Source organism: Sciurus carolinensis, chromosome 4, assembly GCF_902686445.1.
Source record: "Sciurus carolinensis chromosome 4, mSciCar1.2, whole genome shotgun sequence".
NCBI lineage: Eukaryota > Metazoa > Chordata > Mammalia > Rodentia > Sciuridae > Sciurus > Sciurus carolinensis.
Genome location: NC_062216.1, coordinates 42,887,042 through 42,959,130, shown reverse-complemented (window position 1 = coordinate 42,959,130; position 72,089 = coordinate 42,887,042). Strand labels below are relative to the sequence as shown.

The window sequence follows — 72,089 nt, the reverse complement described above, 5'->3', positions numbered from 1 at the left end:
GGATCAGGTCATATTATTCCTAGGTTTACTGCAGACATTCATATCTGAATGTTTTCCTATATATTAATTCGATTGATCCCTACTTTCAATTGAGAGCCCTTGCAGAACAGAGAGTGTTTCATCCATCTGTATGGTATCTAGAAAGCCCATATATTTTCCTTTGAATTGTTTAATCATTGGTGAAATTACATGAAGAGAATTGTCAAAGCATCACAAATCTCATACTTATTTTAAAAAATACATGCATACCAATGCTTATAGTAGCACAATCCAAAATAGTCAAGTTATGGAGCAAGCCTAGGTACCCAACAATATATGAATGGATAGAGAAAATGTGATCTATATATACAATGGAGTTCAACTCAATCATGAAGAAGAATAAAGTTATGTCATTTACTGGTAAATGGCTGCAATTGGAAAACATCATGAAAAAGGGATTTAAAAGGGGGAATGTTATGAAAATAGAAAGGAGAACAGCAGAGTAGAAACAAGGGAACAGGATGAGGAAGGCAGGCAAAGTGGAAGAACTGGGTAATAGAGTTGACCAAATTATTTCTTGTGCATGCATGAATGTATCATAAGGCATTTCAATTTCATATATAACTATGATGTCCCTATTAAAAATAAATAAGCTAATCTTAGTTCAATGATTGCTGAGAGGAGTGCATTCAAGAGGACCTCAGGAAGTTTCTAAATTGGGTGAGGCTTCCTTTTTATCTGCTAGCACATGTTTACCCTAGGGTCACATATCCCCTGAGCCATCACCTCTTCCCTTTGTGTATTTATACTTACAAGTAGGGTCTCACTAATTTGCTAATTCCCTCCCACATTAAGGGAGGCTGGCTTTGTACTGGAGAACCTCTTGCCTCAGCCTTCCCCATTCCTGAGATAGCAGGCGAGATCCAGCACTTCCTCTGGCCATTTCCATTTGGCCAGCTACCTGCTAGTTAGTATGTTTGAAAGAGTAGATCCAGAAGGAGGCGGTGCAGTGGTAACAAAATGAATTGATTGTGGTTAGAAAGGCTTGGGCTTCAGGTTGGGATTAACCCAACAGTATTCTTATATAATAACATCAAAACAAATCCCAAATCAGTACAAAGAAATAATAAAAATCAAAGCAGAAATAAAATAAATAAATAAATAAAAAATAAATAAATAAATAAAAAATAAATAAGTAGAGACCAATAGAGTAGAGGAAGGAGATGAGGAGGGAGGAGAGGAGGAAAGGGGGAAACACTTGGAATTGAAATGGAGAAAACTTATTACATGCATTTATGAATATGTCAAAATAAACCCCATTTTTATGTATAATACACTATAAATTTAAAAAAAACTTTGATGATCCAATAATTTACAAAGCTCAATTTTTAAGTGCCAGTCATGTCAGCTTCTTTACAGAATTACATAGATTTCCCTTTATTCTCACAAATTTAGGTTACCATAATTAAGATTTAATATAAGGAGAGTTATTCAGCCCTAATGTATTTCCCCAAAGATGTTATTATTAGCATAACATTCATTTTCATGATTGTACCAAACTATTAACTATGTAAAGTAGAGAATTTGTCATTTATGGATCTCAGAATAAGAAAGTGTCTCTCACCCTCCACTACCTTACCCTGACCACTGGTGAACATAAGATGTATATAGTACACAGAGTAAAAATGGATTAGTCTCCATGTATTCTAGGTAGTAGATATTTACAGTAGTTTGTTTTTCACATAGGTGGTTACCTAAGAGCAGAAACTTGAACTGAGTTATCACAAGAATTGCCCAACATATCAAACTTGTCAACTGGTTTTTGACACCTGCGTCAACACCCGAAAGAAAGCAATGATTGCAGCTTGCTAATCACACCCCTCCACACCCCCCTGATGTCACTAATCATAGTGCTGCCAAATGGGACAGATTATCCAACAATTCAGACTTTATTTTACACTAAATTTTGTTCAAATCTTTGCCCCCTTTGTATAATCTTTTCTTTTAACCTCAAACCTCACCATAGAAATGTCTTTTTAATCCCTTGAAAGTTAAGCAGCAGATTAGAGATAAATAGTAGAAGATGTATCTTTTAAATAATGTACTACATGTCCTTTGCTTTTTGTATTTTTACAGGCTCATAACACATTTCATCTTGTTGACAGATGTTTTTGACAATCCTCATCTAATTGTATTGCTGTCTTTCCACCTACGTTACTACTAGCATCTCTGGAAGTACAAGGTTAAAGACAAGTTGTGCTAAATATTGAAATCCTGTGTTTGTCTGGGGGGAGAATGTTTGAGGCAGGTACTACTCTCCTGCCAACTACCTCAGCCTTGACCCACAGGACTCCTGACACCTCCATGACGACAATAATGACATGGTCAAGGGGCTCCCTTGACTGTGATATATTTCTTATCTCCTGTTGCATTTAGCTTGCTTTGTCTTTGATTTTTGATAATTTGATTATGATGTACGTAGGTAAATTCCTCTTTGGATTGGATTTAATTGGAAACTCCTGTGCTTCCTGCACCTGGATGTTGTCATCTTTCCCCAGATTTGGGAAATTTACCCCAATATTACCTTAAATATGCTTTGTGGGCCTTCTTTTCCTCTTTTTCTTTATAAAATCCTGTTATGCATAGATTAGTTCTCTTAATCATATCTAGTGATTCCCATAAGCTTCTTCATTCTTTTTTTTTTCATTTCACCCCTCTCTCTGGATAATTTCAAATGTTCTATCTTTTTGTTCACTGATTCTTTTTTTCTACTTGATTGACTCCACTGTTGGAAGTTTTCTATTGATTTTTTTTTGTTAGCTTCATTGGTGTATTCTTTATCTCTAGGATTTCTACTTGGATTTTAAAAATTCATTTCTGTTTCTTTATCAGACTTCTCATTCTGTTCATGAATTATTTTCCAAATTGTATTTAGTTTTCTGTCTGTATCTTCTTATAGTTCCCTGAACTTCTTTAAAAGGACTATTCTGAATTATTTGTCAGTCATTTTATAGATCTCCACTACTATCAGCTCCATTACTAGACATTAGTTTGTTTTGCTGGTTTCTTATTTCCCTGATTTTTCAAAATCTTTTTATACCTGAATATTTGAGGAAATGGTCATACTTTCCTGCATTTTCTGGTGTTCTTTGGTGATGGTAGATCTTTACTACCATGGGATTCTGATTGGGCTAGCTTGTGGTGACTTTAGACAGGTAGACCTCACTAGACCAAGATCTAGTTGGGCTGGGCTCTTAACTGTGTTCTGGGGTTGAGTGGAACTGTGACTGAGCTATAGTCTGGCAAGATCACTGACTAGATTCTGTTGTAAGGCACAGTTGTTGGCTGGACTGTACAATTGCCCTTGATTAGACAATGTTGAAGTTTGTCTTCTTTGGCTGTCCAGTGCTATAATTTGAGATCTCTAGTTGAGCAGGGTTGCATGTTGAGGTCTAACCTGAGTGAGGTCTGTGGGATTACTGCTTAACCACTTACGACAGGCAAAGCCAGACACTATGCACCATGGATAGGCATATGCATGGACTTGCCTCCCGCCCTTTGGTAACCTGTAAGTGGAACACTGAGAGTAGGTGAATTAGCCATTGGCCACTGGACCAGATGGGGTGAGCTTCTCCTTCCATAGTTAATTACTGACTTACCCCTGCCTTTCAACCTGGGGAAAGTTTATGTACTATACTGGGTCTTGGCTGGGTTGAAGCTAAGAAGCCAGTACCAGACAGGGCCAAATATTCTCTTTGAAGATAATCATCAGTCTGCATCCATCTCACAAGGAAAGTTTCAAGGAAAACATTAAGGCTACATAAGAAGCCAGCCAAAGATTCAAGTCTGGAAGACCTGTTGACTGTCCTTTTAATAGAGTGTATTGTCCACAGTTCAGTTGCGCTAGAACACTGGGATAGGTTGCTAGGAGAATCAAGAAGACACCTGGATATCGAAGTGAGACATAAGATTTATTGAAAAACACAGGGAAGATCCATTGGTATCTGGGTGGACAGGTGCCTCACCAGAAAGTCCAATGGTGATGGGCTGGACAGGTGTACCTCCATTCACATGGTATGTCCAGTGCTTTAACAGAAAATAGTGCCTCCATTTCTCACAATGCTTTGTCCAGTGATGGCTGCCTGGACAAGCACTTTCCTGTCCATGGTACTTTGTTCTGTACCAGTTACCCCAAGGAGAAGGGTTTTACAAGTTAGGCTACCGAAACACAGTGAACACCACCAGCTTAGCTTGCTTTGTTCTATTGTATGACAAGCAATGCCAGGCATGCAATCAAGAAAGCAGCTTTCTACCGATAGCACTAACTTGCCCTAATTCCCAGAATACATGAGAGAAAGCTAGTGTCCTTTGAGATAATCTTTATCAGGACATTCTGGCCCAAACTTGCTCTCATTGTTCCCTTAACTTGGCGAGGTTCTTGGGAACAGAGAGGTGTACTTCAAGGACATGGTGTTTTCATGTTCTTCTTTTCTCACCAATGAAACATAAGAGTGATGCTATAGGCTAGCCTCTTTGGTGGCACACCTCCAATGGCTAGAAAACAGAACAGAACAACCACCATTAATCCACACACTGGTCCCTGAGCCCCATCCTGCCCTTTATTCATAACTGACCTTGCTGTTCAGTTCTCCTGATATTCTCAAATGTTTCCCACTGAATGAGATAAGAAAGTGCCTCCTGCAAAGGGTCCTTGAATGGTGGGATAACTGGATGTTCACCTCCAACTTTCTCCTCCCTGTAGAAAAACCATAAATCCCAGGGAATCCTCTGTCTGCATCACTGTGCCAAGCTTGGGGCAGGGACGATGAGGTGAAAATGAAACCACTCCTCTTACCTTGGCATGCTGTTGTTTTCAGTTCTGCAGTGCAAGGTGGTGTCTCAGCCTCACAAGTTCTGAGGTATTTACCAGGGCGTTCTTAACTGTGGATATGATAGTTGGATTTGGGGCAATGGGTGAGAATGGAGCTGGAGAATTTTCATTCTGCCCTCTGGCTCCAATATCACTTCTTAATCTCCTGGCTTTAGAATTAGTGCTAATATCATTTGTATGTGTTTTTTTTTTTTTTAATTCATGGAGACTGCCCACAAAATCCTATTTTAGCTGTAGATTTTTTTTTCCCAAAGGAAAGAACAAAAATAGGGTAAGTGCATACTGATTAATAGTACAATGGTATCTGATCACTTTTATTTTATTTTTGGAGAAAGCCATATATGCTTCTGTTTAAGATATTCAGGCATCTTAAACCATTGATAAATGTCCAGTGTATCCTTCTCTGTGACCTAATGAGGGAGCTATCATTAAATTAGTGAGGAAAACTGATATGTAACTAGGAAAAACTTAGTCACTAACTTAAGAACATCACCTACTCTGTTTTGCAAATCAATTAAGAGGAAAACATGATTTTATGTTTTGTGCAGTTCAAAAAGAACTCAGACTTTGAAACCAGAGAAAATAGGAAGAGTTTTAAATTTAGTGCTAATAGGTAGGCTTAAAGCCTACCTGTTTATATATTAATATGTCATAAAGGTTATAGGATCACAAATTAGAAAGCACATAACTGGGGAAAACAAAGGAGGAGGTGGGGTTGGGGAGAAGGAGAGGTTGGGAAGGGGAAGAAGAAAAGAAGAAGGAGATGGAGAAGGAGGAAGTGCTTGGTCAACTTTGTGTAATCTCATTTTGGTACAGTAGTTTTCAACCCTGTAAGTCAACAACTCTGTAAAAGGAATGTAAGAAAGATGGGAGGGGAAGATGCCCAGAAATCCATTGAGAACTACATCTAAGTAGTTCTCTGACAAGCTACCTAGGAACAGAGCAGGGCTAATAAAGCTAAGACAGTAAAAGTATGCCGTGCATGCATTTCTAATCCCTGCAATCTTACTCCTGCTTCTTCCACTGTTGAATAGAAGTAATGTCTTTGTTTAGCAATTGAAAATAGAGCTAAAGCATTCAGAGTTTCACCTTTAAGCATGACATTGACTACATGTTTTGATTTTGAAATGCCACTTATTGGTTCAAAAAACTTCCCTTCTTTTCTTGTTTTCTGAGAGTTTCTGTTCCAAAAGGGTGTTGAATTTTGTTAAATTTTTTCCTTCATCTTTTGAGACTATCATATGACCTTTTTTTCCTCTGTCCATACAGTGAATTGTATTGATTGATTTTCAAATTTAGAACTACCTTTAATTCCTGGGAGGGGAAAAAAACCACACTTGGCCTTGATGTGATTTTTATTTTCTTTATATATTCTTAATTTAATTAGCTAATGTTTTGTTAAAGATTTTGGATCTTTGTTCAGGAAAGATTTTATTTAAGAGGTTATTTGTACATTTGGTTTTATAAAAAAATTTATTTGTTCTAATTAGTTATACATGACAGAATGTACTTATGTACTTTGATATATCATACATAAATGGGGTATAATTTCTCCTTTCTCTATGAAATACTGTAGATGCAAATCAGTCATGCAGTCATATATAGGTAATAATGTCTGTTTCATTCTACTATCCTTCCTATCCCCATATCCCCTTCCTTCTTATCACTCTCCTCTACCTAATTAAAGTAACTCTATTCTTCCCTGGTACTCCCCCAACCTTATTGTGAATTAGTATCCTCATATCAGAGAAAATATTTGGCCTTTGTTTTTTGCTTACCAACTCCACCCATCCATTTACTTGCAAATGCCATAATTTCATTTTTCTTTAAGGCTAATATTCCATTGTGTGTGTATATATATATCCATTCACCTTTTGAAGGGCACCTAGTTTGGTTTCATAGTTTAGCTATTGTGAATTGAGTTGCTATAAATGTTGATGTGGCTGCATCATTGTAGTATACTGATTTTTAGTCCTTTGGGTATAAACCAAGGATTGGGACAGCTGGGTCAAATGGTGGTTCCTCATTTGGTTTTTATGCAAAAGTGAACCCGGTAAAGTTTTATTGAACAGTGTTTCTTATTTTCAATTTCTGGAAGAATATGTATAGAATTAGTATTATTGACATCTTAGATGTTTGATAGAATTTGCAAGTGATGCCATCTAGTCTGGATCTAGAGTTTGCTTTGTGTCAAAATTTGAACCTATGAGTCAATCAGCTTAATTGATACCAGGTGATTCTGGTTATTTATTTCTACTAGAATGAACTTTGATGGTTTGTATTATTAATAATTGCAGTAAGAATGAAGGAAAGAAGGACTGTGTAGAGGGAAAAGAGGGGTGGGAGGGGTGGGGGGGAGGGGAAAAATATAATAAACATCATTACCCTATGTAAACGTAAAAAAAAATAAATAAATAAAAAAAAAAAAAACTGAAAAAAAAAAAAAAAAAAAAATAATTGCCTAACTGGTATAATTAACAAATAGAAATGATATGCATTTAAAGAGTACATTTTGATGTTTTGATATGTGTATGTACACTCATCTTATGCATACATATATATGGTGTGAAATACAACAAGTAAATGAATGTATGCATCCCTTCACATAGCTACCATTATTTTAAAAAGTGCACAAAAGGAAGGAAGATGGAATAGAGGGAACAGAGATGAAGATGGAACTCAGAACAAATTTCAATTACATAGGAAAAGGAGCAGGGGAGGGAAAGGGGAAGTACTAGGGACTGAAAAAAAGCAAATTATAGTCCATGCACGTATGATTGAGTCAAAATGAACCTCACAATTACGTATAACTATAATGCACTAATAAAAATATTAACATTTTTCAATTATATACTCAATATTTTTAACACACTTTGCTGTGCAGTATATCTCCATAATTATTTTGTATAATTGACATTTTATACTTTTAGCTAACATCAACCATTTTCTTGATACCAACCCCCCATGCCCTGGCAACCTCCATTTTACTCTTTGTTTCTCTGAGACTTACTATTTTAGATTTCACATGTAAATGAGATAATGTAGTGTTTTTCTTTGTATGGTTTATTTCACTTAGAATAATGTCCTCCAAGTTCATCTATGTTATACATGTTGGAATCCCCTTTTTAAAAAATGTTGAGTAATATTCCAGGTTGTATTTATATTTGCATGTCTGTATGCAAGCTTGTGTATCACATTTTGTATATTTGTATCTATCTGTTGATGGACATGGAAGTTGTTTTCATGTTTTTTTTTTTTTTATTTTTATTTTTATTTTATTTTTTTTTTTGTTTTCATGTTTTAATTATTGTGACTAATGTTGCAATGAACAAAGGAATAGATACATTTGTGAGATAGTGATTATGTGTGTGTGTATATATATATATATATATACATATATATGTATGTGTATGTACATAGCCACAAGAGGAACTGCAGGATTATGTGGTAGTTCTATTTTTATTTTCTAAGGAAACTCCATCCTGTTTTCCATAATGACTGTATCAATTTATATTTAACAATGTATAACTGTTCCTTTTCTCCACATCATCGGCACTTCTCTCTCTTTTAAATAAATGCCATTCTCTCCTCAAAATATTAAGCATAGAACCACCACAGGACTCAGCTATACCAGTTCTCAGTATTTACCCTGAAGGATTAAATTCTTATTATATTGATACAAACATATCCATGTTTATAGCAGCACAATTCACAAAAGCCAAACTGTGGTACCAGCCTAGGTGCCCATCAATGGATGAATGGAAAAAGAAAATGTGGCATACATACACAATGGAGTTTTATTCAGCCATAAAGAAAAATGAAAGTATGGCATTTGCAGAAAAATAGAACTAGAGACCATCATGTTAAGTGAAATAAGTCATATTCAGAAAGTTAAAGAGGGGGTGGATGTCATATGTGTTCTCTCATATCAGAAGCTAAGAAGGAAAAAGAAAAGCAAAGTTGGGGGTGGATCTCCTAAAAATCAAAGAAAGATCGGCAGAAGAAATGGACCAAGGCAGGGGTGGAGGAAAGTACAGAGGAAGGGGGAAATACTGGGGGGGGGGGGTAATACCGGCCAAATTATATTGTTTTATTGGGTGCATGTATGAATATGTAACAATATATCCCATTAATATGGACAATAATGCTCCAATAAAAATGTAGGAAAATTTTTTTAAAAATTGAAAAATAAATAAATAAATAATAAATAAATGCCATTCTAAAGATGTGAAGTAATATCTTATGGTGGTTTTGATTTTCATTTCCCCAATGATTAGTGAATTTTGTGTGTTGTCTTTGGAGAAATAACTATTCAAGTAACTCATTTTAAAGTTGAGTTACTTGAGTTTGCTTCATTTGCTGTTGTTGTTGCTATTGTGTTATATGAGTTACTTAGATATTAGCTTCTTATCAGATATGCCATTTGCAAATATTTTCTCTCATTCTCAACTGCAATATACTAAATTGTGTGTCTTCCCCATAGTCGTATGTTGAAATTCTAACTCCCAATGTGATATCTGTAGGAGATGTCACATGTGGGAGGTAATTTAAGGTCATATCGTAGAATCCACATGAATGGGATTAGGACTCTCATAAAAGAGACCTCAGAGAGCTCTTTAACTCTCCTTCCATTACTTGAGAATACAATGAGAAGACAGAAGTCATCAACCTGGAAGAGGACTTTCCCCTAAACCCAGCCACGTTGGCATCCTGATCACTGATTAAAGTATCTACAACTATAAAAACTAAATCTGTGTGGTTTACAAGTCACCCAATCAATAGTACTTCATCATATCAGCCTGAAGTGACTAAGAAACCTAGGTTTCATTCTCATTGTTAATGGTTTGCTTTACTGTAGAGAAGCTTTTTAGTTTGATGCCATCTCACTTGAATACTTTTTAATTTTGTGCTCATACTTTTAGTACCATATCAAGAAATCATTTCCAAGACCAAAGTCAAGAAGCCTTTTTCCATTTTCTTCTAGTAGTTCTATAGTTTCAGGCTTTATGTTTAAATTTCTAGTCAACTTTCAGTTGATGTTTGTACGATCTGAGATAAGGGACCATTTGTATTATTAAGCCTGTGGTCATTCAGGTTTTTCAACACCATTTAGAGATTGGTCTTTATTCATCATTGATCTTAGCATCTCTAAGATCAGTGGACCATAAATGCATGGATCTATTTCTAGACTTTCTGTTCTGTTTCATAGGTTAATCTCTCTGTTTTTATGCTACCATGCTGTTTTGGTTACTGTAGTTTTATAACACTTTTAAAATTAGGAAGTGTGATTTCTCAAGTTCTCTACTTCTTGCTCAATAATGCTTTGGCTATTTGGGATATTGTAGTTACATACAAATTTTAGAATTATTTCTTCAATATCTGTAAGGAATGACAGTTTTTGTTAGGATCACATTAAATCTGTAAATCACTTTGGGTGGTAAGGACATTTTAACAATATTAAGCCTTATGATCCATTAACATGAGGTATCTTTCCATTTGTGTCTTCTTTAATGTTTTATATTGAATATACAAATTATTTACCTCTTTGGATAAATTTATTCCTAAGAACTTTATTTTTCATTGCTATTAGAATAAGAGTTGTGCTCTTAATTTAATTTTGAGATAGTTGCTCATTAGTATATAGAACCAAATGAATGATGTATGTTGATTTTATATACCATAAATTTACTGAATTATTAGTACTAGAAGATTTTTTTTGTCTTTATAGTATTGTATGTATATAATCATGTCATCTGCAAAGAGAGATAAACTTACTTCTTCCATTCCAATTTGGATGGTTTTATTTCTATTTTTTGCCCGATTGCACAGGCTAGAATTTTCAGTGCTACGTCGAGTACAAGTGAGGACAATAAATGTCCTTGCCTTTTTCCTTCTGTTACAGGGAAAACTTAATTTTTTTTCTCTTCATTTAGTATGTAAACTGTGGGATTTTCATACATGGTTTTTATTATGTCTAGATAAATTCCTTTTATATACAGTGTGTTAAGAGTTTTTATCATAGAAAATGGTGAATTTGTTAAAATCCTTTTATGCACTTATTGAAATTTTCTGATCATTTATCCTTCATATAATGTTAATTAAATCTGCATATGTTGAACTCTTCTTGTATCACAGGGCTAAATCACACTTGATCAAGTTGTAAGATCTTTTTAACAGGTTATTGAGTTTGAACTGTTAGTATTTTATCAAGGAAGTATTTTAATCTAAGGTTATCAGGGATATTGATCTGTAACATTCTCTTCTGGCATTGACTTTATGTGGCTTCAGTAAAAAGATGAGGCTGGCCTCATTAAAATGAATTTGAAAATGTCTTATCTTTGATTATTTTTAAGTTTGAAAAGCATTAGTATTCATTCTTTAGCAGTTTGGTAGAATTTACTAGTAAAGCCATCTGGTCCTGGACTTTTCTTTGTTGTGAGGTTTTTGATTACTTATTCAATCTCTTTATTTGATACTGGTATGTTCGGATTTTCTAATTCTTTATTATTCAGTCTTGATAGGTAATATGTCTCTTACAGTCTATTCATTTACTCAAGATTATCTAATTTGTTCATAACAGACCCTTAAGATCCTTTTTATTTGTGAAGCATATGTTGTAATATATTCTTTATATCTAACTTTATTGAAGTCTTCTGAATTTTTTATTAGTTTAGCTAAAAGGTTTGTTGATATTTTCTATATTTTAAGATAAGCTAGTCTTAGCTTTATTGTTTCCTTTCCATTCTCTATTTTTCTTCTGTTCTAATAATTGTGATGTCCTTTATTCTGCTAACTTGGATTAGTGTTTTCCTATTTCCTAGTTCCTTGAGGGTTATTGCTATAGGCTGCCCTTATACAATGATGTTGCTGAATCCTGAGTGCTGAATTGTTCTGCTTTCATTTTTTTTTGACTCAAGATATTTAAATTTTTTTTCCTTTGATCACATCTGGCCCATTGGTTGTGCAAGAGTATATTGTGTAATTTCCATACATTTGTGGATTTTTCCAGTTTTCCATTCAATGTTGACTTCTAGTTTCATTCTGTTTTGGTTAGAAAAGAAATGTAACATAATTACGATCTTTTAAAATTGTTGTGACTTGTTCTGGAATGTAACATATGATCAGTTCAGCAAAATGTTCTCTGCATGCCTGAACAGAATGTGTATGCATTGTGGTTGGGTGCATGTTCTGTTCATGTCTATTAGTTTTATTTATTCAATAGTGTTATTAACATGTGCTATTTACTTAGGAACTTTTTATACAATATTAGAGACATTATTGAAGAAGGGTATTGAGTCTCTCACTATTATATCCTATTTCTTCAGATCTGACATTTGTTTCAGATATTTAAGTGCACTGATGTTCTACACAGATATATTTATAAATGTCATATGCCCTTCTGATGAATTGACCTTTTATCATTAAATAATGACCTCCTTTGTCTACTGTAACAGTTTCTGACTTAGCATCCATGTTGTCTGCTATAATTCATTGTCCCTATGAAAGGGGGAAGGTTGGAACAGAGGGAAAACAGCAAATGGAGATTAGAATTATGTGGTTGCAGACCAGGGAACTACCAGAGCAGGAAGAGAAGGCAGAAATAAATCATCCTGTAAGAGTTTTAGAGGCACTACGGGCCTGAGGAAACCATGATGTTGGACTTCTGGCTTCTAAAACTGTTATTCAGTAAATTTCTATTTTTCCTTAAGCAACATTATATACCTTTGCTGTAATAGCCCTCACGAAATACTTTTGCTGTTGTTCTGTTCTTCTTTTTCTAGGGCTTTGAGCTGTAATGTTAGGTCATTTAGTTGTTGACTTTTCATTCTTTTCTGGAATGCGCTCCATGCAATGAATTTTCCTCTTAGTACCGCTTTTCTAGTGTCCCAGAGATTTTGATATGTTGTATCGTCATTCTCATTGACCTCTAAGAATTTTTTTATCTCCTCCCTGATGTTTTCTGTTATCCATGTTTCATTCAATAGCATATTATTTAGTCTCCAAGTGTTGGAGTAATTTCCCTTTTTTATTTTGTCATTGATTTCTACTCTCAGTCCAAGGCAGTATCTCTATTTTTTTGCATTTTCTAAGGGCTGCTTTGTGGCATAACATATGGTCTATTTTCGAGAAGGTTCCATGTGCTGCTGAGAAGAAAGTGAATCTGCTCGTTGACGGATGGAATATTCTATATATGTCTATTAAGTCTAGGATATTGATTGTGTTATTGAGTTCTATGGTTTCTTTGTTCAGTTTTTGTTTGGAAGATCTATCTAGTGGTGATAGCGGTGAGTTAAAGTCACCCAGAATTATTGTGCTGTGGTCTATGTGATTCCTGAAATTAAGAAGGATTTGTTTGATGTACAGGGATGCACCATTTACTATCGTTATGTCTTCCTGATTTATGGTTCCCTTAAGCAGTATGAAATGTCCTTCTTTATCCCGTCTGACTAACTTTGGCTTGAAGTCCACTTTATCTGATATAAGGATGGAAACCCCCGCTTTTTTACTGAGTCCATGTGCGTGGTAGGTTTTTTCCCCATCCTTTCACCTTTAGTCTGTGGATGTCTTTTTCTATGAGATGAGTCTCTTGCAGGCAGCATATTGTTGGGTCTTTCTTTGTAATCCATTCTGTCAGTCTATGTCTTTTGATTGATGAGTTTAGGCCATTAACGTTCAGGGTTATTATTGAGATATGATTTGTATTCCCAGTCATTTGACTTATTTTTGGTTTTTAACTTGGCTCGGTTTCTCCTTTGAGTGGTTTTTCTCTAAGGTAGTTCCTCCTTTTGCTGACCTACATTGTTGTTTTTCATTTCCTCCTCATGGAATATTTTGTTGAGAACATTCTGTAGTGCAGACTTTCTATTTGTAAATTCTTTTAACTTTTGTTTATCATGGAAGGATTTTATTTCATCTTCAAATCTGAAGGTTAGTTTTGGTTGGCAACCATGTTCTTTCAGAGCTTGAAATATGTTGTTCCAGACCCTTCTAGCTTTTAGAGTCTGGGTTGAGAAGTTGGCTGCTATCGGTATTGGTTTCCCCCTATATGTAATCTGATGCTTTTCTCTTGCAGCCTTCAAAATCCTATCTTTATTTGGAATGTTAGGCATTTCATTATAATATGTCTTGGTGTGGATCTGTTGTGATTTTGCGCATTTGGTGTTTTGTAAGCCTCTTGTATTTGATTTTCCATTTCATTCTTCAGGCTTGGGAAATTTTCTGATATTATTTCATTGAATAGGTTGTTCATTCCTTTGGTTTGTATCTCTGTGCCTTCCTCAAACCCAATAATTCTTAAATTTGGTCTTTTCATGATGTCCCATAGTTCTTGGAGATTCTGTTCATGATTTCTTACCATCTTTTCTGTTTGGGCAACTGTATTTTCAAGATTAAATATTTTGTCTTCATTGTCTGAGGTTCTGTCTTCCAAGTGGTGTAGTCTTTTGGTGATGCTTTCCATTGAGTTTTTAATTTGGTTTATTGTTTCCTTCATTTTGAGGATTTCCGTTTGGTTTTCTTTGAGAATCTCTATCTCTTTGTTGAAATGATCTTTTGCTTCCTGCAGGTGCTCTTTCAGCTTATTGGTATTATCATTCATTGCCTGCATTTGCTCTCTTATCTCATCCTTTGCTTCACAAATCATCTTAATCATGTATAATCTGAAGTTCTTTTCTGACATGTCTTCTAACATACTATCATTGGATTCTATTAATATAGAATCTAGATTTGTTTGGATCATTTTCTTCCCTTGTTTTTTCATGTTGTTCATGTATCTTCCCCTCTAGCAGTGCAGATCTGGGGTATTGCAGATTTCCCCCTATAGGCTTATAGTGGTCCTATAGGTTTCCAAAACCCTTTCTTTAAGGGGAGATGAATATTAGCAGTGCCCAAATCAGACACTATGCAACCCTAGACCAAATAGCCCATATGAGGACAATAACAAAATTGTCATAATAAACAGAATTAGTTAAAATATTATCTTCAATAAAACAAACAGATTTACAATAAGGTGTGCAGTTTCTAATGGAGGACAAAGAGGATGCAGAGGGATGTAGAATGTGGCTGTTAATGGGATAAGAAGAGATTATACAGAAGTTCTAGAAAATAGAAAGGGTGAGAGTGTAATCAAAAGAAATTGTATGTTAGCATGCAAAAAAGGGAGAAAGAGACTCTGAGAGAACAGGTAAACAAAAGGAAAAGAGAGCAAGAAAAGTAAAGAAATAAAAACTTAATTTTTTTCTATAAGGAGAAAAAAGAAAATCTACAGTATAACAGTCATATACTAATGAAATCTCCCAGTCTTCAGTAGCCTGATGCATGAGAGGTACCTGACAATGAGCTTCAAGCCTCCAGCAGGCGTCTCAGAATGGGATTTGCCCCACCAAAAGATCGGAGCTACGGCTTCCAGGATTATCCAAGATGGCTGCTCTGGCTTCGAAATGAGTTGGCAAATGGGGAGCTGTAGCTCAGGGTGTGGACGGGGTCAGCTGGAGGTCCTGGAGGCAGGATGCAGTTGGTCAGGCAGGGGTCCTGGAGGTCTGGTGTGTTTGGTGTGGTTGTGGCATCCTGGAGGCGGGGTACAATCAGTCAGTCTGGGGTCCAGGTGATAGGGCGCAGTCAGTTGGTCTGGGGGTCCTGGCAGCAGGGAGCAGTCAGTTGATGTGAGGGTCCCAGAGGCAGGGAATGATCGGTCAGGCTGAGGGACCCTGGAGATGGGGCTCAGTCAGTCCAGCCAGGGGTCCTACGGGGTCTAGCTGTTGTGTCAAAATGACGGCAGCCACGTGTAATCAAACCTGCAGGTACTGTGACAGAGAACTTCCAGGCAACAGCTGGCAGCTGGTGCTCCACTGGCGGTCGGCAATCAGTTTGCTGACTGTTGTGGGACGATCGGGAGGTGAACCTCATGTGTTGGGTGATAGAAAAGTGTAAGGCAGGTGATGGACTGGCCAGAGGCAGGCAAATGGCGGATGATAGACGCCTGACAGTGAGCAATCTGCACTCAAAAAAGGCGTCTATGTGCCGGCAGACTGCAGGTCATCACAGCAGACAAATGGGGTAAACACCAGGGAATCGATAAGCAGCAAAAACTGCCTCACCAAGAAACAGATATCCTGTGCTCAAAGTTGGAGTTATGGAGCGACAAGGAATGCAGCCTTCCTCTAGTCTGCCATCATAGATCCCCTCGAGGAGATATAATTCTTGCAAAAGGATTGGGAGGGGGAAACAACCTTGAGGAAGGGCAAAGCACCTGGCAAGGACAACTCCAAAGGAGCAACCCTGTTTTGCCTCTTAAAATAATATGGACATGGAAACCACCACATCGAGTTTGGTCCCTAAAGAACTAGTGATAAGTTGTCAGGGGAAATGCAAGAGAGTCCAGCTGAAGATATACAATATCTCTGAGTCATTCAGGAAGTCATGCAGGTGACTACTGATATCTGGGTGTCTCAGGGAATTTTAAATGGGCTAGAATTTTTTTCTGGAACTTGATGTCCTTCAAGTGTTCCACAGTATTGTTCAATGTTGAAAAAAACTGGGACAAGACAGTGGTATGGGAGCCAGCCTGCCAGACTCCCACATTGAGGTTGTACATCATTGCTGAGCCTGCCTGCCTGCCCCACTACTGCTGAGGGACACTGCACTTGCTGACTCAGCACACCTACGCTGGGGCTCCCCAGTTTCTATATAGGCTGGTGCAGGCATTTTGAATTATTAATGAGGGTGTGGCCATCATCATCAGAAGGGCAACACCCTTCCGGAGACACCTACAGGAGACTGGAGGCTCTTTGACAGGACTCAGGATTCAAGAAGAGGAGGTATTGAGGGACTCAGGACCAACTCAGAGCCACCAGGTGACTCTCCTACTGGGTATGTTTCCCGGACAGGGTAGTAGTACCAAAACACAAGGAAGTTAGTGGAGTAGAATTGCCCAGCAAGACTCCACCACTGGAACCATGAATCCAGTCAACCGGGAGCATTGCAGAGGAGCGCCACACAGCAAGAGGCTTCAGAGAAGTGTGAGGCTCCCTGGCCCAGACGGTAGCTCCGGTCCCCAGTGAACGTAGCAGAGGAGGGCTGCTCAGCAAGAGAGTCCCTCTCAGGGCCAGGCTCCCCAGTCCAGGTGGTAGTTCTGGACCGAAGGGAACTTCTCGGAGGAGAGGTGCCCAGTGAAATTTCCCCACCGCTTGAATCTTCCCCACTGGGCAAGTCTTTCCCACCAAGGCAGTAGAACCAGAGACACAGGCCCAGACCAGACGTGCCCCAGTCTGCTGTCTAGACCCCCTCTGGTTGACCATCGGTAAACAAGTGGAGGCGCCTCTGCCCACTGACAGGGAATATATCCCACCTGAAGGTCACCACCCCTAGAGGGGCAGCTTCCTTGTGCAGCACTGCATTGTCAAGTTCCTCCAAGACTTCAGGCTACTGAAGGCTAGCAGATGAGTTATTGGAGATCTATAGGGACACTATTAGTCAACAGAGAAAATCTGCTATATCTCAGAGTTTCACTATTAGAGGGGTAGATACTTGAGCAATATGAGAAAACAAGGGAAGAAAATGTCCCAAACAAACCTAGATGGTAAAGCAATAAAATTCAATGACAGCATGGCAAAAGAAATGTGAGAAAGGGAGTTCAGAATGTACATAATTAAAATGATCAGAGATGCAAATGAGGAGATGAAAGAGCAAATGCAGGCATTGAATGATGAGGTGAAGGAGCAAATGCAGGCTTTGAATGATAGCACCAATCAACAGTTAAAAGAGCAAATGCAGGAAGCAAAAGATCATTTCAATAAAGAGTTAGAGATAATGAAAAAAAAAAACAAAAAACAAACAGAAATCCTTGAAATGAAGGAAAACAATAAACCAAATTAAAAACTCCATAGAAAGCATAACCAATAGGATAGAACACCTGGAACACAGAACCTCTGATATTGAAGACAGAATATTTAATCTTGAAAACAAAGTTCAACAAACAGAGAAGAAGGTAAGAAATCATGAACAGAATTTACAAGAACTATGGGACATCATGAAAAGACCAAATTTAAGAATTATTGGGATTGAGGAAGGCACAGAGAAACAAACCAAAGGAATGAACAATCTATTCAATGAAATAATATCAGAAAATTTTGCAAATCTGAAGACTGAAATGGAAAATCAAGTACAAGAGGCTTATAGGACTCCAAATATACAAAATTAAAACAGACCTACACCAAGTCACATTATAATGAAAATACATACCATACAAAATAAACACAGAATTTTAAAGGCTGCAAGAGAAAAACATCAAATTACATTCAGGGGGAAAACAATACAGATATCAGCAGACTTTTCAACAACCCAGATTATAAAAGTTCAAAGGGCCTGGAATAACATTTTTCAAGCTCTGAAAGAAAACGGATGCCAACCAAGAATCTTATGCCCAGCAAAACTTTCCTTCAGATTTGACGATGAAATAAAAACCTTCCATGATAAAAAAAAAGCTAAAATAATTTACAAAAAGAAAGCCAGCACTACAGAACATTCTCAGCAAAATATTCCATGAGGAAGAGATGAAAAACAACAATGTAAATCAGCAAAGGGAGGAACTACCCTAAAGGAAAAGCCAAATAAAGGAGAAACCAAGTCGTGTCAAAAAACAAAAAAAATGAGCCAAATGACCAGGAATACAAATCATATTTCAATAATAGCCCTGAATGTTAATGGCCTGAATTCATCAATCAAAAGTCACAGACTGGCAGATTGGATTAAAAAGAAAGATCCAACAATTTGCTGCCTGCAAGGGATTCATCTCATAGAAAGAGGTACCCACAGACTAACGGTGAAAGGATGGGAAAAAACATACCATGCACATGGACTCAGCAAAAAAGCTGGAGTATCCATCCTCATATCAGATAATGTGGACTTCAAGCCAAAGTAAGTCAGAAGGAATAAAGAAGGACATTTCATTCTGCTTAAGGGAAGCATAAATCAGCAAGACATAACAATCATAAATATTTATGCCCCAAATAGTGGCTCATGCATGTATGTCAAACAATTCTTTCTCAATTCCAGGAATCAAATAGACCAAAACACAATAATACTAGGTGATTTTAACATACCTTTCTCACCACTGGACAGATCCTCCAAACAAAAACTGAACAAAGAAACCATATATCTCAATAACACAATCAATAATTTAGACTTAACAGACATTTATAGAATATACCATCCAACAAGGAGCGAATACACTTTCTTCTCAGCAGCACATGGACCCTTCTCTAAAATAGACCATATTTTATGTCACAAAGCTAATGTTAGCAAATACAAGAAGACAGAGATACTACCTTGTACCCTATCAGATCACAATGGATTGAAATTAGAAATAAATGACAGAGTAAAAAAAAGAAACTACTCCAACATTTGGAGATTAAATAATATGCTATTGAATGATGAATGGATAACAGAAGAAATCAGGAGGGAAATTTAAAAATTCTTAGAGGTAAATGAGAACAAAGATACATCATATCAAAATCTTCAGGACAGTATGAAAACAGTACTTAGAGGAAAATTTATTTCATGGAGTGCATTCAATAAAAGAAGAAAAACAATCAACAACAACAACAAAACAACCTTATGTATAGAAGTGGAGGGAACTCTCCCAAACTCATTCTATGAAGCAAATATTACCCTGATACCTAATCCAGACAGACACACATCGAGGAAAGAAAATTTCAGACCAAATCCTTAATGAACATTGATGCAAAAATAATCAACAAAATTTTAAGATGTTATCACATACAAAAATATATTAAAAAGATAGTGCACCACCATCAAGTGGGTTTTATCCCAGGGATGCAAGGTTGGTTCAACATTCAGAAATCAATAAATGTAATTCACCATATTAACAAACTTAAAGTCAAGAACTGCATGATTATTTTGATAGATGCAGAAAAAGCATTTGATAAAATACAGCATCCCTTCCTGCTCAAAACACTGGAAAAAATAGAGATAGTGGGAATATTCCTTAACATTGTAAAGGCCATCTATGCTAAGCCCATGGCCAATATCATTCTAAATGGTGAAAACCTGAAAGCATTCCCCCTAAAAACTGGAACAAGGCAGGGATGCCCTCTTTTACCACTTCTATTCAAGATTGTCCTTGAAACTCTAGTCAGAGCAATTAGACAGACCAAGGAAATTAAAGGGATATGAATAGGAAAAGAAGAACTCAAACTATCCCTATTTGCTGATGACATGATTATATATTTGGAGGAACCAGGACATTCCACCAGAAAACTTTTAGAGTTCATAAGTGAATTCGGTAAAGTAGCAGGATATAAGATCAATGCCCATAAATATAATGCTTTTTTATACATAAGTGATGAATCTTCAGAAAGAGAAGTTAGGAAAACTACCCCATTCACAATAGCCTCAAATAAAATAAAATACTTGGGCATCAATCTAACAAAAGAGGCGAAAGACCTCTACAATGAGAACTACAGAACACTAAAGAAAGAAATTCAAGAAAACCTTAGAAGATGGAAAGATCTCCCATGTTCTTGGATAGGCAGAACTAATATTGTCAAAATGGCCATACTACCAAAAGTGCTATACAGATTCAATGCAATTCCAATTAAAATTTCAATGACGTACCACACAGAAATAGCATAAGCACTCATCAAATTCATCTGGAAGAATAAGAAACCCAGAATAGCTAAAACAATCCTTAGCAGGAGAGTGAAGTAGGGAGTATCGCAATACCAGAACTTCAACTATACTACAAAGCAATAGTAACAAAAATGGCATGGTATTGGCACCAAAATAGACATGTAGATCAATGGTATAGAATAGAGGACACAGACACAAACCCAAATAAATACAATTTTCTCTTACTAGACAAAGGGGCCAAAAACATGCAATGGAGAAAAGATAGTCTCTTCAACAAATGGTACTGGGAAAACTGGAAATCCATATGCAACAGAATGAAACTAAACACCTATCTCTCACCCTGCACAAAAATCAACTCAAAATGGATCAAGGACCTTGTAATCAGACCAGAGACCCTGCATCTTATAGAAGAAAAAATAGGTCCCAATCTTCCACATGTTGGCTTAGAATCAGACTTCCTTAACAGGACTCCCATTGCACAAGAAATGAAAGCAAGAATCAACAACTGGGATAGATTCAAACTAAATAGCTTTCTCTCAGCAAAGGAAACTATCAGCAATGTGAAGAGAGAGCCTACAGAGTGGGAGAAAATCTTTGCCACTCATACTTCAGATAGAGCACTAATCTCCAGAATATATAAAAAATTCAAAAAACTCTACACCAAGAATACAAATAACCCAATCAACAAATGGGCAAATAAATGAACAGACACTTCACAGAAGAAGATCTACAAGCAATTAACAGATATATGAAAAAATGTTCAACATCTCTAGTAATAAGAGAAATGCAAATCAAAACTACCCTATGATTCCATCTCACCCCAATTAGAATGGAAATTATCAAGAATACAAGCAACAATAGGTGTTGGAGAGGATGTGGGGAAAAAGGTACACTCATACATTGCTGGTGGGGTTGCAAATTAGTGCAGCCCAAGTGCAGCCACTCTGGAAAGCAGTGTGGAGATTCCTTAGAAAACTTGGAATGGACCCACCATTTGACCCAGCTATCCCACTCCTTGGCCTATACCCAAAGGACTTAAAATCAGCATACTGCAGAGATACAGCCACAACAATGTTCATAGCTGCTCAATTCACAATAGCCAGATTGTGGAATCAACCTAGATGTTCTTCAATTGATGAATGGATAAAGAAACTGTGGTATATTTATACAATGGAATATTACTCAGCCATAAAGAATAATAAACTTATGGCATTTGCAGGCAAATGGATGAAACTGGAGAATATCATGCTAAGTGAGATAAGCCAATATCAAAAAACCAAAGGAGGAATGATCTCGGTGATCAGCAGATGATGACAGATAATGGGGGTGGGAGAGGGCTAGAATGGAGGAAGGAGGGACTGTATATAGGGAAAAGAGGGGTGGGAGGGGTGGGCGGGAGGGATAATAACAGAATGTATCAAAAACTATTACCCTAGGTAAATGTATGATTACACAAATGGTATGCCTCTACCTCATGTACAAACAGAGAAACAAGCTGTGTCCCATTTTTTTACAATGAAAATAAATTTTAAGAAAAGAATAATGATAAATTAAAAGATAGTGGTATGAGCAAGAGTGAATAGTGCATATGAGGAACATAGAGAATGGGAGTAAGGAATAAGTCTTATTTGTATTGAATGACTATTGGAACACAATCAATGAGGGTAAGGAAGTCAGACCTATTTATACTGAGTAGGAAGTAGCAACCAAGTTTGATAGAGATTATGGAGTCACAGTGAAGAGGAATCTGGGGTTGTTGCCAAGCTTTGAATTCTGAGTGACTCTTGTTGCTAAGAAGCTCACACTAGAACTCATTCAAATGAGAGACAATTGAAGGAGAGGGGATTCATATTTCTCTTTGTCAAGAGAGTTCTCAAAAATGTCTTTGTTGGTGGGTGGCAGAAATGAGACATGAAGAGGGCTACGCCTAGAAAGGATCATGGGAATCATCACTTCATCTGTTGGTAAGTCATTCAAGAGTTAGCTCTGAAGAAGAAAAACTCAAAAAATGAGGACATGAATAAATACATCTCATACACACACAGTCTCCCCCAACACCAATAAAACCATGATTTCGTGTCAGTTATTCAGATATTGAAGGGGATTATTAATGCATTTTATTATTTCCTATTCTACTTTATTTGTTTTGGACACTGTAAATCATTTTGAATGCATTGTTACTCAAGTATGAAAACACTGAATTAGAGGTTTAGTTGGTAATTTGAATACAGAGACTGATGGATTTGATGAGCTTTGGTACATAAGAGTTAACTCTGAGGCCTCTTTACTATTATGATATTAATCCACTTTATGAATGAAAACATTATATTCTCTCAGGGTCTTGGCATCTGGAGTCACTATATAAAAGAATGTAATGAGCGAAAACATAGCCTGGCTTGTATTTTCTTTGAGTTTGTTTTCCTATTACCTGCTTGCAAGGACAGATTATTTTGGTTCACTCTCACCAATGCATACAAGTAATCAATGACTCTATCACAACAAAAATACATAATTCATAATTATTAAATACATATAAAGACATGGCAAAAAAGAAGATGGTCATAATTTTAAATACTACTCGTGATTTGGAGAAGTTGTCCTCAAAGGTGTCCTTTAGTGACATTGCTTACTCCTGAGGGTTTTGGGCAATCGTGAAGTTAGCCTCCTCTTTATTTTACTTGATTACTTCCCCAGGCAATCAAGGTGCTCTTCTCACTTGAAAGATGAGGAAGTGTCCCACTTCAAACAAGTGGCCTGTCACCTATCTGAAATGTCAAAGGGAAGAAAGAAAATTACCTGATCCTATACTGAATAGGCATTAAATAAAGAATTATTGATTTTACATCTTAAATTCCCATGAAGTAATTTGATATAATAACAAATTGCAAAACAAAGACAATATTGTTGATTTTCATGAGTGTCCTATGCATTGATGAGGAAATTGAGGAAAAAACCAGAAAGCTGGGAAACCATGTAAACAAGGCACAGAGTAGTAAAAGCATAGAAGTATTTAAGATAAATATATGTGACTTCATCCTTTAAGTTGAGTTATTAGGTTGTCTTATTCTAGTCCTGTGTATCTCCCCCTCTTACACATCCTGCTAAATGGAGTCTGCTCTGAATTATTCCCCCAGAAGTATTGGCAATGTGTTGCCACAGTGGTGAAAGCATTAACCAAATTGGGTTGAGCACTTTGGTCAACAGTGGTTGAACCAATGGAGTGTAGAGTTGGGATACAGGGATGACAGGAAATTTGAAAAGTGGGAAACATGGAAGGAAAGGTTATGGGTGTCCTCTATGAAACCATTGAGTAACTTTTACTTAAGAATAAGATATGGCTAACTAATCTGTGAAAGTTCATAATGGCTAGGAATAATGACATGACACAGGACAGGACTGCAGGTCAAAGGCTAAAGACAGTTGAGCATGATCTGTAACAGTGACAAACACAGCTAGATGCTTGTTGGTTGCCCACATGTTTGGTTAACACAGTAAGAGCATGGAAAGGTTATTGGTAGAGAACAAAGTAGCAGTAGACACCCAATACTTTCTGGCTTGTGCAGGATTGATTAGGAGGTTACTGAATTCAGAAGAATGAGAAATAATGGTGGAAGGAGATGGCTGCCAGTTTTGTGGTTTGGAAGTAGCTTTGGAAACCAAGGAAATAATGACGAATGCATGGTCTGTATAGTAGAGGGGGTTTCTGAGAAAGGAAGACAACTTCCCTGGTGGGCTTCACATTGTTGACTTACGAAATTTTGTAAAATTAGGTAGAAAAAAGGAGTTCTCCATAAAGAAATGTTAATAGAGGAGAGAATGCTGCTGTGTTTCATGAGGAAGATTCCATATTGATAGGAAAATGATCATAGAGGGAAAAGCTAAAATAAGATACAATCAAGAAAAATGAAAATTTAAGGAGAAATGTATCCTGGGTCTAGGAGGTGACAGGTGCTGAATTCTGCCACTTTCCTATTTGAATTCCCTATAGTGCGAAGTGGTGTTTGACCTGTGTGTTTTAGATCCCTTATCCTGGATTCCACTTTCCTTTGCAGTTGTTATGCTCTTTCTCCCCCAAGTAGTGTTGTGGTTCTTAATCTCATCACTTTTATGATATTATTGCTCTAATGACGCCATGAAAACTATGGATACTCTCACTAGGTCAAGAAAAACAGGCATTTGATATGGAAACTATTGAAGGCAATCTAACAGATTCTTAAAGTATACCTTCACCACAACCACTGTGGAAATTTATGTTGTAAATCATTAACTTATTCCAGCCTGTTTGACCCTTCGATGATTTCCAGATGTGTGGCACAGTATCTGCATATTATGCAGTATCATTCCAACTTTGCTGGACAACAGAGCAACAAATCAGTAGCATCACCCAAGCCAGGCAGTGTGCTATTATCATATCTTATTTGCACTCATTCATCCTTGTATATTTGTAATATCCAAATAGTTGTTTAATCTTTATTTTTATATGTATTATAATTTCTGAGACAAATCCTTGGGAAGGTTATCTTGGAGGTAGTTTCCCCAGCTTCCTGAAATGCCATGGATTTTGATGCCTTTGCTCTAGTACAACATATCCTACCCTGAAACTTTCCTCCATCCTGCCATGGTACATGCATTTCCTTTTCATTTCTAGAGGCATTTTAATTTGCATTTAGTAACCTCCCTTTTCCAACTGTTACTCTTTCAGCTAGTTTGATCTCCTTTTCTTTTTATAGGGCCAGAAACTTTGCACAATATGATCTCTGGTATGAGTATATCACATATAAACACCTTTGAGTGACATCTATCTTTCCAAGATACTCCCACTTCCAATTCCACTATTGCTTGTTTTGAAGCCTGAAATTATCCATTATAAGAAGATTCTAATACTTTTGAAGGACAATTGATGATTTGACATTGAAATCTGAAGGAATTGGGGGATGATTGAAAAAATATAATTGGTTGCATGGAAGTTAATATTAAGGATCATGGAGAAAAGAAACACATATGAGAATTGTTTTACATATCTCTCCTGAGTGATTTCTCTAAATAATGATTCAAAATAGGAAGGAAGGAAAAGCTATTGTTACTTATTCCAATTCAATTCACATAAATCAGGATTCCCTCATCAGAACAAGGTATACATTCACCTTTTCATTCAATACTAATTTTAAATATTTATTAAAAAATGTTTACACTTGGACATGTATTTAGAGAAAGGTACACCTTTGTCCTTCATCCTTGTTTGGCAATTATCAACCTGTGGCCTGTAGTCATTCTTTTCAACCACCATGGATTAACATATACTACCAAAATTAGAGAGCAAATCCAGGGCACAATATGCAATCATGCCTTAAACCAAACATTAATGCATTTTAGCCCATACCCTGCTGTTCTCCTCCTCCCTAGGTTTTTCATAATTTAGCCAGTCCATCTCTGCCCTTCTTTTCATTTTTTTCTTTTAGTTCTATTACTCTGAAGGATTGATTCTGCCAGAAGACATCCCATTAAAGGTCAGTGAGAGGAGGAGACAGGCCAACAGCACATCCTGCCCTGCCCCTCTTCCTCCACTTATTGCCCATGATGGCTGTGGGTGAGGCCCTGGTGCATGTGAGGATCACTGTCCTGCAGCTCTGCCTGGGCAGCTTGCTCTTCCTTTCTGGATGGGCCCAGATTGGGCACTCTCAACACCACAGCCCCCCAGAAGTAGTGATACCTTTGAGGATAACTGGCACCAAGAGAGGCATGAGGCCCCCTGACTGGCTCTCCTACAGCCTGCACTTTGGAGGCCAGAGACACATCATCCACATGAAGGCCAAGAAACTTCTGGTGTCCAAACCCTTCTCTGTGTTCACCTACACAAACCAGGGTGCTTTGCTTGAGGACCACCCTTTTGTCCAGAGGGACTGCTACTATCATGGTTATGTGGAAGGGGATCCAGAATCCCTGGTTGTTCTTAGCACCTGTTTGGGGGGCTTTCAAGGAATGCTAGAGATCCATGACACTCTTTATGAAATCAAACCCAAAAGACTTTCTGCCAGATTTGAACATCTGGTTTATAAGTTGCACAGAGAGAAGACACAATTCCCACCCATGAGATGTGGACTAACAGAAGAAGAAATAGGATGGCAACTGAAGCTTCAAAGGAGAGAGAATTTCATTCTGAGGCAAAGCAGCTATGAAGGCTGGTGGACCCACACAAGGTTTCTTGAAACAGTTTTGGTTGTAGACTATGAGTGATTCCTTTATAAGGAAAGTAATATCTCACTTGTGATAAAGGAAGTATTTGTCCTTGCAAATTACATACATTCCTTTTTAAGGACACTGGATGTTGATTTGATTTGTGTTTACTTGGAATTGAGGTCTGGAATGAAAAGAATTTTTTCAATGTGACTAATGATATATATAAAGTCCTGGATGCATTTTGCAAATGGAAGATAGCCAGTCTTAATTCTCGCATAAAAAATGATATTGCACATTTTTTGGCAAACCAAAATTTTGGTGCATATATTGGCTTAGCCTTTGTTGGAACTGTGTGCATAACTCCTTATCAATGTGGAGTGGAGAGTTTCCAGGGAGATAATTTGCACGATATTTCACTTGTCATAACACTTGAGATGGGTCATAATCTGGGTATGTCACATGATCGTCCAGATTGTATGTGCGAGCATCGTTTTTGTATCATGCATGCAACAGAAAGGAGGGCATAAAATTCAGCAATTGCAGTTATGGTCAAATGTGGGCAACCTTTCCATTTCTAAACTGTATGCGCAATGTCCCCAAACAAGAAGACATCATCAGGTGGCCTGTCTGTGGGAACAGTGTGGTTGAAGAAGGAGAGGAGTGTGACTGTGGATCCCCAAATTTTTGTACAAATCATCCATGTTGTTCAGAAAATTGCACTCTGAAATTTGGGGCTGAATGTGCTTCTGGGCTTTGTTGTGAAGAATGCCTACTCCAGCCTCCAGGTAAAGTGTGTAGAGAAAAGGACAATGAATGTGATCTCCCAGAGTGGTGCAATGGCACTTCACCCGAGTGTCCAGAAGATGTGTATGTGCAGGATGGAGTCCCTTGCATGGGTGGTGGCTACTGCCACGAGAAGAGATGCAATGCACGTGATGAACAGTGCAGACAGATCTTTGGCAAGGAATCCAGGAGTGCAGGGGAGAGTTGCTACACAAAAATGAACAGCTGAGGTGACCGCTTTGGTAACTGCGGTCTCAGAGGTGACCACTATATAATGTGTAATGAATCAGATTTCCTCTGTGGAAGAGTTCAGTGTGACAATGTGAGAGAAATTCCTTCTCTGAGAGGTCACACTACTGCGCATTGGATTGACTTCAATGGTGTCACCTGCTGGGGTACTGACTATCATTTTGGGATGACCACACCAGATATTGGTGACGTGAAAGATGGCACAGAATGTGGTAGTGGACAAGTGTGCATCCACCGGAAGTGTGTCTCTATGTCGTTTTGGGCAAGTGATTGTTCACCAAAGACCTGTGATATGAAAGGGATCTGCAACAACAAACATCACTGCCATTGTGACCCTAACTGGGAGCCCCCCAACTGCATGAAAGAAGGCTATGGAGGGAGTGTTGACAGTGGCCCACCCCCTGGGAAAACAGTGCAAGAATGGAGAGTAAGGCAGAAGGGACCTTTTTATTTATTTCCTTTTTTGGTTTTGTTTATGAGTTTGTTACTTTTGCTTGTAAAGATGAACAAAACACCACCTAAGAAAAAAGACAAAAATGTGCAACCTTCACCTGAGAAGAAACAAGCAGGGGTTCAAACTTTACCTGTGAAGGAAGAGTTGGGTGCTCAAACTTCACCTGAGATGGAAGAGTTGGGTGCTCAAACTTCACCTGAGATGGAAGCGTTGGGTGCTCAAACTTCACCTGAGATGGAAGAGTTGGGTGATCAAACTTCACCTGAGATAGAACAACTGGGTGCTGAAACTTCACCTTCACCTGAGACAAAACTCAATGTTTAAACTTCACCTGAGATGGAAGAGTTGGGTGCTCAAACTTCACCTGAGATGGAAGAATTGGGTGAGCAAACTTCACCTGAGATGGAACAGCTGGGCAATCAAACTTTACCTGAGATGGAAAAGTTGGGTGATCAATCATCTGAGAAGCAACAGCTGGGTGCTGAAACGTCACCTTCACCTGAGGCAGAAAAGCTCAATGTTTAAACTTTACCTGAGGCAGAAGAACAAACTTTTATAATTTTAGACCTCAATGTAATTTCCCATCCATTATCTTTTAGTATCCTGGCAGTAGAAATGTTACCGCAAATGTTAGAAACCACTAACAGGAAGTTCCACAGATCATTGCCTCAGGATCATAAATATTCACTATTTAATATATGTAATTCCTAGCACATTCCTACCTTTAATTATTTCAAGCAATTGTAGTGGTTTGTTTTATTATTTCTTCATGTTCAGTGTACTGGAGATTGAATCTGGAGCCTTACACAAGCTAGAACAGCATTCTAAATACCAAATGCACCCCAGTCCTAGTGATTTATTTTCATAGAAGTAGTTCTTAGTGTTTCTTGAGCAAAGGCCTAGTGCATGGATGGATTGAGTGTGCTTGGTGTCTTTAATACCAAACCACCTTCCCTTTTCACTCTGCTCTGTCACATGGAGAAAGGAAACTCACAAATCAAACCTCTTTGCCAGTCTTCCCTAGCAGTTTCTGCCCTTGGGGGAGTCAGAGGAAGATTGGACATTATTGGGAACTACTTGAAGTCTGCATCTGCATCTCCTTGGTTAGAGCTTTCATCTAGGTGGTAGTAGTACCATTCATTGTGCACATAACCTATGTACATTTAGTAACTTCCAGAAGCAAAAATATCATCAACCCCAGAGATACAACAAAGATACCAAACAACTTACCTTCAGAGACCTGATCCTGGTTCTCTGAGCCTTCTGCCAAATTCCAGAGGATCCAGCATCAAGGTGGGTATACCTGTTCTCAGAGGTTGGGGTCCTGGAACACAGGAAAGAATAAGACATTAGAAGCTTTAATTTTTTCACCACTGCCCTTTACCTCTTGAGAATATGATTTAAACTTAGGGGGAATGCTCTGTAATCTCTAAACAGGACAACATCACTTACCACTCAACTCCTTTGCAACTTTGATTAAAAAATAGGGTGAAGAAGATATTTATAACTGTATGTAGGATGTGAGCAAGGGAGGCAAGGAGGATTCAGTGAACGAAACTTTCTAACTGGAACACAATTCTGAAGTGAGTTGAGTATTGACAGGCATTCTTTTCTCTGGTGCACTAGTGGATGCTGGATATGAATTGAAGATGAAGTTTAGCCCAGTCAGAGCACAGGAACTCTGCTTGAAAGTAGAGGAAGTCCAGTTAGTTACTTCTCAGGACAGCATTCATAAATTAGACATTTGGGGGATTTCAACTCATAATTACTTTCCCCCAAGGCCCATCTGCCAAATTTGAGGGCATTGTAAGGTGTTGGTGAACTAGTCTGAAATTTCTAAAAGGCATATTTTCCCAAAACCATGGTGTATTTTGTACACAAGACACAGAAAAAGGGGGCTTATCTTGTTCATTATTAGTTTCTCCATTAAGACACTTACTGGATTCTGAACTTTCACTTAACAAGAGGCTGAAGAGTTAGACTATGAACCTTTGGATGGTAGAGATTAATCCCCCTAATCCTTCAAAGCTGAGCAATTAGTGTCATACAAACTCCTAAGCAAAAGTCTAGCAGCCCCATATCTGAGCAGTATAAGTAAAGACTAGTCCAAGTTTTATTGAAACTTTGCTTACCGCTGGCCTAGTTGAATCCATGATTGATTTAGGTAATCAGCTCCTCATTCCATCTTCCCAACAAAGGAAATGGGAAATCTATAGTGGAACCACTTGGTGATTCAATGCACAATTACCAGCTTATAGCAAAATATTTCTATACTTGCATGGTTCAAATGTCTGTTCCAAACTCATGTTGAAATTACATTACCACTATAATGGTACTGGAAGGGGGAGTCTTTATGAGGGATTATTAAGGCCCTCATTATGGGAGTGGTACAGATATCACAGAATTGGCTTTCTCATAAAAGCCAGCTCCTTTTCTCTCATGCATCTTCTCTTGTCCTTTCCATTTGCCATCATCGAATGATGCACCAGGAAGTTCTCATCACATGAAGTCACTCAGTTTATGAGCTCACATCTTACAAAACCATGAGCAATAAACTTATTTTCTTAATAAATTATCCAATATGTAGTATTCTGTTACAGCACCAAAAAACAGGCTAAAATACATGTTAAAAGAAATATGACTTACTATTAGAGAGTAAAAACAAAACCCAAAAAGGCAGAAATAAGGAGTTAGAAGAGCTGACTCTAGTGCCAAAATGATTCAGAGTATACAGCAAGAATCTAGTGCGAAAATAATTCAGAGTGTACAGCAATAATACGTGACTATAGGACTATGATTAATATATCTTAAAATAGGACAATATGTACAAAATGTAAGAAAGAATGTAGAATATCCTCAGTGAATTAGAAATTATCTAGGTAATATTATTGAATTACAAATAATAAATGTAATAACTTACTAGATAGACTGAGCAATTGATTAGACTGTCAGGTTTATTAAAATTACTTAACTGGAAGTGAGGTAATGGGAAGATGCCCATAGTGAAGCATGGCAAAAAAGAAACATGAAAATAAGAAGGTAACAGGTATATGAAATATGTGAAAAATTATAAGATTCCTAGTACTGGAGTGCAGAGAAAGGGAAAAGAGAATTTAATGCAAGTAATGTTCCAAGGCCTATTTTCAATATTCTTGAAAACTTCAGATATATCATTAATTACTTATTAGTAGTATTTGTTTATTAATATTTTGATATATTCAGATACCTAAAGATAACTGTAGATCCTTATTATGAAAAATGGCAAAATTATTACTTACATTTAGACTTTGTATTTCCATACCCCAACATCCTGGTTTTGATATTTATATAACTTTTAAATAACTGTTTATAAATGCTATATTCTTATACTGTCAAGGTTCATAGAATTCATCTTTTGTTCTTTAACCATAATTTCCACACTGATCAACATTAATTCTGTATTCTTTTTTTTTAACTTTTTTTTTATTGTAAACAAATGGGATACATTTTGATTCTCCGTACATGGAGTAAAGGCATACCATTCATGTAATCATAAATTTACACAGGGCAATGTTGTTTGATTCATTCTGCCATTTTTTTCCCTTCCCCCCCACCCCACCTACCCCTCTTTTCCCTCTATACAGGCCTTCCTTCCTCCATTCTTGCCCCCCTCCCTAACCCTAACCCTAAACCTAACCCTAACCTTAATACTAACCCCTCCCACTCCCCATTATATGTCATCATCCGCTTCTCAGTGAGATCATTCGTCCTTTGGTTTTTTGAGATTGGCTTATCTCACTTAGCATGATATTCTCCAATTTCATCCATTTGCCTGCAAATGCCATAATGTTATTATTCTTTATGGCTGAGTAATATTTCATTGTATATATATGCCACAGTTTCTTTATCCATTCATCAATTGAAGGGCATCTAGGTTGGTTCCACAATCTGGCTATTGTGAATTGAGCAGCTATGAACAATGAAGTGGCTGCATCTCTGTAGTATGCTGATTTTAAGTCCTTTGGGTATAGGCCAAGGAGTGGGATAGCTGGGTCAAATGGTGGGTCCATTCCAAGCTTTCTGAGGAATCTCCATACTGCTTCCCAGAGTGGTTGCACTAATTTGTAACTCCACCAGCAATGTATGAGTTTACCTTTTTCCCCACATCCTCTACAACACCTATTGTTGCTTGTATTCTTGATAATCGCCATTCAAATTGGGGTGAGATGGAATCTTAGTGTAGTTGTGATTTGCATTTCTCTTATTACTAGAGATGTTGAACATTTTTTCATATATCTGTTAATTGCTTGTACATCTTCTTCCGTGAAGTGTCTGTTCATTTACTTAGCCCATTTGTTGATTGGATTATTTGTATTCTTGTTGTAGAGTTTTTTGAGTTCTTTATAGATTCTGGAAATTAACGCTCTATCTGTAGTATGAGTGGCAAAGATTTTCTCCCACTCTGTAGGCTCTCTCTTCACATTACTGATAGTTTCCTTTGCTGAGAGAAAGCTTTTTAGTTTGAATCTATCCCAGTTATTGATTCTTGCTTTTATTTCTTGTGCTATGGGAGTCCTGTTAAGGAAGTCTGATCCTAAGCCGACATGTTGAAGATTGGGACCTACTTTTTCTTCTATAATCTGCAGGGTCTCTGGTCTGATTCTGAGTTCCTTGATCCATTCTGAGTTGAGTTTTGTGCAGGGTGAGAGATAGGTGTTTAGTTTCATTCTGTTGCATATGGTTTTCCAGTTTTCCCAGCACCATTTGTTGAAGAGGCTATCTTTTCTCCATTGCATATTTTTGGCCTCTTAATTCTGTATTCTTAAAAGAGATCCAATAGTCTCTGTCATTTCAACCCAGCACTATTTCTCATATTGGTGAATGCAAACTCTGTATGAAAATGCCTAACAAATGTTTGCATTAAATATTCCTTTAAGTGCTGGCATTAACAAGTGTCTTGCATTAACACTGATATTATAATAACACCTTCATTGTTGGAGCTCAAGAAGGTAGGCCAAAATAGGCTTAATATATAGATAATGCTTTCAATCCAAGCAAAGTTAAATGAGTCTATGTTTTACCATATACATGAAAGCTTTTGTTGAAAAAAATGGCAAGAAAAATATCAGGAAAAGCTGGATCTTCATTTGTAATAAAAGCAGACAGACTGGAAAAGACTTAGTACTATACTCGTTATTTTACCTGACATTTTAGTTTTAACAAACTATCATCTGTCATATCCATCTCTTATATTGAATTAATGCTCTCAGTATGAATTTTATTGGTTTACAATTTTATTCACTTTTAATTTATAATTTGAGTAGGTTTCTCAGTTTTCTAAGAGATATAAAGGAGTCAATTAGCTTTTTATTTATAAGCTAAGAAATAACAATAAAAAAACCAAGTAAATGAAAATTAAAAGTTGATAAAAAAAAATAGTGAGTAATGGCCCTCTTTCATGTATATCCCCTTGGCTTTATTCTTTCAGTAGTGCACATAGTACTGACTGACAACCCAAATGCTAGAAACTGAGGAATTTTTTTTTCCTGCCCTCAGAATCTGCTCTGCCCAGCATATGGAAGGTCAGATGTAGTGTAGAATTAATACCTTGGAAGCAACCCTCAACCCATAACTGAAGGAAAATGGAGTACAAATACCTCAGTTCTCCTTCCTTATGGATGAAATAATACTAAGGTAACCTTTTCTTGCAGTTGTTCAGCATATTTAAGATCCACCTGTTGGATGCATGTCCCTTATGTAATGGGCCAAAACCACAACACAGTCCTGTTTAGAGTGGGGGTACACAGAGGCTAGATGATAAATAAAGTCTGAGGTCCCTACTCAAGTTCATTTCACAGTGGATCAAGTAGATCTATGTCTATGCACTACCAAGTAGAAATTTCTCTGTTACCTAACTGCCTATTCAAGTGCTATAACTATGACTGGCAAAATCCAGTCCCTGGCCTGTATGGTGAGAATAACCAAACTGGAACTTCCTTAAAAGGCTCTACCTGCCCTGAAAATAAACTAACAGCTATATCATATATTGAGTAGAATGGCAGGAAGCAGGGAGTATGGTACTTACCCTAAGGCATTTTAATTTCTCTTAAGAAATTAGCCCCTATAGTGTCCAAATTCAAAATGTATTGGTCAGGGAGTCACTTGGGAAATTTGTGCTTTCCAGCTCCATATATTTTGGCCATGCTGCACTAAGATGTCCTGGATCCAGGAAGGAAGAGGAATCCATCTACAAAAAAATCCAATAAGGGTCCTAGTAAATCTAAAGTTACCCATTCTTCATTATCCTTTGCTTCTTCTTCTAGTGGACCAACATCAAAAATGAAGCCTGATATACATGAGGATAAAGGATTTACATGATAAGGCAAGGATATTTCCTGAAAGACTTTCATGGAGACTTTCTCTGGTCACTAAGGCATGCCTGCCCACTATTAGGCCTTATATCTGGAATGTTCCCCAAAGGTCCATGTATTGAAAGCTTGGTTCCTGGCCCATGGTGCTTCCTGCAAGTGATGGAAACATTTAAGAGATGGGGCCTGGTGGGAGGTCTTCTGACTTTTGGGGGCATGCTAGGGAAGGGTGTGTTAGAACCTCAATCCTTCTTCCTTGCTTTTCATTGCTAGTCATGATGTGAGTGACTTTGTGTTACCATATGTTCCCTGCCTGATGTGGTGCCTCACCACAGACTCGAAAGCAATGGGCTAACTGATCCTGGACTGGAACCTCCAGAATTGTGAACCAAAATAAACTTTTCCTCCTTCTAAGTTGATTATTTCAGTTATTTGTTATAGTAACAGAATATCCTTTTTCTGGAGGTGTCAACACTCCCAAGGAGAATCCCTGAACCAAAGTTTATGAAGTATGGCAAGTAAATTGTCTCCTCTTAGACAATTGTGGGGCAAAGTCCCCAAGAAGGGTTAAGTTCCAGTTTTCCATGAAACACTATTTGTGGTAACAGAACCTTTGGTTCCATCCCTTCTGTTCATTCCCTACTTCCTTAGTTCTCCCAAATAAATTTCTCCCAATCAAATCCTAATTTCAGTGTTCTCTGAGAGATCATAAACTAAGAGAGGCCCACTTAACATTGTTTTCTCATTAAATCATGCTTTTATAAAAGCATGTTGATAACTTAAAAAAAAAAAAAAAACAGGGCAGTAGTGCTCATTCATTACACCCACTTCAATAACCACTGGGGTAACACATATTACAAAGCTTGTTATAATTGTTTACATGCTTATAGTCATGAACCAAAGATACAACTAGATTTTGTTTTCCCTTCCAAGAAAAACCAAGAAATTGTATACTCATTTAAAAATCCATTAAAAATGCTTATTTACAAATATGTATGCATTTGCCCTTTTGTGTTGCTATATCACAGCACCTGAAACGAAGTACCTCAGAAAGAAAACAGTTTTTTGTCTTATGATTCCGGTAAAAGGAAAGACCAAACAACATGGTATCAGCATCTGGCAAGTGTCCCCTGGCCATTTCACTAAATAGTGGATCAGCTGGCACATGTGGAAGAAGCATGTATGCAGAGAGGGAAAGTAAGAGACAGGAAGCAAGAAAATGAACTGAAAGAGCCAAACTCACTTTATAACAACCTGTCTCACAAGTATTAATCTAATCATAGGACAGCTAGAATTCTGGACACAGCATCAATCCCATGACCTTATTACCTTCCACTGTTATTACCTCCCTATCTGCTAAAGATTCTATTGCCTCTCAACATTGGGTACCAACCATTCAACCCATGAACCTCTGGGGGACAAACCATGCCCAAACCATAGCAACATATATACACATGGGTGTTTTCAATTTGGTTACTTCAGTGGACAAATCTGTGCTTTGTGAGAAGTTAATCTATATTACAGCTTGAATCCACAGTAAGACTGTTTGTAAGGCTACATTGTACTGAGCATAATCAAAGGGGCGCTCTTCAAATTCTAATCCACATGAATGGCCCTTCTGGGATCATGCAGGGCACAAGCAGTAGACCTTATGAATCTCCAGCATGCATTTGCAAAATAGGTATCTACCTCCTTAGATGTTACTGCCAAACTCTTAAATATAAAAGGATGTGAAACCCCAACAAACTGAGGCCAATCTCCTACCACATGTGCACACGTGCAAACACACACACACAAACACAGAGGAAATGTAAGATTACTCAATGCAGTTTTCATTGCCCTGAGTTGCTTTATCTAATGCTGGAATGTACTCATCAAGTCATATTTTAAACCAGTGTTCTCTATAATTCTATATAAGTCTCCAAATATCAACACATTGGAACTAGAGAAAGGAACACTGTCAAGTTCAATTTAGTCAAGAGTACCTCCCTAACAATACTTCAAAAAGATTGTATTCCCCTAATTCATACAGGAGGATTAGAATATGCACTCAGTGAAAAAAAGATTATTTTACCATACTGATGATCATGCACAATCTTATTGCTAATAAACTCCTTTGTATAGCTTGTCACACAAACAAGCAGATTTTCTCTTGGGAAAAGTGCTTATGTAACTTTTAAAAAGAAATGTATACTATGGTTTGTATTTGTTTAACAAATCTAATCAGTATCTTTAAGGGAATTCTAAGCCTATACTAAATGAATGTCAACTTTTGGGATTTAAAAATAATGTTAACAAATAATTTCTATTGGCCTCAAGATAGAGATTTTTGCATATTTCAAATAATGATCAAATACCTAAATAGGTTGTGATATGATTGAGCATTTAAAATTATATGTAATTGCAAGATTTTGCTCTTGACTTGTTTTTCTCCTGTGAATTATTTTGGTACCAATGCTCCTTAAACGATACATATGTTAGAAAGAAGATGGATATAGGGCCAGCAAAATGGGAACCTGCATAAATAGCATGCAGAGATCCAATGGAGTAGATAAAAGTCATGAATGATCCTACAGCATTCATTGCTGCACACTCATGGAAGTGGACCCATAGATGGTAGTGTTGTTGAAGGACTGCTTGGACAGGGTAATCTGTTTCAAACAGGCCAATTTTTTTTAAAAAACCATCTGTCAAGAGTTTCAAGGTAGCAGAACAGAGAAGGTCACTTTCCTGAATGCCCTGTGTTGTGAAACCAAGAAAGCAGATAGGCAGTTTCTTGGCAAGGTGGGTGAAAGACAAAAAAAAGGGGGAACTTTACTGGAAATTTAATATTGGACACTCAAAGTCGATCAGAGACTCAGGAGGGTGGATATAATAAAATAAGAAAGAAATACCCATTGCATCATACGCTGCCGCTGCTAGAGACACCACCCAGAGTAGTCCCTCCTCCAGCAAAATGGAGGAATAAGGGAATTAAAAGGTTCCATATTTCTAGGCATATCTGGAAACAGAGTTCAGAGATCAAAGACACTGCCTGACTAAACTGAAAAGCACGGTACACAATATCCTTGTACCAGAAAGACACCACATCTCTCCCTGTGGTATGCAAAGGACATAGGAAGGAGACATTTTGCAGCTGCAGTGCAGCAGCCAGCAGCTGAAGTAGCCCATTCCTGGCAAACCCAAGTCTGGTACAAAATACAGGACTGGCAAACCCACACAGCATGATGTATAGTGTGCCTACATGACCAGGAGAAAACCAAATATGGAGAGAGGTTTACACAGGAGACAACTGGTCATGGAAACCCGCCTGGCTCTCCCCTTCCTCCTCCAATCTGGGTGCGTGCAGGATATGATTGGAAAGACCAATCTGGCTGGGGTTTGAAAGGGGAGGAGTGGAAGAGATGGAGATTTCAAACTGAATCTGAGACCAAGAAAAGTAGGGTTCACGGTTGGCACAGTGGACTAAGAATTGGCTCTTCTACCACACAAGTGGAACCCAGGGGAGATCCCTGGGGTACAGTCTTCCAGTGTGGACCAGCAAATTGGTGGGACCTAGAGGTGAACTGAATTAAAATCTTCAGACCAATTGGTACTCAGTGAAGAGACTGCAGTCTACCTAAGCCTAAATCCCGCCTCCAGGAGTTCCATCTACAAGATTACCTCTTTTAACTAGCAACCCCACCCTGAGGGTAGAGTATTATGCTCCAGAGGGCCCCAACTGAACAGGGCAAGAAAGGGAAACAGAATCATTTGAACACCAAAAGAAAAACATTTTTAAATTTTTCATCAATATTTTTTCCCTTTATTTTTTTCCTCTATGCAATTGCAACCTTAATGGTTCATGGACATTTATACATAATCATATTCTTTCTTTGTTTTATCTCATTTCTAGCATTTTTGAAATCATTTATTTTTTCATGATTCAGTTTTTGAGGGTTAGGATGTTAGATTAGTATATTTCAGTTTTGTTTTGTTTTCTTTTTATTTTTTAAAATTTTGACTTTATATAATTTTTTTCTCACTTAGAAGTTACTGTTGATTCTCCTTCAATCTTATCCTCTGCTAACAGCCAATCTCTATTATCTTTCTCACTCTTCCTTTAATTTTTTACTTCTATCTTTACTCCCCCTTATCATAATCATCCCATCTTGTATCACTTCTATTCTCTCCCTGTAAATCATCAAAATTTGCTGATTTTGCTAACTTACTGTTTTTATTGTAGGCAATAACTGATCATATTATTTCTCTTTGTTGTGACAAATTTGTAGATGTCATTGAATAAATGGTGTATATTTTTTGCATTGGTGGTTGTTGTTATTTATCTCCTCTTAAATGAAGAGGTAGTGGAAAACTTCAGGGTCACTTTAAGTACACAGGGTAGTATTTCTACTGCCTTAGATCCATAGTGTTGGGTGAGTAGACAAACAAACAACATAAGAAAGCAAGAGAGGAAATCACACAAAAAAAGCCGAGAAACATCAATAACAGAATCCATTAGTACCACAGCAAAAGAAGTGCCAGAGAAGGAGTTTAGAATGTACATAGTTAAAATGGTCTGCACAGTAAAGAACAATGTAAGCAAATGAAGTCAGAGAGAAAATACAGGAAGTGAAAGATCACTGCAAGAAAGAGATAGAGATTCTGAAAACAATCAAGCAGAATCCTTGAAATGAAGGAATCATTGAACCAGATTAAAAATTCAATGGAAAGCATCACCAACAGACTAGACAAGTTGGAAGACTGCTTTAGGGCAATGATACAAAATATATAATTTTGAAAATAAAGTTGAACTCAGAGAAAAGATGGTAAGAGACCATGAACAGAACTTCCAAGAAATAGGGGATACCTGAAAAGACCAAATTTAAGATTTATTGGGATAGATGAAACCTTGGAGACACAAACCAAAGGAATACACTAACCTTTCAATGAAATAATATTCAAAAACCTCCCCCAAAAAGAATGAACTGGAAAATGAAACAAAGGAGACCAAGAGGACCCAAAATATACAAAATTACAACATACCCACACAAAGGCACATTATTTTTTTTTAGTTTTTTTAAAATTTTTATTGTAAACAAATGGGATACATCTTGTTTCTCTGTTTGTACATGAAGTAGAGGCATACCATTTGTGTAATCATACATTTCCCTAGGGTACTAGTTTTTGATTCATTCTGTTATTTTTTCCTTCCCCCCACCCCTCCCACCCCTCTTTTCCCTCTATCCAGTCCCTCCTTCCTCCATCCTTACCCCCTCCCACCCCCCTGTATCTGTCATCATTTGCTTATCAGTGAGATCATTCGTCCTTTGGTTTTTTGAGATTGGCTTATCTACTTAGCATGATATTCTCCAATTTCACCCATTTACCTGCAAATGCCATAATTTTATTAATTTTTAAGGCTGAGTAATATTCCATTGTAACAAAAGCACATTATTATGAAAGTGCTTAAAAGAGAGAATAAGGATAGAATTTTAAAGCCTCTAAGAGAAAAACAACATGTCACATTTAGAGAGAAACAAGTCTGACCTCAGCTGATTTTTCAACCCAGAGTTCATATCTAAGAGGTCCTGGAATAGCCTATACCAAGTCCCTTAAGAACTACTGATAAATCATGGGGCGGGGGAAGGCAAGAGAGTCCAGCTACAGATACACAATGTCTCTGAGTCATTTGTTGGCCTTAGGAAGACAGAGGCAGATGATTGCTAAAGGCTGGGTATCCCAGAGAATGCGGAGAATGTCTTAAATAGGCTGGAATTTTTTCTGGAACTTGATGTCCTTCAAGTGTTCCACAGTATGGTTCAATGTTGAAATAAACTGAGACAAGATAGTGGTATGAGAAGAAGTGCATAGTGTATATGAGGAACACAGAGAATGGGAGTAAGGAAATAAGTCTTATTTGTATTGAATGACTATTGGAACACAATCAATAAGGGTAAGGAAGTCAGACCTATTTATACTGAGTAGAAAGTAGCAACCAAGTTTAATAGGGATTATGGAGCCAGAGTGAATAGGAATCTGGGGTTGTTGCCATGCTTTGAATTCTGAAAGACTCTTGTTGCTAGGAAGCTCAATCTAGAACTCAATCAAATGAGAGACAACTGAAGGGGAGGGGATTCACATTGTCTTTGTCATGAGAGTTCTCATAAAAGTCTTTGTTGGTGGATGTCAGAAATGAGACATGAAGAGGGCTATACCTAGAAAGGATCATGGGAATCATCACTTCATCTGTTGGTAAGTCATTCAAGAGTTTAGCTCTGAGGAAGAGAACTCAAAAAATGAGGACATGAATGAACACAAACTTCAACCTCCCCACCCTCACACACATCAATAAAATCACAATTTCTTGTCAGTTATTCAATCTTGAAGAAGATTGTGCAGTTTATCATTTCCTATTCTACTTAATTTGGTGGGGAGACTCTAAATCATTTTTAATGTATTGCTACTGAAGTTTGAAAACAGTGAGTTAGACTTTAAAAAGAGTGAGGCATAGGGGATAATTAGAATATGGAGTTTGAAGGGTTTGATGAAGCTTTGACACACGACAGTCACTTTGAGGCCTCTGTACTATTATGACATTCCACTTTATGAATGAACACATAATATTTCCTTGGAATCTTGGCATCTGGAGTCACTGTATGAAAGAAGGTATGAGTGAAAATATAGCCAAATTTTGGCTCCAAATTTGGTGGCTAAATTTTTCTTTTGAGGTTGTTTCCCTATTACCTGCTTGTAAGTGAGATCTTAAGAATACATTCTGGCAGATATATTTTGGTTCACTCTCAAGAATGCACACAAGTAATCAATGCCTATTTCCATCACAACAAAAATCCACACACCTTTGAAATTACTAACTACATATAAAGATATGGACAGCAACAAAGACCTGAATTTTACTCATAATTTATAGAAGTTGTCCTCAAAAGTGTCGCTTACTAACCTTGCTTACCCGAGAGGGCTTCTGGCGTTTATGAAGTTAGCCTCCTCTTCGTTTTACTTGATTACTTCCCTAAGCAATCAAGGTGCTCTTCTCACACTATACAGAAGAGAACAGTATCCAGGATCAAACAGGTGCCCTGCCTCCTATCTGCAGTGACAAAGGAAAGAAAAGAAAATTACCTGATTCTGTTTAGATAGTCCTTAAATGAAGAATTCTTGGGTTTACAACATAAATTACCATGATGTAAATTTGCTAATAATAACAAATTGAAAAAATGAGGACAATATTGATTTTCATTTGAGGGTCCTAGGAATGGATGAGGAAATTGAGAAACAAAAACCCAGAAAGTTAGGAAATGTATATAACAAGGCACAGATTATTAGAAGCATGGATATATTTAAAATCAATATATGTGACTTCATTCTTAAGGCTGAGCTATTAGGCTATCTTATTCTAGTTTTTTGTGACTTAACTTTTTACGCATCCTGCTAAATAGACTCTCCTGTGATTTATTTCTCCAGAAGTATTGGCAGTGTATTGCCACAGCGGTGAAAGCAGGTGAAAGCATTAGTCTAGATTGAGTTGAGCACTTTGGTCAACAGTGGTTGGAGTTTAGAGCTGGGCTATTGTGATGACAGGTCAATGATAGAAACTTGAAAAGTGGGAAAACATGGAGGGAAAAGTTATGTGTGTTCTCTATGAACTGATGAGTAACTTTTACTTAAGAATAAAGATATGACTAACTAATACGTGAGAGTTGAGATGGTGACATGGTACAGGACATGGCTATCGATCAATGGCTAGCGACCACAAGTTGTAACACTAACAAACACACAGCTGGGTGCTTGTGGGTTGCTCACATGCTTGCTTAACACAGTGAGAGCATGGATGAGTTATTGGTAGAGAACAAAGTAGCAGTAGACACTCAATACTTTCTGACTTGTGCAGGATCCATTGGAGGTTTGTTGAAAGAATTTAGAAGAATGGGGAAATAATGGTGGAAGGAGATGGCTGCTAGTTTTGTGGTTTGGAAATGGAGTTGGAAACAAAGGAAGTTATAATTGAACACCTGGTCTGTATGGCAGAGGAGGTTTCTGAGAAAGGAAGACATCTCATCCCTGTGGGCTTCACGTTGCTGACTTACAAAATTTTGTAAAATTAAGTAGGAAAAAGGAGTTCTCCATAAAGCAGTGTTGACAGAGGAGAGAATGCTGCTGTGTTTTGTGAGAGGAGGATCACATAGTGACAGGAAAATGATTATAGAGTGAAAATCTCAAACAAACGAGAATCAAAATCAAAGGAAATTTAGGGAGAAATGTTCCTGGGTCCAGGAGGTGACAGGTGCTGAATCTAGCTACTTTCCGGTTTGAATTCCCTACTGTGGGAAGTGGTGTTTGACCTATGAGTTTTAGATCCCTTGTCCCAGATTCCACTTTACTCTGCTGCTGTTGTGGGTCTTCTCCCACAACCAGTGTGGTGGTTCTTAATCTCATCACTTTTATGATATCATTGTTCTAATGATGTCATGAAAACTAAGGATACTCTCACTAGGTCAAGAAAAACAGGCATTCGATATGGAAACTATTGAATGCAGTCTAATAGATCCTTAAAGTATATCTTTTCTTCAAACACCAGGTAAATTTAAGTTCCAGATCATTAACTCATTCCAGCCTGAATCTTACTTGATGTTTCCCAAGCGTGCTGTGAAATATTTGCAAATTATGCAGTATCATTTCTACTTTACTTGATAACAAAGCAAAAAATCAGTATTATCATCCAGGCAGTGTGCTACTATTAGATTTCTCATTTGCAGTCATTCATCAAAGTGTATTTGTACTATAAAAATGATTAATCTCTATGTGTTTTGTCATCTCTGAGACAAATCTGTGGGAAGGTTGGTTTTTCGAGCTAGTTTTCTCAACATCCTGAAATGCCAGGGATTTTGGTGCTTTTGCTCTTGTAAAACATAACCTGCCCATGAGATTACCTCCATCCTCACAGACTTGGTTGATTTCCTATTCATTTCTGAAGGCATTTATTTTGCTTTTAGTACCCTTCCTTTTCCAACTGTTACTCTTCCAGGTAGTTTGATCTCCTTTGCTTTTCATGATGCCATAGAGTTTTAAAAAATATTATTTTTGTTATGAGTATAATCACATATCAACACCTCTGAGTGAAATCTGTCAATCCAAGCAACTCCCCTTCCAATTCCACTACTAGTTGATTTAATGCCTGAAAGTATCCATGATAAGCTGATTCTAATAATTTTGAAGGACAATAGATGCTTTCACATTGAAATCTGACAGGATTGGAGGAAAATAGGATGTCATAATTAGTTCCATGCAAGTTCATATTAAGGATCATGAAGAAAATTAATGTATGTGAGAATTGCTTTACATATTTCTCCTGAGTATTTTATCTAAATAATCATTTAAAATAGGAAAATCTATTGTGACTTATTCAAAGTCAATTCATATAAATCAAGATTCCCTCATCAGAACAAGGTATATAGTCACCTTTGCATTCAGACTCTTGTTTTAAATATTTATTGTGAAAATATTCCCACTTGGACATGTATTTAGAGAATGGTATCATCAACCCACGTGTCCTTCATCAATATAGTAATTATCAACCTGAGGCCTGCTATCATTCTTTTCAACACCCACAGTCTGACCCTGCCTCACCAAAATTGAAGAGCAAATCCAATGCACAATATCCAGTCATGCCTTAAAACAAACACCAATGTATTTTAGCCCATACCCTGCTGTTCTCCCTCCATAGGCTTTTCATAATTTTCCCAGCCCATATCTGCCCTTCTTTTCATTTTTTCTTTTAGTTCTGTTGCTCTGGTGAATTGACTCTGCAGGAGACATCCCATTAAAGGTCAGTGCTGCTTGCAACCAAGTCAAAGGGAGGAGTCAAGCCAACAGCACATCCTGCCCTGCCCCTCTTCCTCCACTTATTGCCCATGATGGCTGTGGGTGAGGCCCTGGTACATGTGAGGATCACTGTCCTGCAGCTCTGCCTGGGCAGCTTGCTCTTCCTTTCTGGATGGGCCCAGATTGGGCACTCTCAACACCACGGCCCCCCAGAAGTAGTAACACCTTTGAGGATAACTGGCACCAAGAGAGGCATGAGGCCCCCTGACTGGCTCTTCTACAGCTTGCACTTTGGAGGCCAGAGACACATCATCCACATGAAGGCCAAGAAACTTCTGGTGTCCAAACCCTTCTCTGTGTTCACCTACACAAACCAGGGTGCTTTGCTTGAGGACCACCCTTTTGTTCAGAGTGACTGCTACTATCATGGTTATGTGGAAGGGGATCCAGAATCCCTGGTTGTTCTTAGCACCTGTTTGGGGGGCTTTCAAGGAATGCTAGAGATCCATGACACTCTTTATGAAATCAAACCCAAAAGACTTTCTGCCAGATTTGAACATCTGGTTTATAAGTTGCACAGAGAGAAGACGCAAGTCCCACCCATGAGATGTGGACTAACAGAAGAAGAAATAGGACGGCAACTGAAGCTTCAAAGGAGAGAGAATTCCATTCTGAGGCAAAGCAGCTATGAAGGCTGGTGGACCCACACAAGGTTTCTTGAAACAGTTTTGGTTGTAGACTATGAGCGATTCCTTTATAAGGAAAGTAATGTCTCACTCGTGATAGAGGAAGTATTTTTCATTGTCAATCTTATACATTCCTTTTTAAGTACATTGGATATTGATTTGAGTTTACTTGGAATTGAGGTGTGGAATGAAAAGAACCTTGTCAGTGTGACTAATGACATATCTAGACTCCTGGATGATTTTTGCAGTTGGAAGAGAGCCAGCCTTGAATCTCGTATAAAACATGACCTTGTACATTTTTTGGCAAAACAAGATTTTGATATACATCTTGGCTTAGCCTATGTTGGAAGTGTGTGTGATCCTGGTTCGAACTGTGGAGTGGATTGTGTCCTGGGAGATGACTTATATAGCTTTTCATTTATCATAACACATGAGATGGGTCATAATTTGGGTATGTGGCATGATGAACCAGAATGCACATGTGGGCATGAGTTTTGCATCATGTATCCAGAAAAATCAGAGAGCATAAGATTCAGCAATTGCAGTTATGCTAGCATGTGGGAAAACTTTCCATTTATGTACTGTATGCACAATGCACCAAAACAAGAGAATATCTTTAGGGGGACTGGGTGTGGGAATGGTGTGGTTGAAGAAGGAGAGGAGTGTGACTGTGGATCCCCAATTTTGTGTACATATCATCCATGTTGTTCAGAAAACTGCGCTCTGAAATTTGGGGCTGAATGTGCTTCTGGGCTTTGTTGTGAAGAATGCCTAATCCAGCCACCAGGTACAGTGTGTAGAGAAAAGGACAGTGAGTGTGATCTTCCAGAGTGGTGCAATGGCACTTCGCCCGAGTGTCCAGAAGATGTGTATGTGCAGGATGGGGTCCCTTGCATGGGTGGTGGCTACTGCCACGAGAAGAGATGCAATGCACGTGATGAACAGTGCAGACAGATCTTTGGCAAGGAATCCAGGAGTGCAGGGGAGAGTTGCTACACAAAAATGAACAGCCGAGGTGACCGCTTTGGTAACTGTGGTCTCAGTGGTGACCACTATATAATGTGTAATGAATCAGATTTCCTCTGTGGAAGAGTTCAGTGTGACAATGTGAGAGAAATTCCTTCTCTGAGAGGTCACACTACTGCGCATTGGATTGACTTCAATGGTGTCACCTGCTGGGGTACTGACTATCATTTTGGGATGACCACACCAGATATTGGTGACGTGAAAGATGGCACAGAATGTGGTAGTGGACAAGTGTGCATCCACCGGAAGTGTGTCTCTATGTCGTTTTGGGCAAGTGATTGTTCACCAAAGACCTGTGATATGAAAGGGATCTGCAACAACAAACATCACTGCCATTGTGACCCTAACTGGGAGCCCCCCAACTGCATGAAAGAAGGCTATGGAGGGAGTGTTGACAGTGGCCCACCCCCTGGGAAAACAGTGCAAGAATGGAGAGAAAGGCAGAAGGGACCTTTTTTTTTATTTCCTTTTTTGGTTTTGTTTATGAGTTTGTTACTTTTGCTTGTAAAGATGAACAAAACACCACCTAAGAAAAAAGACAAAAATGTGCAACCTTCACCTGAGAAGAAACAAGCAGGGGTTCAAACTTTACCTGTGAAGGAAGAGTTGGGTGCTCAAACTTCACCTGAGATGGAAGTGTTGGGTGCTCAAACTTCACCTGAGAAGAAAGCGTTGGGTGCTCAAACTTCACCTGAGATGGAAGTGTTGGGTGCTCAAACTTCACCTGAGAAGGAAGCGTTGGGTGATCAAACTTCACCTGAGATAGAACAACTGGGTGCTGAAACTTCACCTTCACCTGAGACAAAACTCAATGTTTAAACTTTACCTGAGATAGAAGAGCAAAATTTTGCAATTTCGGAAAATAATCCCAATCCTCAGTGAATTTTGCATCCATTAACTCTTAGTATCCTGCCAGTAGAAATGTCATTGCAAATGTTAGAAAGCACTTGCAGAAAGTTCCAGAGATCATTGCTTCAGGATCATAAACATTCACTATTTATTATATGTAATTCCTAGTACATTCCTACATTTAATTATTTCAAGCAATTTTAGTGTTTTTTTTTTTGTTGTTGTTGTTGTTATTTCTTCATGGTTACTGTACTAGGGATTGAATTCAGAGCCTTGCACAAGCTAGGCAAGCATTCTAAATTCCAAATGCACCCCAGGTCTAGTTGTTTATTTTCCATGGAAGTAGTTCTTAGTGTTTCTTGAGCAAAGACCTATTGCCTGGATGGATCACGTGTGTGTCCTGTGTGTGTGTGTGTATGTGTTTGTACTTGGTGTCTCTCAATTCCAAACCATCTTCCCTTTTCACTCTGCTCTGTCACATGGAGAGAGAAAGCTCACTCTTTGACATTCCTCCCTAGCAGTTTCTGCTTTGGGGGGAGCCTAAGTGAGACTGGAGATCTGTGAGAACTCCCTAGGTTGCATCAGATATAGAAAATTACTTAATTGGAAGATAGGTCAGTGGGAAAATGCCCATCATGAAGCATACAAAAAAGAAAAGAGAAAATAAGAGAGGAGCAGATGTGTGAAATATGTGAAAAATTATGTTTCCTAGTATTGGAGTGCAGAGAAAGTGAAAAGAGAATTTAATGCAAGTAATGTTCAAAGAGCAGTTTGTCGATGTTCTTTTTTAAATGGAAGCAAGATTTCATCCCGCCTCTCCACACTGGCTTACATATTTCTCAGAGAAACTGTTAGCTTTGCTTCTTTCCTTTATTGAGTTGCGTCCTATCTAAAGATCTATCTTCAAGTTTACTAATATTTTTTCTGCTTATACAAATCTTCTCCTGATCTCCTCTATGATTTTGAAAAACTTTGTGATTATGCTTTCCATGGCAGGAATTTCCATTTGGTTGTTTGATATAATTTATCTGTTTATTGATATTCAGAGTGGGATTTGTATAGCTATATTTGGTCATAAATTATTCTTAATCCACTTGAGCCAGTGATGAATTCACTCATTAATTCTGCTTTCCTGTTGTGGGCTAGGATTTTTTACATGCACAATCATGCTATCTGCACAGAGACAATCTTAATTCTTTCTTTCCAATGTAGTATCTCTACTTTCTACACAAGGTAGTACCTCTACTTCCTCAGATCCACAGCGTTGGATGGGTAGACACACAAACAACATAAGAAAGGAAGAGAGGAAATCACACACAAAAAAACGGAGAAACATCAATAACAGAATCCATTGGTACCACAGCGGAAGAAATGTCAGAGAAGGAGTTTAGAATGTACATAGTTAAATGGTCTGCACAGTAAAGAACAATGTAAGCAAATGAAATCAGAGAGAAAATACAGAAAGTGAAAGATCACTGTAAGAAAGAGATAGAGATTCTGAAAACAATCAAGCAGAAATCCTTGAAATGAAGGAATCATTGAACCAGATTAAAAATTCAATGGAAAGCATCACCAACAGACTAGACAAGTTGGAAGACTGCTTTAGGGCAATGACACAAAATATATAATTTTGAAAATAAAGTTGAACTCAGAGAAAAGATGGTAAGAGACCATGAACAGAACTTCCAAGAAATAGGGGATACCTGAAAAGACCAAATTTAAGATTTATTGGGATAGATGAAACCTTGGAGACACAAACCAAAGGAATACACTAACCTTTCAATGAAATAATATTCAAAAACCTCCCCCAAAAAGAATGAACTGGAAAATGAAACAAAGGAGACCAAGAGGACCCAAAATATACAAAATTACAACATACCCACACAAAGGCACATTATTTTTTTTTAGTTTTTTAAAATTTTTATTGTAAACAAATGGGATGCATCTTGTTTCTCTGTTTGTACATGAAGTAGAGGCATACCATTTGTGTAATCATACATTTCCCTAGGGTACTAGTTTTTGATTCATTCTGTTATTTTTTCCTTCCCCCCACTCCTCCCACCCCTCTTTTCCCTCTATCCAGTCCCTCCTTCCTCCATCCTTACCTGTATCTGTCATCATTTGCTTATCAGTGAGATCATTCGTCCTTTGGTTTTTTGAGATTGGCTTATCTACTTAGCATGATATTCTCCAATTTCACCCATTTACCTGCAAATGCCATAATTTTATTATTTTTTAAGGCTGAGTAATATTCCATTGTAACAAAAGCACATTATTATGAAAGTGCTTAAAAGAGAGAATAAGGATAGAATTTTAAAGCCTCTAAGAGAAAAACAACATGTCACATTTAGAGAGAAACAAGTCTGACCTCAGCTGATTTTTCAACCCAGAGTTCATATCTAAGAGGTCCTGAAATAGCCTATACCAAGTACTGAAGGAAAATGGATGCCAGCCAGGAACAATATCCAGCAAAATAAAACTTCAGATTTTAACATGATAAAAAAATACTTCCAAGATATACAAAAGTTGAATGAATTCACATCTAGAAAGCCTGCACTACAAAGCATTCTCAATAAACTATTTCATGAAGAAGAAAGTGAAAACCAGCAAAGGAGGAACTACATGAGAATAATGGTCAATCCAAGAAGAAACTAATTCAAGTTAAAAAACCAGAAATGAATCAAAATGACTGGGAATAAAATCATTTCTTTATAATGACACTGAATATAATGGCCTAAACTCATCAATTGAAAAACACAGACTGGCAGATTGTATTAAAAACAATACCCAACAATGTGCTGTCTCCAAGAGTCTCACCTCATAGGCAAAGATATCCACACACTGAAGGTAAAAGGATGGGAAAAACACATCATTCACCTGGATCACACAAACAAGCAGAGGTATCCATCCTCATATCAGATAAAGAGAACTTCAAGCCAGGGTTAATCTGAAGGGAAAAAGAAACACATTTCACAGCTTAAGGGAATTAATTATATATCAGAAAGGCATAACAATCATAAATATTTATACTCCAAGGAATGGAGTATTCCCGTACATCAGTAAAACTCTTCTCAATTTCAAGAAGCAAATAAACCACAACACTTGATGACTTTAACATGCCTCACTCACCACTTGATACATCCTCCCAACAAAAACTAAATAAAGAAGCTATAGATCCAATTAAGCAATTAAGAATTCAGACTTAACAGACATATATAGAATAATTCATCCATCAATGACTGAATACACTTTCTTCTCAATAGCACATGGATCCTTCTCTAGAATAGACCATATCTTTAGGCACAAACCAACTCTTAGCAAATACAAAAAGAGAGAGATAATACCTTGTTTTGTATCAGATCATAATGAAAGGAAATTAGAAATCAATAATAAAATAAAGAATAAAAGCTACTCTAATACCTGGAAAGTAAATAGTATGCTATTGAAAGACCAGTGGCTAGCAGAAGAAATGAGGGAGGAAATAAGAAAATATAGAAATGGAAATGAGAATAACAATATAATATATCAAAACCTCTGGGATACCATGAAGGCAGTTCTAAGAGGAAAGCTCATTGCATTGAGCTCATTCCTTAAAAGAACAGAAAGTCAATAAATAAATAAGCTGACATTACATCTCAAAGCCCTAGAAAAAGAACAATATCAGCATCAAAATCTGTAGAACACAGGGAATAATTATAATCAATTGATTATAATCAATTGATTATCAATTGATTTTGAAACAAAATCAATGATATTGAAACAAAATTTTTTTAAAAATCAAAAAAATTGACAAAATAAAAGGGTGGTTCTTTGAAAAAAATGAATAAAATTGACAAAACTTTGAAAGAGAGGGAATATACAAATTACTAAAATTCATGATGAAAAATAAACCATCACAATGGACCTACTGAAATACAGATGATAATCAGAAACTATATTGAAAATTTATACTCTAATAAAGTGGAAAATCTTGAAGACATCAACTAGTTTTTAGAGACATATGACATACACAAGTTGAATCGGTCATAGAGAATTTAAACACATCAATTTCAAGCAATGAAATGGAAGATGCCATCAAAAGCCTACCAACAAGAAAAGTTCAGGACCAGACAGATTCTCAGCTGAGTTCCACCAGACCTTCAAAGAAGAACTCACACCAATCCCCCTCAAATTAGTCCATGAAATAGAAAAGGAGGGAACCCTTCCAAACTCGTTCTATGAAGCTAGTATCACCCTGATAACAAAACCTGACAAAGACACATCAAGGAAAGAACACTTCAGACCAATATCCCCGATGAACATAGATGCAAAAATTCTTAATTAAATGCTGACAAATCACACACAAAAACACATTAAAAAGATAGTGCACACCACAATCAAGTGGGGTTTATCCCAGGGATACAAGGTTGGTTCAACATTTGGAAATCAATAAATGTAATTCATCACATCAACAGACTAACACGCAAGAATCATATGATTATCTCAACAGATGCAGAAAAAGCACTGGACAAAATTCAGCATCTATTCATGCTCATAACACTAGAAAAACTATGGATAGTAGGAACACATCTCAACATTGTAGAAGTTACATATGCTAAACTCAAGGTCAACATCATTATAAATGGAGATAATTGAAAGCATTCCCTTTAAGAACTGGAACAAGTCAGGGACACCCTCTTTTACCACTTCTATTCAGCATAGTCCTAGAAACTCCAGCCACAGCAATTAGACAGAAGAAAACAATTAAAGGGATACAAATGGAAAAGAATTACTCAAACTATTCCTAGTTGCCAATGACAAGATTCCCTATTGAGAAGACCCAAAAAATTCCACCAGAATATTAACATAGTTTAACACAAAATTAACACCCAGAAATCAACTGCATTTCCAAACATCAGTGATGGATCAACTGATAAAGAAATTGGGAAATCTATCCCATTCACATATGTTGTGCCCAAAGGCTCGAGACCCCACAAGGACCACCAGAGACCACGATCAATGCAAGCAGCAAAGAGTCATTTATTAGTAAGTTTGAACCCGGTCCTCTGCGTCCTTAACCAGTGACGCTAAGAGAGGCCCCGAGCCCTTGTCAGCAGGGTTTTTATAATCAAAGGCAAGCAGTTTTACAGTGTTCTTTTAATTGGTTAACATTTGAACAGCTAAACCTCCTCTGGTTGGGTCCGGCCAATCTATTTGATTTTCATTGGGTCCTGTCAGAACTGAACGGTCCTAGTGGAAGAAGGGAGGAGGGAAGGGGTGAACTATGTAGGAGATGAGTCGGGGCTAAGCCCCACTCCCGTCCTTGACGGATAAGGTCTCCAGGCAACCGCACATTCCTCGGACAAATATCTCTTAACAACCTTGGTAAGCACAGGGGCCCAGCAGTCCTGTTTGTCCTTGAGACAGTTAGCAGCACAGATACCACCCTGCTCTCAACATCCCCCCTTTCCAAGAACATTTAGAGAGCCAATCTTGGGTCTCTATTGTTCTAATTCTTGCTGCTTAATGGGCTGATATTGGCTGAAGTTGGTGGCTCCAAAAACTGGAGCTACAGCTATGGTTATGGCCAGAACAAAAGAACAAATCAAAAGCAAGAACATAGTCACAGTCTATGGCGGCAAGGCTTGATCTTTAGCGGGTTGTCCTTAGACCTGTCCACTCTCCAGGCAGAGTCGTCTAGGGCAGGAAGCACGATGTCGGAAAGGGGTTCAGTCAACTTGGCGTGGGTGTGATGAATCCAGGAGGCGACGCCGTCGACTTTGAGAGCGGTGGGTGTAGTCAAAATGACCATGTAGGGGCCCTTCCACTGTGGTTCCAAGTTGCTCTGTCGATGTTGCTTCACTAGGACCCAATCACCCGGGTGGAAGTTGTGAGGAACAGGAGGCGGGCCTGACTCGTACAGACTTTTGAGCTTAGGCCAGACTTCTCTGTGGGCCCTCTGCAGGGCCTGGAGGGAAGATAAAAGTTCAAAATCATCTACTTTTTTTTCTTTCAGTCAGATCAGGGAGTATTGGAGGCGGGGTCCCAAACATGATTTTATAAGGGGTGAGTCCCATCTTATAGGGAGAATTATGCACCCGATATAGGGCATAGGGAAGGAGAGTCACCCAGTTACCGCCAGTCTCCAGGGTTAATTTGGTTAAGGTCTCTTTTAAAGTTCTGTTCATTCTCTATACCTGTCCTGAGCTTTGGGGTCGATAAGCACAATGCAGTTTCCAATTTGCCCCAAGTACTGAAGCCAGCCCCTGACTTACCTGTGAAGTAAACGCTGGCCCGTTGTCAGACCCTATCATCACAGGAAATCCTTACCTTGGCAGGAGGTCCTCTAAAATCTTTTTAGCCACTATCTGCGCCGTTTCCCGCTTGGTGGAGAATGCTTCAACCCATCCTGAAAAAGTATCTACAAAAACTAATAGACATTTATACCCATACCTTCCAGGTTTTACTTCAGTGAAATCAACTTCCCAATATGTCCTTGGTCTATCCCCCCTTAATCTATTTCCTGATTCCCACTTGCTATATCCTGCATTTGTTAACTTACAAACTCTGCAACTTTTGACAATCTGTTCTATCTTATTTTGCACACCTTTAATTCTAATTCCTGCTTGCAGCATCAAGTCCTGTAATTTTCTTGTCCCCATGTGGGTGGACTGGTGGAGCCTGCGCAACACTTTCTGCCCCATCAGTTCTGGAAGTATCATCCAGTTTTCAGAGTCTTTCCCCAATCCATCTAAGCATTGGGCTAGTGGTTGCTGGCGAATCCATGATAAGTCCTCTTCCGTATAGGTTGGGTCTTTTGGGAGGGTTCGTGAGCCAGAGTCTGGGAGTTGAGCAACCGTGATCAAGTCTCTCTGGAGGGCTACTTCACGTGCCACCTTGTCTGCTGAGCAGTGCAGTTGCCCCTGGATACTGGATCAGATGGTTTTTGATGCCCAGGGAAATGTACGATAGCCAATTTCTTGGGTAACCAGAGGGCGTCTATCAGGGACACAATTTCTTCCTTGTTTTTAATAGATTTCCCCTCTGTGGTTAGCATTCCCCTTTCCCTGTAAATAGCCCCATGAATATGGGCAGTTGCAAAGGCATAACGACTGTCCATGTATACAGTCAAATTTTTTTTTTTTTTGTCTTTTCCCATCGTTAGAGCCTTAGTCATGGCTATCAGTTCTGCCTTCTGGGCAGAGGTGCCTATTGGTAGAGGCTCAGCCCAAATTACCTCTGTCTCAGTCACTACTGCTGCACCCGCATACCTTTGACTCTGATGTAGAAAGCTGCTCCCATCTGTGAACCATACTGCATCTACATCAAGCAGCAGATGATCTTGCAGGTCTTCTTTAAGCCCATGAACCTGGGCTAGGATTTCCGAGCAGTCATGTATGGGTGTGTCCAGGTCAGGGTCAGGAAGCAGTGCAGCAGGGTTGAGGGCTGAGGGTGCCTAAGTCCTCATGTAGAGCTTCGTCCAACAAGGTGGGAGAATTTTGAATCCCTGCGGCAATCTCGTCCAGGTAAGTTGTCCATTGATACCCTCATCAATGTCTGTCCATTTAAAGGCAAATAGCTCTTGGCTCTTTGGAGCTAGAGGCAAGCTAAAAAAGGCATCTTTTAAATCCAGCACCGTATACCATTGTCTGTAAGGAGGAAGTACACTGATTCCGACCCAGATCATGCACTCTGGAGTTCCCAAGTTGTGGTCGATTACTCGGGAGTCTGTTTCCTTCTTTTTCTGCTCTCCCTCCCTGCACTGCTACTGCTAATGCTTTGGTTATTTCCCTAGTAGCCCTAAGCTGCTTTTCCTCTGGTGCATCTCTGTTATTGAATACCCGCTGAGCTATTCTCATTAAGTCTTGAATACTTTTCCCTTCTAAATCCTCTATTTTTTGTAACTTACGCCTTATGTCCGGTGCTGCCTGGTTAACAAAGCTCGTTACTACTGCTGCCTGATTCTCTGGGGACTCTGGATTCATAGGAGTATACCGTCTAAATGCCTCCATTAATCTTTCTAAATAAGCTGAGGGTGATTCCCGTTTTTCTTGCATGACTGAATACACTTTGGCCAAATTAGTGGGTTTACGAGCTGCTGCCCGGAGACCCCCCATTAGAGTCTGGCGATAAACCCGGAGTCTCTCCCTACCTTCAGCCGTATTGTAGTCCCATAATCTCGCGGAGGCCTGGACAAGGGGAAAGAAGCATTAATTAAGTCAGGGTTTACAGTAGGTTGTCCATCGTCTCCGGGGACCAACTTTCTGGCCTCTATCTGGATTCTTTCACGTTCCTCGGTTGTGAACAGAATCCGGAGTAGCTGCTGACAGTCATCCCAAGTAGGTTGATGAGTGAACATGACACTATCTAAAAGGGAAATCAAGTCTTTAGGGTTGTCGGAAAACTTAGCATTTTGATTTTTTCGATTATATAAATCACTTGTAGAGAAGGGCCAATATTGAAGCCAGGGATTGCCAGCATTGTCTGGCGGCCCAGTTTCTCGGAGTGGCAGAGCAATTGTGGAATCTGGAGTTTCTGGTCGGGAGGGGCCGGCTGCCCGCTGGGCTCAGCTCCGCGTTCACCTTGCCAGCCCTCCCGAGCCAGTTCTTTCTTCCTCATTTCCGGCTGCAGCCGCTTCTCTCTGTTCTGCAGCCTGCAGTCCTGGGTCCTGAGGAGGAATAGGGGCTTGCATATAAGGAAGGAGGTTAACAAGAAGGGGGTCTGGATCTTCCTCCGGGAGAATAGGGTGGGGAGCTGTGGGCTTTAACTTTAATGTCCATAACTTTACAGTCATTTACTCTTGTATTAAAGTACTACCACATACTATCTGTTTTGAAGGTGATGGCTTATTATCACAAGTTACCTAGGTTGTATGTTCTGGAAGCAGCTACTTCTGCAAAATAGTAACAGGCACAGTTTTACACAGTGAAATTAGCAAGAGTAAAAACATATTTAGCTTGTATAATAGTTATCTTGAATTTTTGCTGAGTTCTACATTATATACCCTGTTTGAGATCACAGTAATCTTTACAACAAACATCAAACTTTTGAGCACAACTTTAAATGAGTTAAAGCCTGACTTACTTTGGAGTCATTCTAACATGTAGCAGGGTGAGGCAGAGCCTTATCTCAGGTAAGGCAGGGCTCTTCACAAGTCTTCAGTAAAATGTTCTAATCCTAAAACTAATTTTTGTCCCTTTTGCCATGACCAGCATGACCAAATTTTTAAGTTCAGTGGGTCAAAGGAGTATTAGAAAATAAAGGTTTATAAACACCGATTTTGAAGATTAAGCTGAGATCAGATGGAGCTCTGTTCTCTGATGGAAATGCAGATCTAAAGAGTTATGTTAGCAACATTTATACATGTCTTATTATTAGGTTAAAGGCTATGTAAGCATTATTCTTTGTTTTCAGGAGAGTTACAGAGACTAGAACATCTACATAACTTTTTCCCAAAACTGCAAAGTGCAATGTTAGGAACCCCGTGTAGCTCTCAAAGAAGTCCACTGTCCAAAGTTACTGTAAGGTGGGCAGGAACTAGAGAAGGGAACTGATGAAACACTGGTTATCTAGCAAAACAATTTCTTTCTGCCCAAGAACTGTGTGCCTGAGATCAATGTAAGAGCTGATAGGACTCCTGTACAGAGCCTCCCCAGGGAGGTTACTGCCACAGCAGTTAGGCATCTTGTGCTCCTACACAGGAACACTCCCAGGTACCAGACATGCTACAGTCATGAAGTCAGGGACCCCAATCTCAGTCATTGTTGTCCCATTTTTGCTATTGTACATTATACTTTTTCTTAAATGTCATTTTAAGAAGTTTACATATATTGATTTCTGAGTCCCTATGAATATTAGTTAACACAGTCTAACATTATATCCAGAACAGGAATCAATCAAAGAAAGGCTGAGAGAGCTTTTAACTTTTTTTTTTTGTGTAGCAATATGTTTTTACCTTTTACAATGTGAACCGTTAAACAAATCAGGCTGTCACTAACTCTTAGATATACATTTACATTTAAATTTTTATCTCAGTGAAATAAGTAACCAATTTTACATATACCTTACTGATAATATGTCCCATAATAGAACATTAAATGATAGAAATAAATCCCCAATAAAATGTACTCTTTAAGTTTAATATTACCAGTACAGACAAGTTTATTCTGGAGAATAGCAGCTTGACAAATTTCCTGCTTAAAAAACCTTGTATACCTGGAAAATATGAATACATTTAATATACAAGGAGTGACCATTTTACGATTACCTTGACACTTTAATCTTACTAAATTTAGTTTTTAAAGAAAAATTTAGACTCTGTAACATAGTCCAATACTCTTAACAGTTGTTTAACCATAATTGTATAAACCCCAATTTTTAAGACTAATTGTTTTAAAGAATAAAACTTAATAGACACAAAGTTAAGAGTAAATTAGTGTTTCTAAGAAATCCTTGTTATTTTACCATGTCATTTTACCATATAGATTAAACTTTGGCTTATATCAGAACATTAGTATTTCACCTTAGGAAACACCTTAAATAGCTTTAGCTGTCTCACATACACACAACCAACTTAGTTACACACAGACTTGTTGAAACTTGCCCTTTACTTACACACAGACTTTCTTAGCACTTACTTAGACCCTCATGTGTTCCATCACACAGGCACTTTCTTACCCAGAAACATTTTTTTTTCTTTTATTAAATATATTTTAAACCCAGAACCTTTTATTTTTCTCTTTCCTATCTGTTGACCCCTTTTTGTCCACATTCTGAAACAACTCTTATGAAATTTTTGAATTTAGACAAATTACTCCGATTTAACAAGATAAAATACTTTGTGGTTTATAGTACTCTAATTGAAACACAGTGAAAGGGGAGATGGTAGCTCTAAATCCAAATCTAAGAGCTCCTTGAAGCTTAGCAGAACTGGAGGGGGAGCAGGGGGAAGTGGTAAGGGAGCAGATGGAACACTCACCCTCCGAGTTGAGGTTTTATCTGTTAGAACATAACTTTTAATAACCTTGTTTTTAGTAATGACACAAAGCAATTTTAAACTCTTTTTAATTTACTAACTTATGAAAACACCAATAATGTTTAAGTATGTTACCCCATGTAATTTAAGGAGTTAAAAGTACTTGATGTTATTTAACAATGAACATTTTAACTTTGCAAATTAATCAGATGTCACCAACAAACACATTTGAGTAATCCCATACATGTTAACTCTAATTCACTTATTCTGTAAAAACCAAGATATCAGACAAGTGTCCTGAACAGTATTTGCTGTCTCTTTCCTGTTGAAGAAAAGTCCTAGAAACAATTGATATTAGACATTGTTTAACATCAACATTTCATTAGTTTGACCACCTGGAGACTTGCAAGTTATTTCTAAAGATATTTTACTTTTATTAGTTTACCCAATTTAAATTGAACCTTTTTAAATCACGTGAATAAAAGTATTTGGATCCATTTTTAAATTTTAATTTTAGGAGCGCTCAGTTTTGATACAGACAAAACATGACATTAGCACGACATACAAATAATACAAAATCAAAGGCCTTGTAACTTTATAGGTGAATCTCCATTGCAATGTAACAGATGTTCAAAAACTCTAGTTGAATAAAAATAGAACTGATAAAAAAAAAATCATTAACCTAGGTATGCAGGATCAAAATTATGAGCTCAAAAATACAGCATTAGAGAAAAAACAAAACAAAACAAGAATCCTAGAGAATGAGTTAGTTCTGTGTAGCGGCCCAGGAGTTTAAAACGAACACCTTTTTTTTTTTTTTTTTTTTTTTATCTTCAGGTTACTCCCCTTTCCCGCTGAGACTGCTGCAGCCTACATTCCAATGCAGGCTTCAGCAAGGCCAGGCAGGGGGGAGGGAGGATCACCCAGGACTCTTTTAACCCTTTTTTTTTCCTGGTTGAGAAATCAGGTTAGGTTTGAATGCAGAAAATCACAAAACATTATTTCTTACTATTTTTGAGGAATGGAGCTGCTGAGCTCTCTGCCTAGGGGGATTGGAGTAAATAAATCTCTCAGGAACAAGGAGAAGGACTGCAAAGTACCCTGCAATGAGTATCCCTAAGCCTAAGATTGGATTAACACAATGAAGAATTTAATAGAAGGCAAGAGTAAAGACCATATAGTACAATACACAAACAGACAGACACATAGCATGCTAAATCAAAAATTGGCTAGCTGGTACTTTGTCAACAAAAACAAACAATTTCCAATTATATCAAGGAGTTGCCCAGGCGCAACACAATGCCCAAATGGGACAAAGAGTTAACCAGATGTGACAAGTCACCCGAATGCAGCACAGAAGCTGCCCAGATGCTGTGCAAAAGCTGCCCAGATGTGAGAGTCACCCAAATGCAACAGAATTGCCCAGATGCAGTGCAAAATCTGCTCAGATGCAGCGCAAAATCTGCTCAGATGTGACAAAGTCACCAGATGCGATGAATCGCCAGAATGCAGCACAAACTTCTCAGATGTGACAAAAGTCACCAGATGCGACGAATCGCCAGAATGCAGCACAAACTTCTCAGATGTGACAAAAGTCACCAGATGCGACGAATCGCCAGAATGCAGCACAAACTTCTCAGATGTGACAAAAGTCACCAGATGCGATGAATCGCCAGAATGCAGCACAAACTTCTCAGATGTGACAAAAGTCACCAGATGCGACAAGTCGCCCGACGGGTCGAGGGGACGTCTCCCGAGACCCTGCTGGGGTCCTATAGTGCGTCCACCAGGAGTATGCCAGCCCAGAACCAGAACCTGCAGGCAATTCAGACCAGAAAACACACGGCAATGCCTTACTCACCGGCTGAAGGTGTCACTTATGACTCTATGATCAGGTGTCTGGGTGGGCTTGGGGATCCCGGGCGAGCCCCCATATGTTGTGCCCAAAGGCTCGAGACCCCACAAGGACCACCAGAGACCACGATCAATGCAAGCAGCAAAGAGTCATTTATTAGCAAGTTCGAACCCGGTCCTCTGCGTCCTTAACCAGTGACGCTAAGAGAGGCCCCGAGCCCTTGTCAGCAGGGTTTTTATAATCAAAGGCAAGCAGTTTTACAGTGTTCTTTTAATTGGTTAACATTTGAACAGCTAAACCTCCTCTGGTTGGGTCCGGCCAATCTATTTGATTTTCATTGGGTCCTGTCAGAACTGAACGGTCCTAGTGGAAGAAGGGAGGAGGGAAGGGGTGAACTATGTAGGAGATGAGTCGGGGCTAAGCCCCACTCCCGTCCTTGACGGATAAGGTCTCCAGGCAACCGCACATTCCTCGGACAAATATCTCTTAACAACCTTGGTAAGTACAGGGGCCCAGCAGTCCTGTTTGTCCTTGAGACAGTTAGCAGCACAGATACCACCCTGCTCTCAACAGATCAACTGATAAAGAAATTGGGAAATCTATCCCATTCACAATAGCCTTGAAAAAGATATAATATTTGACCAACAATCTAACAAAAGAGGTGAAAGACCTCTACAATGAAAACTATACAACACTAAAGAAGCAAACTGAAGAAGACCTTAGAAGATGGAAAGACCTCATGTTTTTGGATAGGTAGAATGAATACTGCCCAAATGGCCATACTCCAGAAGTGCTATATGGACTTAATGCAATTCCTATTAAAATTTCAATGAAGTTCTCCTTAGAAATAGAAATGTAGTCTGAAATTCAATTGAAAAAATAAGAGGCCCAGAATAGTCAAAGCGCTCCTCAGTGAAAAAAATGAAGCAGGCAGCATCACAATACCAGAGCTTAGATTATATTACAGAGCCACAGTAACAAAAATGGCATTGTATTGGCACCAAACAGACATGAAGACCAGTGGAGCAGAACAGAAGACACACAGACAAACCCACATAAATACAGTTATCTCACACTAGACAAAGGCACCATACACTAGAAAAAAAAATAGCCACTTCACAAATGAATCAAACCCCTGTGTCTCACCCTGCACAAAACTCAATTCAAAGTGGATTAAGGACCTAGGCATTATAGCAGAGAACCTATGCCTACTAGAAGAAAAAGTAGACTCAAATCACCATGTTGGCTGAGGAACCGACATACCCACCAAGAATCCAAAACTACAAGCAGTGAAATCAAGAATCAATAAATGAGATGTTATCAAATAAATAGCATCTTCACAGGAAAGGAAACAAAAATGTGGAGAGAGCCTCTACAACAGGAGAAAATCTTTGCTGCACGCGTTCTTTGAATGTTGAGTGTGCTGTTATTGAAATGTCTTCTCCTACATTTCCAATTTTATTTGAGTCTCATCATTTTTTTTGTTAGTCTAGCTAAATGGAGGGTTTTTTAAAAATATGTTTGTTTGTTTTGTTTTATTTTTTGGTACCAGGGATTGAACCCAGGGGCTCTTGACAATTAAGCCACTTCCTCAGTCCTTTTTATTGTTTATTTTGAGACAGGGTTTTGCTTAGTTGCTTAGGCTGGATTTGAACTTGCAATCTTCTTGTCTTTGCCTTGGTTTCCTAAAAGACTGGAATTACAGGTGTGTACCCCTGTGCCTGGCACTAAAGGGTTGTTGGATTCTTTCTAATTTAAAAAAAATTAAAACCCCAATTCTTATCTTTCTTGATTTTTTTCTATTCTCTATTTTTTTTTTCTGCACTAGTCTTTTTGATGTCCTTCATTCCACTAATTTTGGGCTTAGTGTTCTCCTACATTTCTAGTTCCTTGTGGGTTACTGCCATATGCTGCCCTTATGGCATGTTTTCCTGAATCCTATAATGTTTTGAATGTTCTGTTTTCATATTTGTTTGCCTCAAGATAGTTAATTTTTTTTATTCACATATGACCCATTGATTGTATTTTGTAAGTTCTACACATTTGTGGAATTTTCCTGTTTTCCATCAACTCTTGGTCAGAAGAGATACTTCACATAATTTCAATCTTTTAAAATTGTGGTGACTTCTGAAAGTAACACATAATCCACCTAGTAAAATGTTCTCTGCATGCTTGAACAGAATGTGTATGCACTGTGTGGTTGGGTGGCAGGTTCTGTTCATGTCTCTTTGGTTTATTTATTCTACAGTGTTGTTCACATCTGCTATTTACTTATTGACTATCTGTATAATATTACAGCCAATGTTAAAGCAGAGTATCATTATATTCTTATTTCTCTCTTTAGATCTGTCAATATTTGTTTCAGATATTTAGGTGCACTGATGTTGCACACAGACGTATGTATAATTGTCATATATCTTTCTGATGAATTGACCTTTTATCATTACATGATGACGTCCTTTGTCTATTGTGACAGTTTTTGACTTAGCATCCATATTATCTGATGTAATTCAGTGTCCCTGTGAAAGTGGGTAATTTTGGGCAGAAGGAAAACAGCAAATGGAGATTAGAATTATGTGTCTACAGACCAGGAAACTACCAGAAGCTGGGAGAGAGGGCTGAAATAAATTACCCATTAACAGCTTTAGAGGCACTATAGGCCTGAGGATACCATGTTGTTGGACTAGTTTCTAAAACTGTCATACAGTAAATTTTTTTTTTAGATTACATATTTTTCATACCTTTGCTATGACAGTCCTTACAAAATGATATGGACAGGAAAACCACCAAATCAAGTTTTGTCTCTTAAGAACTACTGATAAAATGGGGGGGGGGGAGGCAGGCAAGAGAGTCCAGCTACAGGTACACAATGTCTCTGAGTCATTTGTTGGCCTTAGGAAGATAGAGGCAGATGATTGCTAATGGCTGGGTATCCCAGAGAATGCCTTAAATAGGCTGGAATTTTTTTCTGGAACTTGATGTCCTTCAAGTGTTCCACAGTATGGTTCAATGTTGAAATAAACTGAGACAAGATAGTGGTATGAGAAGAAGTGCATAGTGTATATGAGGAACACAGAGAATGGGAGTAAGGAAATAAGTCTTATTTGTATTGAATGACTATTGGAACACAATCAATAAGGGTAAGGAAGTCAGACCTATTATACTGAATAGAAAGTAGCAACCAAGTTTAATAGAGATTATGGAGCCAGAGTGAATAGGAATCTGGGGTTGTTGCCATGCTTTGAATTCTGAAAGACTCTTGTTGCTAGGAAGCTCAATCTAGAACTCAATCAAATGAGAGACAACTGAAGGGGAGGGGATTCACATTTGTCTTTGTCATGAGAGTTCTCATAAAAGTCTTTGTTGGTGGATGTCAGAAATGAGACATGAAGAGGGCTATACCTAGAAAGGATCATGGGAATCATCACTTCATCTGTTGGTAAGTCATTCAAGAGTTTAGCTCTGAGGAAGAGAACTCAAAAAATGAGGACATGAATGAACACAAACTCCAACCTCCCCACCCTCACACACACCAATAAAACCATGATTTCCTGCCAATTATTCAGATCTTGCACAGGACTGTACCCTTTACCATTTTCTACTCTATTTGGTGAGCACACTGTAAACCATTTTTAATGTATTGCTACTGAAGTTTGAAAACACTGAATTAGACTATAAATAAGAGTGAGGAGCCAGGCCAGTGGCACATGCCTATAATCCCAATGGTTTGGAAGGCAGAAGCAGGAAGATTGGAAGTTCAAAGTCAGTCTCAGCAAAATCAAAGTGCTAAGCAGCACAGTGAGAGGCCCTCTCTAAATAAAATACAAAATACGGCTGGGGATGTGGCTCAGTGGTCTAGTGCCTCCGGTAACTGCCCCCCCCCAAAAAAAGTGAGGCATAGAAGGTAATTAGGATATGGAGATCGATGGCTTTGATGAAACCTTGGTGTAGGACAGTCAACTTTGAGGCCTCTGTACTATTATGAAATTATTCCACTTGATGAATGAACACATAATACTCTCTCAGGATCTGGGCATGTGGAATCACTGTATAGAAAAATGTAATGAGTAAAAAGATAGTCTGGCTTAAAGTTTCTTTTGAGTTTGTTTTCCCATTACCTGCTTGCAAGGTGAGGTCTTAATAAATTGCGAGAGATTTATTTTGGTTCACTCTCAACAATGCACACAAGTAATCCATGACTATTTCCGTCACAACAAAAATCTACACACTTCATAATATCTAAATACATATAAAGCCATGGACAGCAAAGAAGCTGATCAGAATTTTTCTCAAGACTTGTAAAAGTTGTCTTCAAAGGTATCCTTTACTGACCTTGCTTACTCCCGCGGGCTTCTGCCATTTGTGAAATTAGCCTCCTCTGTATTTTCCTTGCACACTTTCCCAGGCAATCCATGTATTTGTCTCACTTTAAAGATGAGGATACTATCCAGTCTCAAACAGGTCCCCTGCCACCTATCCTCCATGACAAAGGAAAGAAAAGAAAATCAACTAATCCTGTCTTAAATAGGCATTAATGGAAGAATTCTTGGTTTTACAACTTAAATTACCACGATGGAAATTTTTGATAAGTTGCAAAAACAAAAACGATATTGATTTTCAGTTGAGGGTCCTGCACATGGATGAAATTGAGGAAAAAAACCAAAAAGTTGGGAGACCGTGTGGACAACAAGGCACAGGTTTTTAAAAGCATGAAAATATTTAAAATCAATACCTGGTCCTTCAAATCCCTGGCCGGGGTGGTCGCCTCCACCTCGGCCGCAGGGAAGAGGACGGTGGCCTAGAGGCTCCTGGCGGACAAACCGGCCGCAGCATCCGCAAGCCAGGCAGAAGTAGAGGGGCCTGGCGCGGCAGAGAGGCCTGCCTTTTGGCCTCTCTCTCCTTTCGCCTGAGCCACAGGAGGCCAGGCTTCCCCGGGTGACTGGAGGGCGTCCCCTGCTCGAGAATGGGAATTCTCTTCACCAAGATATGAAGGCTGTTTAATCACCAGGAGCCCAAAGTTATCATTGTTGGGTTGGATAATGCAGGAAAACTACCATCCTTTACCAGTTTCTATGAGTGAAGTCGTACATACATTCCCTACAGGAAGTTACGTAGAAGAGAGAGTGGTTAACGATGTGCGTTTCCTATGTGGGACATTGGTGGCTAAGAATCTTTCGTTCTTCCTGGAATACTTATTACACTACAGAGTTTGTAATAGTAGTTGGGGAAAGGACAGAGAGGCTTTCCTGTAACTAGAGAAGAACGCTACAAAAGATTAGCGCATAAGGACCTAAGAAAAGCTGGATTACAGATTTTGGCTAATAAGGTGTTAAAGAATGCTTGACTGCAGCAAAAAATCTCCAAATTTTTGGAACTAACTTCTTAATCATCAGTGGCATACCCAGATTTTTCCAAGGACTTGAAGGAATGTCGTGATTTAAGATAAATGATCTCTACTGAGCTCTTCTCAGACTTTGTAAACAAAGTGCTGGTCTTTACCTAAAAGCTGCAAAAATTAATGGTTTAGATATATTTATAAAATACTGATTTAACTTTTTTCTAAAGAAGAAAAATTAAAACCTCTTATTTGAAAACAAGGTGAAGTCTCACCTTCCCATTTGCTTTCTCATTAGTACCTTCCAAAATACTTTATTAAAGCTGTGACTGACATTCTCAGTGAATCCTCTCAGGATAATGTATAGCCTGTGGTAAGTACAAAGGGAGAAGAAGATGGTTTGAATTTTAAGAGCTTTGTTATCAGTATACCTTTCCCTAATTGAACATTGTTCTCTTGTTCTACCAATTCAAAAAACAAATCAGCACAGATATTGTTTCCAATATATTAAAATGTTATGTTATTTATGAAAAAAATGTATTATGTATATATCTCAGGTTCAACCTAATGACTTTGATTTATGTTCTAAAGAAAAACAAATAATGCAAAAATTACTATTATCCTTAGTTATTACCCTAATTAGATAAGTACTGGCATTGGTATTGCCATTTTATACTTTTCCTTTATGTTCTCTGTATTGTACTAAACAACACCCTGCCTCAAATCATTGAGCTGCACTTTAGGGAAAAAAAAAAGATATAAGAAAAAGCTTGACATTGTATACCTGTTTTTGTTGATCAATAACATACTGAGTGAAATATGTGTCAAATTCTTGGCTTTACCAGGGACACGATTGCACAATGAGCTTTATCAGATTGTTCCGTGTATTGATTTAAATTACTGAGTAGATCATTACTCCATTCATTAATCAATCATAAATTGCATTTAAAACTATCAAGTGATTTCTTCTCAATTAAAAAGTATTCATTCTGTGAAACACATCTATTCATAGGGGTACCAGTCTATAAATATTAATTAATTTAACTATGGTCTTTTACAGTATTAAATTATATATGTCAAGCAGTTAAAATGAATTTGAGAGCACAAGCAAGGAATAAAAATTTGCCAGGCAACATTTTAAATTTTTTAATTTGCAAATTTCCTCTTTCTTATTTTAGGAATTGAAATACTTTTCAGGTTTTTTTTTTTGTTTGTTTATTTGTGAAAGTTTCTTATATCTTATTTCACCATGTAAATGCAATGTATAACAAAAGAAATGCAAACTTTTTAATGCTATTGGCTGAAAATTTGATTGATATGTGATATATTATTTTACTTAGAAATAACTGAACCCAAAATAACTTTTATTTGTTTAGGGTTTTTTTTTTATGCATGAAATTTGAAGTTATTTTTGTCATAATTGTAAACAGAATTATCCTGTGTTAAAACATATTCTTGAGTACTCTATTTGTATATTTTTTTATGCCCTGAAAATTTGAGGGTTAATCCAAACTGGCACTTTTAGAATATTGAAGGAAAAAAAAAATAACTACTTTTAATACCAACCTTTTAAATTGTATGAAGATTTTGGTAGAAAAAATAGTATATACTATAAGCATTGACAAAATTTTGAAAATTTCTTTCCATAAAATATAAAAGGCTCAGTACCTAATTCCAAGTTGGGTATGGTACATCAGTGGTAACTTTGGATGTTTCATGCTTTATATTTATGTTACAGTGTTCAAAATGCAAATATAACATTTAATATTTGTTATACCTTCACAAAAGCAGATCCTAAATTACTAGATTTCTCCATATGTACTCATACTTTTCAAATTACTTGTCATATATTAAAACCCAAAGGGGGAAAAGTCAACATCAATTTGTGACTTAATACTTTAGGCTGAGCTTTCAGGCCATTTTATTCGAGTTTTGTGTGTCTTCCCTTCTTACACACCCTCCTAAATAGACTCCACTGTGATTTATTTCCCCAGAGGTATTGGCAATGTGTTGTCACAGTGGTGAAAACAGGTGAAAGCATTAACCTAGATTAGGTTGAGTGCTTTGGTTCAACAGTGGTTGAACCAATGGAATCTAGAGCTGGCCTATGTCGATGATGGAAAATTGAAAAGTGGGGAAACATAGAAGGAAAAATTATGTGTGTTCTCTATGAAACTGATGAGTAACTTTTACTTAAGAATAAAGATACAGCCAACTAATCCGTGAAAGTTGAAAATGGCTAGGAATGATGACATGACACAGGACAAGGCTATAGGTCAATGACTATAAGACGGTTGAACATGATCTATAACACTAACAAACACACAGCTAGGTGCTTTGGGGTTTGCCCACGTGCTTACTTAACACGGTAAGAGCATGGATAGGTTATTGGTAGAGAACAAAGTAGCAGTAGACACCCAATACTTTCTGACTTGTGCAGGATTGATTGGGAGGTTGCTGAAAGAATTCAGAAGAATGAGAAATAATGGTGGAAGGAGATGGCTGCCAGTTTTGTGGTTTGGAAGTAGCTTTGGAAACCAAGGAAGTAATGACTGAGTGTCTGGTCTGTATGGCAGAGGGAGTTTCTGAGAAAGGAAGACATCTCTCCTGGTGGGCTTCACATTGTTGACTTACAAACTTTTGTAAAATTAAGTAGGAAAAAGGAGTTCTCCATAAAGAATTGATAACAGAGGAGAGAATGCTGCTGTGTTTCATGAAAGGAAGATTCCATAGTGATAGGAAAATGATTACAGAGAGAAAAACTCAAACAACTGAGAATCAAAATCAAAGAAAACTTAAGGAGAAAAGTCCAAGAGGCAACAGGTGCTAAATCTGGCCACTTTCCTGTTTCAGTTCCCTACAGTGGGAAGTGGTGTTTGATGAGTGTGTTTTAGATCCCTTGTCCCAGATTCCACTTTCCTCTGCTGCTGTTGTTGCTCTTTCTCCCTCAAGTAGTGTTGGGGTTCTTAATCTCATCACTTTTATGATATCACTGCTCTAATGATGCCATGAAAACTATGGATACTCTCACTAGGTCAAGAAAAACAGGCATTTGATATGGAAACTATTGAAGGAAATTTAACAGATTCTTAAAGTATATCTTTACTGCAAACACTGTGTAAATTTGTGTTGCAGATCATTAACTTATTCCAGCCTGTATCATACTTGATGTTTCCCACAAGTGTGCTGTGCAGTATCTGCATATTATGAAGTATCATTCCTACTTTGCTTGATAACAAAGCAGCAAATCAGTAATATCAGCCAGGCAGTGTGCTATTATTAGATTTCTCATTTGCACTCATTCATCATAGTGTATTTCTACTCTCAAAATGATTGTTTAATCTGTATTTTTATGTGTTTTGACATTAATAAAACAAATTTGTGGGAAGGTTGATTTTTGAGCTAGTTTCCTCAGCATCCTGAAATGCCAGGAATTTTGAAGCCTTTGCTCCTGTACAACATATCCTGCCCCAATCCTCCTAGGGTTCATTGATTTCCTTTTCACTTCTGGAGACACTTTATTTTGCTCCTATCCTCCCATTTCCAACTGTTACTCTTCCAGCTACTTTGATTTCCTTATCTTTTTAAGGGCCACAGGCTTTTAAAAATATAATATTTTGAGTGAGTATAATCAAACATAAACACCTTTGAGTAGGATCTATCAATCCAAGGTACTCCCCTTTCCAATTCCACTATCGGTTGTTTTAATGCCTGAAAGTATCCATGATAAGCTGATGCTAATATTTCTTGAAGGACAATTGGTGCATTCACATTGAAATCTGAGCGGATTGGAGGAAGATGGAATAATTCGTAGTTGCATGCAAGTGCATAGTAAGGGTCATGAAGAAAAATAATATATGTGAGAATTGCTTTACATATCTGTCCTGAATAATGTGTTTAAATAATCATTTAAAAGAAAGAAAGCCTGTTGCTATTTATTCCAAGTGAATTTGTATAAATTAAGATTCCTTCATTAGAGCAAGGTATACAATTCACCTTTTCTTTCAGACTCCTGTTTTAAATATTTATTGTGAAAATATTCCCACTTGGACATGTATTTAGAGAATGGTATCATCAACCCACATGTCCTTCATTCCTGTTTGGCAGTTATCAACCAGTGACCAGTTGTCATTCTTTTCAACACCCACAATCTGATTCTACCTCACCAAAATTGAAGAGCAAATCCAATGCACAATATCCAGTCATGCCTTAAAACAAACACCAATGTATTTTAGCCCATATTGTGCTGTTCTCCTCCTCCCTAGACTTTTCATAATTTTGCCAGCCCATCTCTGCTCTTCTTTTCATTTTTTCTTTTAGTTCTGTTGCTCCAATGGATTGACTCTGCCAGAAGACATTCCATTAAAGGTCAGTGCTGCTTGCAACCAAGTCAAAGGGAGGAGACAGGCCAACAGCACCTCCTGCCCTGCCCCTCCTCCTCCAAATATTGCCCATGATGGCTGTGGGTGAGGTACTGGTGCACATGAGGATCACTGTCCTGCAACTCTGCCTGGGCACCTTGCTCTTCCTTTCTGGATGGGCCCAGATTGGGCACTCTCAACACCACAGCCCCCCAGAAGTAGTAACACCTTTGAGGATAACTGGCACCAAGAGAGGCATGAGGCCCCCTGACTGGCTCTCCTACAGCCTGCACTTTGGAGGCCAGAGACACATCATCCACATGAAGGCCAAGAAACTTCTGGTGTCCAAATCCTTCTCTGTGTTCACCTACACAAACCAGGGTGCTTTGCTTGAGGACCACCCTTTTGTCCAGAGGGACTGCTACTATCATGGTTATGTGGAAGGGGATCCAGAATCCCTGGTTGTTCTTAGCACCTGTTTGGGGGGCTTTCAAGGAATGCTAGAGATCCATGACACTCTTTATGAAATCAAACCCAAAAGACTTTCTGCCAGATTTGAACATCTGGTTTATAAGTTGCACAGAGAGAAGACACAATTCCCACCCATGAGATGTGGACTAACAGAAGAAGAAATAGCACGACAACTGGGACTTCAAAAGAGAGAGAATTCCATTCTGAGGCAAAGCAGCTATGAAGGCTGGTGGACCCACAAATGGTTTCTTGAAACAGTTTTGGTTGTAGACTATGAGCGATTCCTTTATAAGAAAAGTAATGTCTCATTCGTGATAGAGGAAGTATTTTTCATTGTCAATTATGTACAATCCCTTTTAAGTAAATTGGATGTTGATTTGAGTTTACTTGGAATTGAGGTCTGGAATGAAAGGAACTTTTTTGAAGTGACTGATGAAATAAATTTTGTCCTGTATCAATTTTGCAATTGGAAGAGAGATAGTCTTGAATCTCGTATAAAACATGACCTTGTTCATTTTTTGGTAAAACAAGATTTTGGTATACATCTTGGCTTAGCCTATGTTGCAACTGTATGCATTCCTGGTTCGGAATGTGGAGTGAATTGTGTCATGGGTGATAACCTATTTGAATTCTCACTTACCATAACACATGAGATTGGACATAATCTGGGCATGTACCATGATGTATGGATATGTACATGTGGGCAACGCCATTGTATAATGTCTGAAGAAGTAATAGATGGCACAAGATTCAGCAACTGCAGTTATGCTAGCATGTGGGAAAACTTTCCATTTATGAACTGTATGCGCAATGCACCAAAAGAAGAGAACATCTTCAGGGGGACTGTGTGTGGGAATGGTGTGGTTGATGAAGGTGAGGAGTGTGACTGTGGATCCCCAATTTTGTGTACAAATCATCCATGTTGTTCAGTAAGATGCACTCTGAAATTTGGGGCTGAATGTGCTTCTGGCCTTTGTTGTGAAGACTGCCTGCTCTTGCCACCAGGTACAGTGTGTAGAGAAAAGGACAGTGAGTGTGATCTTCCAGAGTGGTGCAATGGCACTTCGCCCGAGTGTCCAGAAGATGTGTATGTGCAGGATGGGGTCCCTTGCATGGGTGGTGGCTACTGCCACGAGAAGAGATGCAATGCACGTGATGAACAGTGCAGACAGATCTTTGGCAAGGAATCCAGGAGTGCAGGGGAGAATTGCTACACAAAAATGAACAGCCGAGGTGACCGCTTTGGTAACTGTGGTCTCAGTGGTGACCACTATATAATGTGTAATTTATCAGATTTCCTCTGTGGAAGAGTTCAGTGTGAGAATGTGAAAGAAATTCCCTCTTTGAGAAGTCACACTAATGTGCATTGGATTGACTTCAATGGTGTCACCTGCTGGGGTACTGACTATCATTTTGGGATGACAGTACCAGATATTGGTGATGTGAAAGATGGCACCGAATGTGGTACTGGACGTGTGTGCATCCACCGGAAGTGTGTCTCTATGTCTTTGTGGTCAAGTGATTGTTCACCAAAGACCTGTGATATGAAAGGGATCTGCAACAACAAACATCACTGCCATTGTGACCCTAAGTGGGAGCCCCCCAACTGCATGAAAGAAGGCCATGGAGGGAGTGTTGACAGTGGCCCACCCCCTGGGGGAAAATTGCAAGAATGGGTAAATAGGAGAAGGAGACCTCCTGCTTTTCTTCCTTTTTTGGTTTCGTTTATAATTTTGTTGGTTTTGGTTTTAAAGATGCACAATTTACTGCCTAAGAAAAAAGAGGAAAATGTGCAACCTTCACCTGAGATGAAAGATTTGGGTGCTAAAACTGCACCTGAGATTGAACAGCTGGATGTTCTGTCTTCACTGGATATGGAACAGCTAGGCAATCAAACTTCAGCTGAGATAGAGAAGTTGGGTGGTGAAACTTCGCTTGAGATGCAAGAGCTGGGTTCTCCAACTCCACCTTCACCTGAGGCAGAAGAGCTCAACATTTAAACTTTACCTGAGACAAAATATCAAAATTTTTTTAATTTCAGAAAATAATCCCAATCCTAATGTAATTTCCTATTAATTAACTTTTAGTACTCTGGCAGCAGAAAATGTTATTGCAAATGTCTGAAACCACTTGCAGAAACTTTCAGAGGTCACTACTTCAGGATCATAAATATTCACTATTTCATACAAGTAATTCCTGACATAT

The 72,089-nt window shown here is 38.2% G+C and overlaps 2 protein-coding genes and 1 pseudogene across 2 annotated transcripts; all 3 read left to right on the top strand.

Annotated features, from left to right (window-relative positions):
* The first annotated feature begins 26,092 nt into the window (after window positions 1–26,092).
* LOC124982687 (disintegrin and metalloproteinase domain-containing protein 25-like) lies at window positions 26,093–34,510 on the top strand (annotated as a pseudogene).
* A 9,926-nt stretch (window positions 34,511–44,436) lies between these two features.
* Window positions 44,437–69,522, top strand: LOC124982686 (disintegrin and metalloproteinase domain-containing protein 25-like). Its single transcript, XM_047549660.1, has 2 exons — window positions 44,437–46,479; window positions 69,373–69,522. Exons 1-2 carry the CDS (start codon window positions 44,437–44,439, stop codon window positions 69,520–69,522), a joined length of 2,193 nt encoding a protein of 730 aa, XP_047405616.1.
* On the top strand, window positions 69,521–71,884 carry LOC124982685 (disintegrin and metalloproteinase domain-containing protein 25-like). The gene is made up of 2 exons (XM_047549659.1): window positions 69,521–71,560; window positions 71,639–71,884. Exons 1-2 carry the CDS (start codon window positions 69,536–69,538, stop codon window positions 71,882–71,884), a joined length of 2,271 nt encoding a protein of 756 aa, XP_047405615.1. The 5' UTR covers window positions 69,521–69,535.
* The last annotated feature ends 205 nt before the right edge of the window (window positions 71,885–72,089 follow it).

Coding starts and splice junctions, on each gene's coding strand:
- LOC124982686 (XM_047549660.1), top strand. CDS start 44,437: ATGATGGCTGTGGGTGAGGCCCTGGTACATGTGAGGATCACTGTCCTG. Junction 46,480..69,372: donor GCCCACCCCCTGGGAAAACA/GTGCAAGAATGG, acceptor TTTTTCTTTTAG/TTCTGTTGCTCCAATGGATT.
- LOC124982685 (XM_047549659.1), top strand. CDS start 69,536: ATGAGGATCACTGTCCTGCAACTCTGCCTGGGCACCTTGCTCTTCCTT. Junction 71,561..71,638: donor GGGGAAAATTGCAAGAATGG/GTAAATAGGAGA, acceptor TTGGTTTTAAAG/ATGCACAATTTACTGCCTAA.